The sequence below is a fragment of the Pelophylax lessonae genome (genome assembly GCF_965119305.1).
Source record: "Pelophylax lessonae genome assembly, chromosome: 3".
Classification (NCBI taxonomy): Eukaryota; Metazoa; Chordata; class Amphibia; order Anura; family Ranidae; genus Pelophylax; species Pelophylax lessonae.
In genome coordinates, this window is record NC_138770.1 from 147,225,099 (window position 1) to 147,297,031 (window position 71,933).

At 47.4% G+C, this 71,933-nt stretch overlaps 1 protein-coding gene across 1 annotated transcript; it reads left to right on the forward strand.

Annotated features, from left to right (window-relative positions):
• Positions 1–24,796: 24,796 nt before the first annotated feature.
• On the forward strand, positions 24,797–49,021 carry YWHAQ (tyrosine 3-monooxygenase/tryptophan 5-monooxygenase activation protein theta). Its single transcript, XM_082249896.1, has 5 exons — positions 24,797–25,202; positions 35,667–35,790; positions 42,921–43,084; positions 43,992–44,087; positions 48,832–49,021. Exons 1-5 carry the CDS (start codon positions 24,906–24,908, stop codon positions 48,889–48,891), a joined length of 741 nt encoding a protein of 246 aa, XP_082106022.1. The 5' UTR covers positions 24,797–24,905; the 3' UTR covers positions 48,892–49,021.
• The last annotated feature ends 22,912 nt before the right edge of the window (positions 49,022–71,933 follow it).

Here is a 71,933-nt window from a genome sequence, read left to right on the forward strand (position 1 = left end):
ATCGGTGGGAATCGAGAGCGCGGTACCTGCTGATCGGGGAGAATGGCCGGTGGCGTGCATTCACGCCCCCTACCCGGAAGTGTCAGATCATGTACTAAGTACGTGATCTGGCACAGTCGAGCCATCTTGCCACCGTATATTTAAGGTAAATGGTCAGCAAGTGGTTAAAGGAGAAGATTAGGAATTGTAAAAAAGCAAACATTTATACTCACATTTATGCTACACCTGCTATAAGCTCGAAAACTGAGCAATCATATGACTGCTGATAGCTCAGCTCTTGGTCTGCTCAAAGCTGCTCTCTGCTCTGCCCCTGCAGCGCTTACTGGAGTGCTGGGCTGGGGAGGGGGTGGACACAGATGGTTTGGGCTCTTTGCTGCACACTGAGGGGTGGAGCCAGTTGTCAGAAAGGCAGCTGGATGGATCCCAACAATATTGTCCTTCTAGAGCTTGGAGTGGCTCTTCCATGTCAGATATCTTACTGGAGAGCAAAAAAAAGCACACTACTTTGACCCAAGAGAAGCTTTAGCCATACTTCCCTTTTAAAAATGTAATGTAAGGTTATAAATTGTTAAAGTGTTACTAAACCCAGTAAAGCATGCTTGTTATACTCACAGTGGAACCTAAGAGGTTAATCTTCTGCATTGTGTAAAAAGGTTGCTTGTTCCTGTATGCACAGATATTCTTCTTCTTGCATTGTCTCCATAACATGTCCGGATAAGACCGAGTTACTGGAATCAGGCTGCACATGCTCAGTTTGCTGTGTATTGCTAAGGGTTTTTTCTTTTATTTTTTGGGAGAATGCATATGATCAGCACAGGGCCAATCAGCATTGTCCAGACAGAGGGTCAGGGGTCCTGCATCCTGATAGGATGGCCAGTGCAGTATGAAAACTCCTCCTACAAGTTTAACCAGACACTAATAGAATTCACAAGACTGCTCTAACTGCTGATGAGAAAAGGTATTTGGCCGTTTATATTTACTAAAACAATTGAGTTTCCATGTACTGTGGGAGACCAGATATAGTGAATGCAGGGTACCACTTTAAGGCTCTAGTCAAGTTTCATATTCTAATCAGTTTCAAAATTTCCTAAAGGAGAGTAGTAGGTAAGATCTTTTTGGAACCATATCCTCACCCATAATATGTTAAAGATGCAACTCTAGTTACAGCAACCTACAACTCATTCATTAGAAATATCCTCCAAAATACTCCAGGCACTGTTGTCTTTCACATCACTAAAGCAGCCAGTGGTGGTGTGGAGACAAGCAGGACAATCCAATGAGAACTGCGGGAGACCCAGGCAATCAACACTTCTGAAAGTGTCAGTTTTCCCGCAGACTTTGGGCACCATCTCTCAGCAATCAAGTGGTGTCAAGCAGCATGGGTGGCAGAAAAAGTAAATATCCACAATCCTTTTTTACAGGAATTATTTTCTTGGAAACTGTATTATAGTTACAGGGTCATTTTAAAGGCATTGCACACTTTCAAATGTTTTTTTAATTAGGTATTAGGATCCTTTCACACGAGCTTTGCACCCGGCGGACTCTGTTTTGCTCAGAGGGGATCGATCCACTGATCCCCGCTGAGTAGGCGGATGACAGGTCCATCTCCGCTCACTGTGCCCTGCTCTCCTCTATGGAAGATCAAATGAAAAGGGACCGCCTGTCTGTTTTCATCCGATCCCATCCGATCGGATCCTCCAGATTGATGGAAAATAGGGTTACCATCCATCTGGATTTCATGGACAGGATCAGATAGCAGTGGGAGTTAGCAGACATGTCACCACTAACATCCACTGCTCCATAGGGGTGCATGGAGCGTCCGATCAGGTCCGCCTGAAAAACTGACAGGTGGACCTGATCGGAAAGCCTGTGTGAAAGGTTGCCTAGGACCCCTTTCACATGGGGTGGATCAGTTTGGATGGACTCTGCTTGCTCAGGTGGGAATTGCTCTCTTTATCCCCGCTGAACAGGCGGATTACAGGTACATCTCCACTTACTGTGCAGAGATGGACCTGTCCGAGTCCCACTCTCCTCTATGGGGGGGATCAGATGAAAATGTATAGCGTGCCTGTTTTCATACGATCCCATCCGATCTGACCTGCTGGACATATGGCGAACATATCGTCATACGTCTGTTTTCAGCGGATCTTGTCGGATCGGATGCCAGGCAGGTGTCAGCGGACACATCCGTCTCCCCATAGAGGGTAATGGGTGGCCCAATCGGGTCCGCCTGAAAAACTGACAGGCGAACCTGATCGGTCTGATCGAGTGAAAGGGGCCTTAATATAGTTATAATTCTTGTGTCATGTGTTTGCCTTGCCTTGTAATTGTATCCTGGTCGCAAGGCTAGTGTTATTCTGTTATTAAAGTTTTACAAAGTATGGACTTGTGAATTATGGGAGATGTAGTTCTTTGAGGAGCAAGGAACATGGACTGTCTATGTGATTGGACTCTTCTCCCAGGGAGCAGTGTGACTCGTGGAGCCTGCTGGGAGTGTTTTTATAAAGGGGGCGGGACCAATCCTCATCCTCGCTCTCTTGCCTCGAGGACAGCGCGCTGTGAGGAAGGATAGAGCTGCTGCGGAGTGCAGAAGGGTAGGCCGGAAGCCTAGCGAAGGACACCGGAGTCGGAGTGAGCGGTGTGTGTGTGTGTAAGGATCTCGGTAGCGTGACCGAGTGGAAGGACGCCTTGAGAGGCCGTGAGTGTCGCTAAGGAAAGCGGGACGTTGCTGGAGTGGACTGTGTAACGGAACCTGTCACATTGGGTGAGAGATATTCAGCTTGAAGGATTTGCTACATTCCTAGACTGAGTCAAGGGGGACTGCAAAGCTGTTTAGCAGAAGGTCATATTAATTCTAATGGTCGCCACAGGACACTGTAGCTCCGCATAGTGCATGGCAGATCAGAAGGCCTTGCCCCCTTCCTCCCAGTGCTAGATTGACTGCCAACTGAGGAGTACCAGAACCTATTATCTTCTTTTCCTGTTTGGATTACAATTACTGATTATTTTTTTTAAAGGTATTTTTATTAATAGAACACAAAACACAAACAACAGTCCAATACAAATCAAGGAGTGCAATCAAGGAGGAAACAAAGCATGTCCAAGAATCATACAGACATTAGTGCAGGTCTAGGAAGCAAAATGACATCAACTACAGTATCATAAACACAATTACCCCAGTTGACTCCCTCCACCCCGCCCCTCCCCATCCAACCAGAAACTTTTTTTTCTTTTTTTTTCCCCTCAGAACTTAGAACTTACAAACCCCTCAAATATTATGAGGAAGAAATACAAACTTTACAGAACCCTTCACAGAGTGCGTTCCCATCACATCAGTAAGGAAGTATACAACCCACTGCAGGGAAATAACACCACCCCCCACATAGCCCCCGGCACTTGAAAAGATAGCAAAAGGCAAGATCGCCATTAATAAAAATATAAGGCGACAAAATTGGCAATGCAAATATACACTGTTGTGTCATCTTATGAACCTAGACCTCTCTGGACCCTAGAACCGAGTCCATCCATGAGGACCATACCTTGGCAATTTTTTTCGTGGAACCTCTAGTCAAATAAGTGAGTTTATACATGGGAAGAGCATTGTTGACCAGTTCCACCCAGGCCGCAACCGTAGGCGGAGCAGCCTGCTTCCATCTTAGGGCAATCAGTTTCTTGGCATAGAAAAAAAGGATACACAGCAGAGTCCTTTGGGACTGCCGAATACCCTCCTCCTCCAGATTGCCAAGTAGGCATCTGTCCGGGGCACAAATATTCGGAAGTGCCAATTTATCCGCGATAAAGGTACATACCCCCTTCCAAAAGGACTGGACCAGTGGACATGACCAGACCAAGTCCCCCCGAACCTCCTGGCATCGGAAACACAGCGGGGAGGCGAGCCTCCCCATCGCAAAGAGACGACAAGGAGTGTAGTAAATTCTATGTAAATAATTTAGCTGAATAACCCTATCCCCCGCAGCTATCAATCCATGGAACTGGGCACTGAGTAGGTCATCCCAGTCCGCCAGCTCCAATTGGGGCATATCTACTTGCCACTTCGCCCGAAGGGACACCATCTTCCCCTCACCGTCACCAAGGGTCAACCCATAGTATCGGGAGATGAGTTTAGTGTGGTCAGGATCCATCAATTCCTTTTCTAACCGAGTCGGAGCCAGGTGAACCCCCCGAAGTCCAAATTGGGCCGCCACCGCGTGCCGAAGTTGCTGGTACAAAAACCAGCACGTCGAGGGAACCCCCAGCTCCGCCCTCAACTCAGCAAAGGACTTAAATGCATGGTTCACAAACAACTGATGAGCATATTTTAAGTCAAATCCCGCCCACCTTCTAGAGGAATCCATCCTATACAAATCCGGCAGTCCCGGATTAAACCACAAAGGAGCATTAGGGGACCTATTGAAGGAAGAACCCCCCGTTCTAGTATTACAGATATGATCAATCTTGCATGACAACCTAATGATATCCGCACCCTCCACCGGATAAGGACCTTTCCTATATAATGAGTTAAGGAGCGCCTCATAGGATCCCATCACCGCCGCCGACGTGGTAACTGCCGTGTTCGGCAGGTCCGGGAAAAACCAATCATGGACATGCGTCAATTGAGCAGCCAAATAATAAGCCTGCAGATCTGGAGCCGCCAGACCCCCAGCATGAGCAGGGAGTTTTAGCGTGCATCACTTCCAGGGCAGCATCTAAGGATTCCCGGGAGTCAGCCAAATAAAGGAGCATATCGTCGGCATATAAAGATGTTTTCTCTTCCAACTCCCCTACCCTGCAACCGCGAATCCTCTCATCATGCCTAAGTAGGTTAGCCAGTGGTTCCAGGGCCAGGGCTAACAACAGGGGGGGACAAAGGGCTCCCCTGTCTAGTACCCCGACACACTGAAAATTGTTCGGTAACCCTGTTAATGACCCGCAGGCACGCCACCGGCGAATCATAGAGCAGTTGTACCCACCTGACAAATTTTGGACCAAATCCCATTCAGCCCAGCACTGCGAATAAATAGGGCCATTCCACCGAATAAAATGCTTTATGAGCATCTAAGGAAAATATCAATCTGGTGTCCACTCCAGAGGGTGGAGCCTGCAGGTTGACAAATAGACGACGCAGGTTTATTACCGTAGAGCGTCCCGGAATGAATCCAGTTTGGTCTGAGTGAATAATCTTAGAGATAACATTATTCACCCTACGGGATAAAACCTTTGCCAGAATTTTAACATCAACATTAATCAGGGATATCGGCCTATAAGATTCGCAGTACTTCGGGTCCTTGTTGGGCTTCGGTATCAACACTATCAAAGCCTCCCGAAGGGAGGGTGGGAGCGTCCCAGTCTTAAAAGCTTCAGCATAGACCTTAGACAGTCGGGGGACCAGGGTTTCCGAGTAAGCCCTGTACCACTCAATCGGAAAGCCGTCCATCCCTGGTGTCTTATTAGCTGCAAAAGAGGAGATCGCAGCCGCAATTTCTTCAGCAGCAATAGGGTCCTCAAGCGACATACTATCTTCCGCCTCAAGCGTCACCATCGGGATATCCCTCAAGTAAGAGTCTAGAGCAGCCTGAGAGTAGGTGGCCCTAGAGGAGTATAAGGACCTAAAAAAAATCTAGAAAGGCTCCCGCTATCTCCGTGCCCTCTGTGCACAACCGATGCTGACCATCGTAGACACCGGCAATAGCCGTGACCGGGTGCTCAGAGCGAGAGAGATACGCCAGAATCTTACTATTTTTATCGCCACATTCAAACACTCGTTGCTTTTGATAGAGTAGTTTTTTCTGAGTCTTTTCTATTAAAACAGGATCCAGTTGTCGTGCACTGTCCCGCCACATGGAGTAATTTTCCGAGGAGGGGTTTTTAATGTATTCCAATTCAGCCTTAGTCGCCTCTGATTGGAGAGATTCCACCCGCCAGGCTCTATCCTCCCTGAGTTGTTTAATCACACCGGCCACCGAGCCCCGCATGGTAGCCTTGAAGGCGTCCCACACCATAGCACCAGAAGCCGTCTCCTGATTGACCAGCCAGAAGTGAGCCATCTCCTTTGCAGTGATATTGAAAAAAATTTCCTCATTGAGCCACTGGGGGCTCAGCCGCCATAATTTGTAACCAAGTGAGGAGGAGAGGCCAATCTTAATCAGCATAGGAGAGTGGTCCGAGATGGCCCTGGGCAAGTAGGAGATGGATATTAATCTTGGAAGCAAGTCCGGGGAGACCAAACAAAGGTCCAACCTGGAGAGAGTCTTATAGGAGGCCGAGTACCAAGAATACTCTCTACTAGTCGGGTTCCTCTACCTCCAGCAGTCCACCAACTGGTACTTGTCGATCGAAGCCGCAAGAGAGGAAGAAGCCAACATCTCGCCCGGATACCTATCCACGGCAGGCGACATTACCGCATTAAAATCTCCCGCAATCAGTAGGGGTCCCTCAGCCACCTGTAGCAGTTGAGCCATTACCTTGTCCCAGAAGGCCAGAGTGAATGGAGGTGGAATATAAACAGACAAGAAAGTATACACCACATTCTCAAGTTGCAATAAAACAATGACATATCGCCCATAAATATCAGTAACCACATGTTTCACCGAGCACTTAAGCGAACGAGCCACTAGTATAGACACCCCCCTGGCATGAGTGGAGAACATGGAGTGGAAGCCATGCGCCACAAACGCCTGCTTAAGGGCCAAAACCTTAGACCCGGTCAAATGTGTTTCTTGTAAAAATATGACATGAGGAGTATATTTCTGCAGATAATTAAAAACCAGGGCCCTTTTCACTTTATCGTTAAGCCCCCGGACGTTCCAGGAGAGTACAGTCAAATTGTCTACAGCCATGGCAAAAGAAAAGGCAGTCCCAGTGCGGCGAGCTCTCCCAATGACCGGCCAACAGGGGGCAGTGCATCAACCGCCGTAGGAAGCATCCGTATACAGGAGATAAGGAACATAGGAAGCACCTGTGAAGGGTAAAAACCAGTTCCGAACAAAAACAAGAAAACAAAAAGTCCCAAACCCCCCACCCTGCCCGTAGCCCCAACATGCCCGAGCCTGAACCCCAAACCAAACCAAGTTAGTGGAACAAGTGGAGAACCGGTCATAAGAAGTGTTCCTAGAGTGCCACCATATAGTCACACCTCATGAAAGTCACCATCCGGGATAGACGGTCAGGAGTACACATCCCACAGGTGAAGAAAATAATCCGCGGCACAGGTAGTATCCCCAGCACGTAGACAGTCCCACCATCCGGGAAAAAGGGGGGGGGGGAGATTCCCCACCTTTCGATGCCCTCAGCCTCTGCCCAAGGAGTCCAGCCACTGATCAGCTTCCACAGGATCCAAAAATAATTGCGTCTTGCCTCCACACACCACACGTAGTTTAGCAGGATACAACATACTGTAAGGTAGCTGCCTTTCCCTGAGACGTTTCTTGACATGCACAAACGCTGCTCTTTGCTTTTGCGTGCCCGCCGAGAAGTCCGGAAAAATAGTAATGACAGCATTGTCAAAGCGGAGATCCGGCAACTCCCTGGCCTTCCGCAAAGCCGCATCTCTGTTCCTATAATGGAGGATCCTTGCCAGTACGGGTCTAGGCCTGGCTCCTGGGGCTGGGGCCTTAAAGGGGACCCTATGAGCCCTTTCAATAGCAAAGAGTGAGGAGAAGGTGTCAGGTCCCAGCGCCTGTTTCAGCCATGATTCTACAAAAGCCTCAGGATTTCTGCCTTCAGCCCTCTCAGGGAAGCCCAGGAAGCGAAGATTATTGCGACGCAGGCGGTCCTCCATGTCCCCCAGCTTAGCCGCCTGAGCCTTCTGTTCTGCCTGTATGCTTCTAAGGGCTGCAGAAAGAGGGAAAACATCATCCTCCACCGAGCTTATACGCTGTTCAGCAGTGGTGACCCTTTGCCTAAGCTTGTGGACATCATCTTTAAGGAGGGAGGAGTCAACCCTGAGAGCATCTATATGGGATGTGAGGGAGGTCTGACACATCTTAATGGCGTCCATGATTTGTGACAGGGTGGGCTCAGGTACCTGAGATAAGCGTGGACCTGCAGGCTCTGCTCCATTCTGTGCACTCGGTGAAAGCGCTGGCCACTCCGGACTATCACCCATCCAGGATGCGTGGGCGGCTGCAGCGAACGCTCCGGCAGCGTGAGAGGATTGGGCGCCATCTTGGGCCTGTGCCGAGGGATCCGGATCGCGGTCCGTGGGGGACACCGGCCTGTCCCTGCCGTACTTCACCATAGTGATCGGATGTAGGAGCAGTCGGGGAGTCGGGGGAGGTAAGTATCGAGCGATTTAGACCCCGGATGGCAGAGGATTAGGTACAGGAGTATCGGTCGGCAGCGGAGCTAGGGGAGAAAGCTCCTCACATCCCGGAAGTCAGCCACGCCCCCCCCCCCCCCCAATTACTGATTATTACCATGGGGATTACAGTTAATTAACCTTTACTGTGGATTACAAATACTTTCTTTGGATTGGCTGAGGACACCTTTGCCGGCGAAGACTAGTGAGGCCTCACTCATCCAGGAGACTCTTGCAATATAGTGTAAAGGGGGCCCCCGATAGTATACAGAGTGCACTCTGATAGCTTGGTGCAGACATATTAGAACTGCTAAGAAGTTATTAAGGGTAGAGTTATTCTTTAAATACTGTCAAACATTGATTTGTGGTCACTCTCGCATTACACTTAAGAAATAGTGTAATTATAAAATTACCAAGCATTAATCCTTCAATATATATATATATATATATCCATATATATATTTTAGGATTGTTCTTCCGATCCCGAGTACTGAATCCTGTTCAGTTATAGCTTGGGGATTCAGAATCCATTTTATCATTAATGTTCTTGTATTGATTTTTTTATTGGTACTGTTTGTACATTTTTCTGAACTCAAACTAAAGATTAGTAAACCTGAGTCTTCATTGCACTTTTGTAGCTTTCAATCATTTACAATGACAGAACCTATAGTGTCAAGTGGGTTGGACAACGTTCAGGGCAATCGAGGTGAGGAGGATGTGTTTACACTTAACCACTCCCCAGGGGGCAGGGCTACATAATGATAAGCTTACATGTTGCAGTTGCAGTTTGTAGTGTCATGGCTTTGTCCATTCATTCATTCCCCTAGTTTTCCTCTTGTCACACATTGTCCAATATATCGTCCAATCCATGCCTCACAATTTTCTCTGTGTGCATCATAAATGTGGGAGCGCTAAGGTGATGAAAACACATCTCTTCCAGCAAGGTGGTCTCTTTGTGAATGCTCTGCCTGCTTGTGGCTGCATCAGATCTAATTACCTTTAACCAGTACTAGACTGAAAGGCCCAGGGATTGCTGGATATGTAGTTTCTTCACAGGGAGTGTCAGTTCTTAGACTACAGACAGGGGTTATGCATTAACCTATGCAATGTCATCCCACAGACACCACGTTTGACCACAAACAGAAATTTCTGAAGTTGGAATGAAAAGATTTACTCTACTATTGACACCACAAAACAACATATTATGCAGGTGAAAAACACAAGGAAGGTTTATAATGCCTTTAAGTATTTAAACCATGTCCCATGGAGACCCCATCTGAAGCAGGCATCCTTAAACCACAGCCTATTCCTGCATTTTTTTCCAGCCCAGGGCTAATGAATGAGCTGCAGAACAGCTCCAGTAATTACTGTCGCTGCTGCTGTCATTCATCTAGCCAGGTGCAAGAAAAACAAGAAGAGCTTGCTAAGGACTAGAGATGAGCTTGGGCAACCTACGATCTCATAAGAAACAAAGTTGCCAGAGCGCAGGAAATTGTAAAAAATGTGTAACATACATATTTAAAAAAACATATCCACACTTACAGCAAAACAGAAGAACTGCAGCTTGAACATAGAGGGAATGGTGAAGTTGACAGATGGAAAGCCTGCAGTTGCTAAAGGAGGGCTGCTAAGGGTACTATGTAGCCAGACCCATCAAAATCACCAGCTAGCGGGGGTGTCTATGGCCATCCTCCATGTTTATGGCAGCACCAGGAACAATGAGTGGGCGGGCACTATGCGTTTTAAGGGCTCTACACCCTTTGTCAACTTCACTATTCCCTCTGTTCTAGCTAAAAGTTACAACGTTTTTACTAATTGCTGCGCTCTGGCACCTTTGCTTCTTCTGCATATGCTCTGGATCTCTCTCTCTGATGTGGTCTACAAAGGAGCTGTGGATTTAAACCATCTAACCCACACCCCTTGACCCATCCATCCTTCCATCCATCTGTCCTCATCTCACCACATCAGTCCTATCCAGTTGGAGTAAATTACTATGAGCTATGCATTCCTATCTGGCATTTTACCCTTTGAGCAGATCACCTGTTTCTTTTAGCCAATATTTCTTTTTATAACTGTGGACTTTCATTACATATAGACAGTGAGCGCTGAGAATACTGACGTTTTTTTTACCTCTGATCTCATCTTTATTCCAAGTCAGACTTTTTTTTTACTACCAGCAGCTTAGGGTCGGGTCATACCCCATCCTACAGGTTATGTAAACAAAGGGGGCGGGATGCTGGTGACATCAGTACCCTTATATGGGCATGTGTCCATAAACACCTTTGTTTACATTTGCTATGGGGGGGAAATGACCTGGCCTGAGGCTGATTGGAGTAAAAAAAAAAGTACAACTTCAAAGTTAGGATAGAGATAACTTTGGAGTTTTGCTGCAACACAACGCTGGACAAATGTGCAGCAATGGTAATGATAAAGCTTAATATTACTGCAGCTGTTCAGTAATATACTCATTCAGCCACAGTTGGGAGAAACAACAGGAGCAAACTGTGACTGTTGCTACAACCTGATGTTGTCGGTCTATTATCACTGCTGGTGTTCTGCTACTCATTTAGTGTCTGGCCATTGCAGAAGTCCAATGGAGTGCACAGATCACACAGATATGAAGTGTGCTATAGGCCAGCAATTCTCAAAGTCTGCAGCCACAGGTGTAGGGCAGGTGCCAATGTGAAAGTTATGCCTCGTACACACGCATCGATTATTGGCTGGGAATTTTCGGCCAACGTCCGATCGGCCGATTTTCGGCTTGTTAGTATGATGCTTTCGACAACCGACTCCGACTTTTCGGCCGAAAAAAATCTGGTGTGCAGGCTATAAAAATTTTTGTTGGCCGTCAACACAACGGCCGATTTTCCGTCAGTCAGTAAAGATTTCGGCAGACAAAAAATCTGATGAGCAAGACTGGGCATGCTCAGAGAAGAAAAAACACAAGGAAAGTAAACCAGCACATGACATCACTTCTGTTGATTTTTGTTGGCCGAGAAAATTCGTGTGCAGTCTAGGCACATTCCAACCAACAAAACACAACTTTGGACAAAAGTCGGACAATCGGTCGGCCGATAATCGTTGATTTTTGTTAGCCGAGAAAATTCGTGTGCAGTCTAGGCACATTCCGACCAACAAAACACAACTTTGGACAAAAGTCGGACAATCGGTCGGCCGATAATCGTTGCGTGTGTACGAAGCATTTCTGTGTGTTAATCACATACAAAACAGGGCAACCTGCACAGCAACTTTCACATATAAAATAGGGCAATTTGCAACTGTTGCAGGATTTATATAAGCCACAAGTTCTGGCATTTTCTTGCCTGTGTATCCAGCCTCACATTCTGCAAAGCCTTATTAGTCCCCGTTCACATTAGAGAGACCTGGCATGCGATTTGACAGGTCAAGTCACATCCTATCCCCAGCAATGGCACTGTTCATATCGGTGCGACGCCGACTTTGCGGTGCCACACTGATTTAAAAAAGTAGTACATGCACTACTTTTTGCAATTTTTGGTGCGACTTGCATGAAGCCGCACAGATGTCTTCAAAGTTGTACCCTAAGTCGTACTGAGATGCGGCGTTGAAATCGTGCAATTTTAGATGAAGCTGCACAATTTCAAAAGCCGCAGTCAATGTGAACGGGGCCCCCGAACTTTCTCTCTATTTCATTTGGTCTGAAAAGTCGTGGGCTGGCCCTTTGCTTTCAAAATTAATAGGATGAGCCACTTTTTTGCAAAAATATAATAAATGCACATATATTCGCAGAAAAAAAAAGGTAGCATTTATGATTTTTTTTGCAAATGTTTGCAAATGAGGAACATGCAAAGTTTTGCAATGCGATCAGTGGATTGTGGGTGCAATGCCAGGCTCTTGCAGACTCTCCAGTCAGTCAGTACCAAGGTGCAAATGTTTAGTTAAAGAGCTGGAGGAAGTATCGTTAAGGCCCGTACACACGTACCGATCGTCGGCATACAAACGTCGGTGGACGAAGGATCTGCCGATTGTACGCGTGTTAGTATGGTGCCTCCGACAGATGTCTGCGCACAATCCGCGGACAAAAGTCTTTCTTGCAAACATGAAAATATTTGTATGCCGACACCAGAACGGACGATTGTTCGCCTGTCAGTACACAATTCGGCCGACAGACCGCAGATTTGCAAGACTGGGCATGCTCAGAAAATAGAAAACACAGGGAAAGTTAACCATTACATGACATCACTTCTGCAGTCGGCGGACAAAATTCTTGTGCTATCCTTGTGCTGTCTTTGCACTTTTCAGCAGACACCGACATCCCGGGGAGAAAAGAGGAACATTTGTATGCCGACCATCGGTACGTGTGTACGGGGCTTTAGACTGAGTGTGATGATCACTTCACTCCTTGCAGTAGCAGACGGGACTTGTAGTTTATTCAATCGCAGACCACTGTGAATGAATGTCATGAATGTGCAGGCACCAATTTCAAATCTGACAGCTGCTGGGTGGGGGGGGGCTGTACACTACAGGGGGGTAGGGCATTTTGGGATGGGGTGTAGCATGGTCTTACAGGTGAACTTAGCTTTTAAAGGACCATTGATCTATAGTATAGGAATCCTTACATAGGAACAGCTGGTGACCATGAGTGTGAATTTCATAGTATTGCATATACAGTAATGGAAGAATTAAATCCAAACGGCATAATCCATTAAAGCCCATGAGATCACATAAAAACCCTTCTAAGACCCGTTTAACTAGCACATAATGGTACATATCATTACCATGCCGTACAGTACTATACCACACCAATGGTACATAATATAACTGGGTACTAACATTTATAAGTTGATTCAGGGAATATCCAGTTGGCTCTCAGGGGATCAGGAAGATTTTTTTCTCTGCTGGAACAAATTGGTTCTTACTTTGTTGAGGTTTTTTGCCTTCCTCCGGATCAATTGTGGGTATAGGATTGTGTATATAGGAGTGTATATTTTTGCCCTTTTATTGGTTGAACTAGATGGACTTGTGCCTTTTTTCAACCAGACTAACTATGTAATTACAGTATATAACTGTTTCAAAAATGCATGTGTTTTTGCGTGCACTTTGATGTATGTTGACCCATGGTTTATACGCATTTTGGTGCTTGTTTACATGCATCCTTAGGATCAGTTCACACCATAGAAACGCAGTCTGGATGCTTTTCTGCATGCACATTTGACGCGTTTTTTAATGCAGTCCAGTGCATTTTCCCATCTCTCTTTTCTTAACCTTAAATAAGGACATGTGTTTTAGGTGCATTCCAGTGCGTTTTTTTCAGTGTTCCAGTACAGTCCAATGCAGGAAAATTGCAGCATGTTCTACTTTTTTTTCTGGAACTGGAACTGCAAGCACTCCTAACTATAACCTACTTTCCATGTGTTTTTGATGCAGAAAAAAACTCACTGGACTGCATGTGGTGTGAACTGGCCGTATGCAATGTGCATCAAAGAACATGAAGAAGCATAAAAACACATATTAAAACACGTCAAGGCACACCAACACGCAAATTGGAGCTCAACAAATCACATTTTCTTGTGTTACAAAGCTGATTAGTAGACTGCAGAGAGACTCAAATAATAAACATGTAATTTTATTCATAAAAGTAAGATCATATACAACAAAGATCCGAATTCTATTAGGAACGCTGACTCGTCCTAAGTCTGCTTGTCCTCCTTTGATTTGCTGTGGGATGGCAGTTTTTATTCACTAGCCGGACCTGTTTCACCTGTAGTTTGTCTGTGGTTGCATTCCATTTCTTTACAAGGAGATACAACTGTCTGAAGAAGTACTTACTCAGCAAAATGTTACTTACAATTGGTACTGCTTCTAACTAAAAAAGATAGAGCATAGATTATGTCTTGGATGTCTTTGCTAATTACTAATTTGTCTTCAGTAATGCATGTTGCTTAAAGAAAAACTTTGTTATCTTGTCCATGCAGGTCAAGATAACAGAATCTATAGAAGGATCTTCTCCTAAAACAAATCTTCCCCAAATACTTACCTTACTGCCATACTTACCCCCACACTTACCCCCACACTTACCCCCACTTAACAGCACAGTGGTGTAGTGGTTAGCACTTTCGCCTAACAGGAAAAAGGTCGCTGGTTCGAATCCCAACCACGACACTACCTTCCTGGAGTTTGCATGTTCTCCCTGTGCCTGTGTGGGTTTCTTCCCACACTTCAAAGACATGCTGGTAGGTTAATTGGCACCTGTCTAAATTGGCCCTAGTACGTGTAGCACCCTTCTAGGTTGGTGCTAGCGAGAGAGTATAGTTTTGAGCTCTGTCTGCTTACCAGAGGGGCTGCAGGTAAATCTATATTGTTCTCTGCCTACCAGAGAGCAGGATCTGCTAGTGAGGTCTGCTCATTGTGCTCAGTATTTGATTCATTCAGTCTGGAGAGTGTTTCACACTGGTCCAATAGGGAGGCATGTTGGACAGTGGGAGGAAACCTGACGAATGGGTGCATAGGCTTTGATACAGTCCTGGTGATTGGCAGAGGGCAGGTCACCTCGGTGCATGCTAGGATACTGTATAAAAAGCCAGAAGTACATGTGCTCGGGGTCTTTGGGTGCGGAGCCGAGTCCCGGAGGGAGGGGTGGCTGCTTCCTCCTCTGTAGAGGTGCCATGCGGTCGCAGGAAGTCATCCTGAGGGCCAGAGGAGTGATTGAGAGGAGCTGAACCCAGAGGTCCAGAGAAGCTGACTGAGAGGGGAAATAATGGAGACCCTTTGGCTGCAGTATCAGGAGTACAGGGACTCGTGTCAAGGGGCCTGACCTGAGGGGGGCCACCCCTCCTCGAAGGATAGTCAGTGGACGGGTGTCAGCAGAGAGAGAGAGGATACTAGGGAGAGTGTCCTGAAGATGAGAGATTATTCACCAAGTCGTCTTGAAGGAAACAAGAGACTTAATCCTTATTCATCCAAAGTGGCAAGATGAATTAACAACCTGGCTGTTCCATACCTAAAGCAAAGTAGAGAAGATAGAAGTCCTCTAATACTGTGAATTGTTAAATTGGAGTATCCCACTAGTCCCTTCTCCAATCCCCATTATATAATAAACAACCAAAACAACCAAACACCCCTGGACTGATTATTGAAGTGTGAGCCAAGAGGAAATAAGAAATTGCATTTGCTTGTGGCCGTGTGCTGGTAACCAGGGAAACCCGCAAAGTGAATATCTGGAAGTCCTTACGGAGGCAGTGCTACATATGTGTATGTACGAACGTGAGGGACCTTAGATTGTAAGCTCCTTAAGGGAAGGGACTGATGGGAATTCACAATGTATATGGAAAGCGCTGTGTAAATTGACAGTGCTGTATAAGTACCTGAAATAAATATGCATGTAAAAAACCTTCAGTGTGCAGCTCCCCCCTCTGTCCCCATAATAATTACCTGAGCCCTATCATGATCCAGCATTGTGCATGGGATCCTCAGCTCTACCATATCTCCCCATCCTCATTGGCTAAGACACAGTAGGGAAAGCTGCTGCTGTCAATCACAGCCAGTTAGGAGTGAGTGGGGGGGTGGGACTGAGCCACGCACTGTGTCCTATAGACACACAGAGGCGGCTTGGGAGTAAGCATGCACGAGTGCCCCCAGAACAAGCAGCTTGCTCTGGGGGCACTCAGCAAGCCAGGGGGCAGAAGCGCTGGCAGGGGACCCGAGAACAGGAGGATCTAAACTGCTCTGTCAAAAACACAGAGCAGTTAAGTATGACATGCTTGTTATTTTTTTTTTTAATTAAACTTTTCAAGTCACTTTAAACTTTTTAACAGGATACCCAAATTTAATCAATCAAAGAACTGAACTGATTCCCTACTTTCACCATCTGAATCTGATTAGCGCTGACCACACTATGAACTGGAGAGCAAGGGTCTGCCTGACTGCATACAAATTGAATAGATTTCTTTCATTGAGCAAATGCTTTGAAATATTTTTTCATTTCTTTTAGCAGAATAAACATTGCATGACTATATGGCATTTGAAGATGCAGAGTAGTGTAGGACTGGCCAGAAGAGGGATTACTTTGACACAGTTGGCCAGCTTAAACATGTATTGCAATATGTGTGAATTTAGAATCCCTGTTTTTCATTGCATAGTTTGCAGGAAAGGGTATATGGCAGTATGCAGAGGGTCCATCTAGAATTTGTAGTGCCACCCTGAAAAAGGACACCTGGGGAAGCAGTCATGGCACCATCTTAAACTGGAGCATAGTCATGGATTACTACCTAAAGCGCTGCGTAAATTGACGGTGCTATATAAGTACCTGAAATAAATAAAATAAATAAATATGCATGTAAAAAACCTTCAATGTGCAGCTCCCCCCGCTGTAATTGTGCACAGCCGGAGTCTGTTAGCAGGTCTTGGCCAATGGTTTATGGCCAGGACCTGCTGATCGGCTGTGTCCAATCACAGCCCAGAGCCCTGTGTTGGCAATCAATAATAGTGATCGCGGCACTATTGCAGTCCCATTATAAGTCACTGATCACTGCCATAAGTAGTATAAAAAAAAATTATATATATATATATATATATATATATATATATATATTATCATATTTTATATATACAGTAAACCCCCGTTATATTGTGGTTCAGTTTTCACAGTCCCGGTATTTTGTGTTTTTTTCTGTAAGACCTATTAATATTATTATAATGATGGCCTGCTTCGCTGATAGTGACAGCTCTTTGGATCTCATATTGAGAGTTGACAGCAACAGATTCCAAATGCAAATAGCACATTAGAAATGAACTCTGTACCTTTTATCTGCTCCTTGTAAATGGGATAATGAGGAAATAACACACACCTGGCCATGGAACAGCTGAGCAGCCAATTGTCCCATTACTTTTGGTCCCTTAAAAAGTGGTAGACACATATACAAACTGTTGTAATTACTACACCTTTCACCTGATTTGGATGTAAATACCCTCACATTAAAACTGAAAGTCTGCAGTTAAAGCACTTGTTTGTTTCATTTCAAATCCATTGTGGTGGTGTATAAAGCCAAAAAGATTAGAATTGTGTCAATGTCCCAATATTTATGGACCTGACTGTATATATACACACATACACATACATACATATATATATATATATATATACACACACACACACATATAAATATACACATACATGTGTAAATATAATTATATATATATATATATATATATATACACACACACACAAATATATACACATACAGTGCCTTGCAAAAGTATTCGGCCCCCTTGAACTTTTCGAACTTTTGCCACATTTCAGGCTTCAAACAAAGGTATAAAACTGTAATTTTTTGTGAAGAATCAACAACAAGTGGGACACAATCATGAAGTGGAACGAAATTTATTGGATATAGGAGGTGAGCGTCTTCAAAGTGGAGGAAAACAGCTGGCAGAGGTTGTAGAGTGGCTGAAGGACTGGGGGAGATGTGAAAGACATGGAAGAGCAGAATTAGGTAAACAAGGACCCAAAAGACAGGAGCCTCCCCTGCAGATTGAAGTGGCATTTTCATCCACGAGAGCTTAGGCACTATGTTCAAAGAACTAATGGCACCTGTAAGGGAGGAGTGGAGAAGAGTTTGGTGATCTCTCATCTGTACACAGCTGCCTCTGTTGGACGACTGTGGTGGTATGTGCTAAAATTTCACATGGATGCTGGTGATGGGATGTCATCCTTTCCTATGGACTCTCATGTGTTCCATTTTTAGCGCTGCATTTGGACTTTTCTTTCTTTTTTTAAATTCCTTTATTTATAGCAAAGTTCACATATACATCATATATGAGTACGTCAGAGTACAAAAAAATAGTAAAATCGTTGATGTAAACAGTAAGACAAAAAGTGTACAAAACAACCGTATCATCTGGAAAACCTTTGCATGATTTCACAAAACATGTGGTAGTAACTTCTAGAGGGCACAAGGCCCACCGAGGGCTAGGACCTAAGGTTCCGAACAGAGTTAGTAATGTAATCAACTATACTGTGCAAGGGGAGGGAAAAAGTACAAACAATAAAAACATTTAAAAAAAAAGGGAGATAGGGAGGAGGGGGAAAGGGAAGGAGAAAGGAAGGGGGAGCAGTCAAACAGAAAAGACGCATTCCTAAACAAAGGGGGGCAGAGAAGAGGCTGCATCAGTAATTCGGGGCAGCCACCACTTTCAGGTCTGTGCAGTATCAGATCTTACCACAACCTGAAGGTATGCCTCAGTGCCCACAAAATGTCTCCATGGCCTCGGCTTATCTCTAAATCGTATTTCAGCATTGTTGAGGGTAGCAGTCAGCTCCTCCATGCGGTGTATTTCATTGATTTTGGAGTACCACAGAACTCTGGTTGGAATTGTACCCACAATGCGGGTATACGTGCCTTTGCAGCGTTAAGTAACTGCATTGCTAGAGATTTTCTATATCTCTGAAAGGGTCCCCCTGACAGGTGGAGAAAGGGACCCCCCCCCCGACAGGTAGAGCAAGCACACCGCAGGGTTATCCGTTACATCGACCGGCGTCAGATGTTTAATAGTGGCTGTCACCTCCTCCCAGAAGGGTCTTAGAGCAGAGTAAGATCAGAAGATATGGAACATTGTGCCCTCCTCCAAGCTACAGCGCCAACATAATGCAGTGGTTTGGCTATCCATCTTATGGATCCGGGAAGGCACTCTGTACCATCTTGAGAGAATTTTGTAGCAGACTTCCTGAAATTGGTTTATTATTGAAGGTTTATGGGCCAACAAAAAAATTTCCTCTAATTGTCTAAAAGGTGTAAATTGTAGTTTTAAATCGGTTTCCCAATGGCAGAGAAATGTCAGTTGTCCCTCATCTGACGAGGTCATTAAGTGGCTGTAGAGCATGGATAAGGTATGTCTGACCGGTACACCCATTTTGCATGTTTCAAATGGGGTTAATGTCCGGTGGTACATAGTTCGCTTTCTGTAAGGACAGTAGGAAATACCTAAGTTTGTTAGTACTTAGAGCGTCAAGGGGGAGCTCCGATACGTCTTCTAAGGAGGGCATTTCCCCCAGTGGCCACACATCTATAAGACAGGACTTCCCTGTAGGCTCAGAGCCCTAAGCCTACTTGAACTCCCCACTGAGGGGGTGGAATATAAAGCCAAAATCCACCTGAGCAAGTTAGGACCCAAGCCAATATGAGACCGAGTGGCACGCATAAAATGAAAGGCCTTTTCGGCTCCAGTGGAGAGCAAGAGGAAGGGCCACCTCGCCACACGAGCTGCATGGATTGGGTCGAAAACCCTTGTCATATTGTCTCCAGCCTCCCGAGATGGCCCAAACCCCACATGCTCCAAGTGGAGCAATTTCGGGAGATGTGGGAGAAGCTGATTTGCCAACACCTTGGCGAAGAGTTTCAAATCTACATTAAGTAGAGCTTTTGGCCGGTAGTTGCCACACTGAGCCGGGTCTTTCCCCTCTTCATGTATCAGTGAGATGTAAGCTCTCAAAGAGTCTGCAAACATATTAACGTCTCCAATCAGACAGTTATAGGCCGCCAAGGAAAGAGGAGCCAACTTATCCGAGGTGTGGTAATATGCCAGCGTTAAACTGTCCGGCCTGGGGGTCTTTAGAGGTTTTGTCTGTGCTAGGGCCTAATTAAGTTCTTCTATGGTACTTTCCGACTCCAGGGAGTCACTGATTCCTGCCGAAAGTGTGGGCATCCCTGAACATCATATATACTCACTAGCTATCCTCATCTTGTCTACAATAGTCTCAGGGGTTGACTCAGTGTGCAGATTATATACACCCCTGTAAAAGTCACAGAATTCCATTGCTATGGTCTTGGATATATATACGGTCGTGCCCTGTCTGGTGTTAACATGTGAGATGAAGGTTCGTTTCTTTGGCCCACACAAGTGGACTTTCATTCTATTGTGCCCAGGTTTCAGGTAGTCTGAAGCCCAGACACAGGATGCAAGGCCTAACTGTCTAGATGAATCCTAGATGGGTGGTAGCCCTAGTTATGACTCTCCCGTACTCTATCCAAAATGAAAGGAAAAAAAAGTCTTGCCTATCGTTGCAGTTTAGGCCAGCCATAGATGGAGCGATATTAAATTGCTTGATTCCCCATGAACACGGACTCCCTCCAGCAGAGAAATTGCATTCTCTCGGCAGGGGGACGTGGGGATCCTTCCCTGTCAGAACACATTGATTACTGCTAGCATCTAAAGCTGCTGACAACAATCACATTAAAAAATCTGACAGGCTGGTTGTAGATTGATAAATCAATTTGGGTACAATCAGTCTGCCCATACATTCTTTGAATCATGGCCAGTCCCTGTCCAAGATTGGAACAGTCTATGGTCAGCTTTGTACCCAGAGTAATTCCCAGACATAGAAATGATGCAACCACTGTGCAATCTCTTCCCCACGTGGTGCACTGTGCAGCAGCCTGGACACCCCTTATACATAGATTCCCATCATGCACTGCAAAGATCTGTGTGAGCACACATTGCTTTAGCAGTTAAAACCCCTGGCACCAGGCCTGAGCAATGACATTGCAGAGCACCCTGCATTCGGCGCTGGTCAGCACACACAGGCTCAGGTGAAGAATCCCCCCCCCCCTCCTCCCCGGCCTGCGGTGCAGCACCTCCGCTGCAGGAAACCAGCACCACGCCCAGGCTTCTGAGCATGAGGAGCCAGCACTAAAAAAGCTGCAACTCTGTTCCCACAGCAACAGTGACGTCATAGTACCCTGCGCACCATTGGCGGAAACCCCGTGGACCCAAGCCCTGTCCTTCAACTTAACCCAGCCCCTTTTAGCCCAGCCTTCAGCTCCCGCGCTAAGTTTTCATTGGCTCACGGGGCTGAAGGAACACGGAATTGGCGGGTGTCCATTTCGGTGGTGATTGGCGGAGGCCTCTTTGCGCCCACGCCCCTTTTGCCAACGCCTGGTAATTGGGTTAGGTAGAGCCAGGAGGATTTCTTGTACGCTGTGTGTGTGGTGTGGCTCCATCCTGTCCTTCTGTCTTTTTATCACAGCGCCGGCCAGCGGCTCACACGGCGAGGAGCGCCCGCCAGGTGAGTGTGTCAGCGCGGCCTCCTTCCCTGGTCCTGCGGTGGGAGCGGCACGCCTTATACCTCACAGCTCTGTACGTGCGCCAGACGCCATTACCGCCGCTTCGTCTCTGTAAACTGTGACCGGACGTGCTGTCTGTGTAATGGCTGCCTGTGCTCATACCGATTCCACTAGTCCTTGTGGACTGGGGTCAGCTTATATAATCGGGCTTGCAGGGTACTCGGCCATTGTGTCTGCTTACCATGGCTGCCATGAATGGGCCTTTTAGGCCGAGGGCCAGTCTGTGGAATCCTCCTTACTCAGGATATATAGCAGTGGGGCCCCAGGCTGTTCTCGCATAGGGCCCTCGTCTGGATTGATGTGCCTGCTGTCTGCCCCCCCCCAGTATAATGGGCCTTCCACCCCCACCAGTATAATGTGCTGCCCACATCCAGCTTCTATGCCGACCTGATTCCTTTTGTGGTGGTCTGGGCTGAATAATGCTATGGCTCCCCTTTTCAGGTCTGCAATTCTTTTTGGGCGCGCCCCCCCCCCCTCCCTCAATGTCTGTCCAGGTGACCACCTCTGCCCAGACAGGAAGTAATGGGAAGATCCAGAATGTTAGTGCTGGCCACACACCAATAGATTTTCATACAACGTGTTTGTGGCTTTCATTCGGGTGGAGATTGTACTTATTTTAATGAAAGTTTAATACATCTAGGGTTCCATTCAGCGAGCAGGAGTGGATGGAAGGGCTTCCCATTAACATTGGTTAAATCTGATGTGAAAAATGTTCTGACTTATTCCACAAATGTTCACATGGGTGGTTCCCCTCCCTTATTTTTTATTTATTTATTTTTTTTTTTACTTTTTATTACATAGTACAGAAATGTACTTCATTGTAGGTGGCTTTTTAAAGACCAGATGTGAGCAGATGCACATCCACTTCTGGGGATTACGTAGGTCTACATGGATGTCATGTGGAAGACTTCCATTTGTATCTGACTCCGCAGAGGATTGGTCTAGGGTCCCTTACTGAGACAGAACAGAGGGCACATATGTGAAAGTAGCCTAGGGTCTGGTGATCAGTTGGGGTTCCCTATAGAGGCTGGATGGAGGGCACCCGTGTGAAAGTAGCCTAGGGTCTGGTGATCAGTGGGGGTTCCCTATAGAGGCTGGATGGAGGGCACCCGTGTGAAAGTAGCCTAGGGTCTGGTGATCAGTTGGGGTTCCCTATAGAGGCTGGATGGAGGGCACCCGTGTGAAAGTAGCCTAGGGTCTGGTGATCAGTTGGGGTTCCCTATAGAGGCTGGATGGAGGGCACCCGTGTGAAAGTAGCCTAGGGTCTGGTGATCAGTTGGGGTTCCCTATAGAGGCTGGGTGGGAGAGCACCCGTGTGAAAGTGGCCTATGGTCTAGGGCAGCGGTCCTCAGGGCCCACTAACGGGCCAGATTTTAAGTATTGCCTTGGGGAGATGCAGACTAGAGTACTGCAATCACTGAGCAGCAAATATCACCTAGGATGTATTTCAGTTATCTTGCAAACCTGGCCTGTTAGTGTGCCCTGTAGGCCATGGTTGAGGACCACTGGTCTAGGGTACCATGTTGAGGTGGGAAGGGGTGACAGCGGCCTGGAAGGAGATAATAAATTCTTCACTAGGGACATCAGATGACCGAGTTGGGGAATTCTGATCCCATGAGTGAGATTTCTTGTTGGGCCTCCAAGACATGAAGAGAAATCCCCAGGATGGACACTAACTAAAGACTCTACATTTTAACAGCCTTGACTGATGTATTGGAAGTATGTTTAATGTTAGAGAGCTTGACTCCTCATTGTAGCTAGGACACCTTGAAATATTCTCTTTGCTTGTGGGGTTTAGCTTGCATGCCAAACATGTGTTCCTTTACCTTGAGCCCATAGCATGTTGGTTTTTTTTTTTTCTTGTTTAATGTGGGATTTCAGCTTGTCTGATGCTGCACTGTGCTGTTAATAGTGAGCCTGTCTGATGCTGGAATACTTTGCGCCTCCTGTCATATGTGACAGGGGCAGTTCTGTTTCTGCATGGCCGCTTCTGGATGAAGATGATTGCAGGTTGATGTGTGGGGATCTCTATCTCTGGATTTACTCCCTCCAGTGGTAGGAGGGGGGATTCCTGCGCTGTATAATCCTACATACAAAATATTCCCGTCTGTCAGTCATTACTGTTTTATGTTTGTTAGATTTTGCTGCGTGGGCTAATGCTGGTTGTGGAGGGTTGGCATTGTGCATCAGATTTGCAGGTAAAGCATGTGAGGTGTGAGCGATACAATCTGGTCAGGAAAGTGGTATGACTAATCACAAATCTCTATGGTCTTTTAGCCGGAAAGAAAACTGTTTATTTCTGATATCTATATTTCATAGATTAGTGATCATAAATCTGCTCACAAGGGGCCTTTGTTGCTCTGCGGGAATACAGAAATGCTGTGTGTATTTGGTTATATATATATATATATATATATATATATATATATATATATATATATATATATATATATATATATATATATATATATATATATATATATATATATATATATATATATATATATATATATATATATTCTTTCTAGTGTTTGGCTAGACATTGAGCTTATGGGATATATATTAGCAGTGGTCTTTGCGGAACTTGGTGTTTCCTGCACTACTGTCAGCCTTGCATGTTGTGTGAAGCTGGTAGCGTGTTGCTGGGATGGGAAGCCTGGCTCCCCTGAGGGGTGGGAGGAATGGTGGAGGGAGAGGCAGGCAGGGCGTGGATGATTCAGGGAGCCTGGAGACAAAAGGCAGGGCAGCTTGATTCATTTCTGCTCCTTCCTCTAGTTCGGGTTTAATTTCTGAGCTCCTCCTGCTTCTGACTCATGCTTTAACTTTTGCAAGGAGACAATCTTTTTGGAGGATTTTGGCTTATTCCAGCCTGATTTGCTTGTGTACTTGAACGCTCACTATGCTGTAAGGTAACTTTAGTTACTGTTATAGGTATTCTATATAGTGCCAGCAATTTATGTAGTGTTTTACTTATTGTACATTTACATCAGTTCTGAGTGATGGAGCTTACTATCTAAGGTCCCTATCTCATATGTATAATGCACACTTTCTGGGGACAATTTTGGAAGGAGCCAGTAAACCTTCCAGCATGTCTTTGGGGTGTGGGAAGAAACCCACACAATTCAGGGAAAACATACAAACTCCATGCAGATGGCCAGGCTGAAAAGGAAGCTCTAAGCAACCCTGTAGCTTTTACATGCTGGCTGTTACTAGAAGTTTGATTTAAGTGGGGGTGTGGTATGATTGTCAGATACAGTTAGTGTATTATATGCATAATGCTGGTTAGATACTGATAGCTAGGTCTAAACCTATTTTAAAACTTTGCTAAGTAGTTTGGAAGTGCTAATTTTTTTTTTTTTCTGCATGGCTTAATGAAGTCTATTTTTATTCTTACAGGTTTGTCTACCTGCTTGTAGTCCATTTCAAGTTGCAACTCCTCACTTGAGTCCTTCACATCCTTGATTTGCTAATTTTATTTCCATCTCCTGTGCATACCAAATCGCACACAAGCCATGGCAGAAAGAACCGATCTTATCCAGAGGGCCAAGCTGGCAGAGCAGGCAGAACGATACGATGATATGGCAGCCAACATGAAGGCTGTAACAGAATGCGGAGAGGAGCTGTCCAATGAAGAAAGGAACCTTCTTTCTGTTGCTTACAAGAATGTGGTTGGAGCAAGGAGGTCTTCTTGGAGGGTCATTTCCAGCATTGAGCAGAAGTCGGGTGAATCAGAAAAGAAGTTGCAATTGACTAAAGAATACCGGGAGAAAATAGAGAGCGAGCTCAAGAGTGTTTGTGACACTGTTTTGGTAAGCTGGCCTACTGAATTTATGGGGAATAGAACTGGCTTTACAAGAAAACCTCTGTTCATTGTAGTAAAGTTAATTTAGTCCTTTATTTTTTCTTCCTTCTGGTGAAGTCTTGGAAATATAGTTGGTCATTACTTCCAAAGTAATGGATTGTCAGACTGGGGGGGGGGGGTCCCAGGTATGATCTTTTAACATAATTACATTGTTTAACCAGGACCAATGCAGCTATGCATATATCATACTTGTGGGATCCTGCTAGAAACTGGATATTATTGTAGAAGAAACAGCTAGTCCAGTGATTGCCACTAGCCTCTGCGTCCCATGCTGAGCGACTGCCTTGCTGCATAGTTTGACCACTCAAGATAGGTGCCCTTTGGATAATTTGCATTTTCTCAATTGTTGCAAAACATTCTCTAATTGAACAAAGTGGAAAGGCGGGTCAGTGACATCACCTTCCCACCTTGTTCAGTTGGAATGCTTTGCAGTCGTTGAGTTCCTGTCTTCGGAATGCAGCAGGGCAGTCACTTAGTATAGAACCCCCAAAGTTAAAATGGTTACATTGGTCCAAGCTGAGCCCGTGTAACTGTAAAAAATTCCATACCTAAAATACTACTTTTTACAATCCAGAAACCCTAAAAGATCTTTTCTGAATTTTAAGATGTTTGTACAATGGGACAACACTTAGGCCCCATGCCCACAGGGCGTTTCTGCAGCTGCTGTTAGGAGCATCAGACGTTTTTTTTTTTTTTTTTTGGGAGCTTAAAAATGCCCCTCCATGTTATCCTATGGCCTCATGCACACACAGGCTTTTTAAGCTGCAAAAAAAACCCAGGTCCTGTGCGTTCAGGAGCAGCAGCGTTTAGCTGTAAAAACACCTGACGCTGCTAAACGTGGCTTAACGCTGTATATTGGCTTTTAGCAGCATCGAGTGTTTTTAAAAATGTGATTGGTCACAAATAGAAGAGGGTTGTGTTCATTTAAAAACGCTGCTACGCTCATTGACGCCAATGTGAAATGCTGCTGAAGGCGTGTTTTTGACGCCGCTTTTTCCTGGCGTCCGAAATGGCTTTGCAGCTCGTTTTTTCTAACGCCCTGTGTGCATGGGGCCTTACATTTTTGCTTTCCAATAATTCTTTTTTTTTTTTTTTTTTTTTTTTTTGGGAGAAATTTTTATTGCCTTGTTCTTCTGGTCCATTTTGATATTTCTCAGCTGATGACTTAAGTTTGTCACAATGTGCAGTAAGTGAAAGCTGCGCACAGGCAGCTCCTGGATATTTTGTGCAGTACTTGTATGGCAGCATAGGGACAAGCTTATGATTATAGGGATATGGAATAACCTTTTTTACAGTACCATCATTCCACATCACGAAATCCTTTAGTACCATTCCACTTTTTGAAGTAATGATTTCCTGACAAGTAGTGCTACCTCCGTTTATTAACCCCAATTCATGGAGTTCTGTGACAATCCCATATTTATCCAGCCTTTACTAGAAATGTTTGGAAACGTGTGTATCTTTATCTTTCGTTCATTGACAGATACAGCTCATCTTCTTGACAGTTGGGTTATACTGCCCCCTACAGGATTAGGACACTAGGCAGGACAAAGGTTGACTATGCCTATGGGACAGTCCCAGGGGTTATACTCCCACTCTGCTATAGGCGCTCAGTTTTTTTTTCTTTACTCCTGACTAGGCAGAGGAGAAGACCTAGTTCCTTGTTGGAATCTCTGGTCTTAGCAATTTTTAAACCCTCTTGGGCATGGCATTCACCAGAGCTTCACAGGTTGCCACTGGAGTCCTCTTCCACTCCTCCATGACATCATGGAGCTGGTGGACGTTAGAGACCTTGCGCTCCTCCACCTTCTGTTTGATGCCCCACAGATGCTCAAATAGGGTTTAGGTCTGGAGACATGCTTGACCAGGCCATCACCTTTACTTACCATCAGCTTCTTTATAAAGGCAGTGGTGTGTTTGGGGTCGTTATCATGTAGGAACACTGCCCTGCGGCCCAGTCTCTGAAGGGAGGGGATCATGCTCTGCTTTAGTATGTCAAAGTACATGTGGGCCTTCATGGTTCCCTCAGCTGTAGCTCCCCAGTGCCGGCAACACTCATGCAGCCTCAGACCATGACACTCCCAACACCATGCTTTACTGTAGGCAAGACACATTGGTCTTTGTACTCCTCACCTGGTTGCCGCCACACACGCTTTACACCATCTGAACCAAATAAGTTTATCTTGGTCTCCTTAGACCACAGGACATGGTTCCAGTCCATGTCCTTAGTCTGCTTGTATTCAGCAAACTGTTGGCGGGCTTGATTGTGCATCTTTAGAAGAGGCTTCCTTTTGGGACAACAGCAATGCAGACCATTTTGATGCAGTGTGGCGTATGGTCTGAGCACTGACAGAGCGTTAACACCAAATTTAACACACCTGTTGCCAGCAGTTTAGACCTTAATGGCTGAGTTTTTTTTTTTTCTTTTTCACCTGGTGCTTTCTGCCAGCAATGCTCCTCCTGTCTTCGGGTGACCTTACTTGCTCATTACAGCAATATTGTCACCCTTGGTTGCTTTCTTCATTTTAAACTAACCCCCCCCCCCCCCCAAATTTTCCATACATGCATACATAGTAGGTGTTTTGTAGTTCACAAATGATGGCTTGGTAAACTGATAATGTGTTAAATGGAATTCCTGTTCTTGGGTTTAAACATCTTTAAAAGTCTGTATCTAGACACAACTTTGTAGTTTTGGATAGAATAAGGGCTCTTTCACACAGGCGATCCGATCAGATCCGCCTGTCAGTTTTTTAGGTGGATCTGATCGGATCCTCCATGCAGCTCTACGGGGCAGCGGGTGTCAGCGGAGACATCTCCGCTGCCATCCGTATCCTGTCCGTGAAATCTGGACGGATGGAAACCCTATTTTTCCATCCGTTCAGTAATCGGATCGGATCTGATGAGAGCGGACATGCGGTCTGCTCTCATCCGATCCCCCATAGAGGGCAGCGGGGGCTGAGACACCTCCCTCTCCGCACTGCAAGCGGAGACGGGGCTGTCATCCGCCGGCTCAGCGGATCGATCCCCCACTGAGCAACACGGATCCGCCTAAGGAGGCGGACCGTGTGAAAGAGGCCTAATTAGGCTTAATTCAAGATTTAAGGTCCAGATTTCTACTGCAAGAATCTAAGGCCCCTTTCAGAAAAGTGGAACGATCGGGTCCGCCTGGCTATTTTTCAGGCGGACCTAATCAGATAACCTATTCTGCGAAGACATATGTAAATAGACATATTTGTTTTATACCACCTGCATCCGATCTGCCAAAAACAGACGGGGATCCGTTCTCCCATTCATCTATCGGATGACCGTTGTATGGAAACCGACAGGCAGTCCGTTTCCATCTGACTGCCCCATAGGGAACAGCGGGTGGAGTCTGTGTCTGTTCCAGATGCAGAGCAGATACGGACTTGTCATCTGCCTGCTCAGCAGATTTATCCCCTGCTGAGCAGGTGGATCCGCTTGCCGGAGTCCACCCCATGTGAAAAGGGCCTTAATCTGCAGATTTTTGCAGCTGAAATATCAAATGTTTTGGAAAAGCTGTGGCTGTTAGCTTGTATAAACAATGATGGGCTGACAGAAGCTGCAGCTGTCCATAAAGTATGCACATTTCAACAATTACGCTTGGACCTATGACCGTCCTGGGTGCTGTCAGATTGTCCATGAATGCTTAGCTGTTCCTAGCCACAGGTAACTGCTGGAGGTCAGTGACAGCCGTGGCCCCTGTCATCCTGTCTTAATTTTGTACAGGCTGAAAAGCTACAGTTATTTAGAATTGCTTATGATTTCAGCCAAAAGAATCCACTGCCAGACCTAAAATCACAAGTGTAAATGAGGCCTTGGAACCTCTGCCTGTTTGCATTGCTCTCTGGCTCTGCTGGAAACTTCCCTTGATGACTAATATCTCACCAGAACAGGAAAAAAGAGGAAACATTAAAGGTAACTTGTCAGCAACCAGTATTCATTAATATCCCCCTCCCCAGGTAGTCCTCAGCATAGTCTGCAGTAAAAGCCTGATAAGGGTTATAACTTCCCCATCCCGCTGTCAGGTGTAACACTTTAATGCAGTGATTGAGAAGTGGGGAATATATACCATCTATTGCTCTCTATGGAGAGGCGGATGTCATCAGACATGTCTGCTGACACCCACCAGCATCCTATCCGGGCTGCCAAAAACAGACAGCTGAGGATCTGTTTGTAGTCCGTTCCCATCTGACCGCCCCGTACAGAGCAGCAGGTTGGGATGGTGTCTGCTGCATAGCGGAGTGGGCGCGGACCTGTCATCCGCCTGATCAGTGGGGATCAGCAGAGGGATCCATCTGCGCTGCTCAGGTGGATCCGCTTGACTGAGTGTGAAAGGGGCCTATCACAGTTGTCTTTGCTTTACTGTTGTATATTTTTGTGCTCATAATGCATCCGTTTACAATGTTTAGGTCTTTTGAATATTAAAAGAAACGGTTCGTGGCCCCTCTATTGTCTGGGAAATTACTTTGCCAAGCAATTAGCTTATTTTAGACATTTTCTTCAGTAAATTTGTTTTTCCAAATAGCCTTTTCTGTTAACAATGTGTCCTTTTTTCATAGGGATGTCATGTTTTAAACTGTGGCCCCTCTGTCTTGAGTATATAATTTAGGCTAGTTAATCCTGTTTAGCGGCTTCAACTTGCAAAATAAGTGACTAAAGGCAGCCATAGATGGCGCGTTACCGATGGTTGCAGGAAAGAAAATTGCTCGATTTCCCACCATCAACCCAATCAATGGGCCACGTCCCTGCGGGGAGAACATAGTGTTTGCTAGAGGCTCGAATGGCAATAATCATGTGTAAAACCTGACAAGCTGATTGTACCCAAGTTGATCGTTTTTTTTAAACTTGGGTACTGTCAGCCTGTCCATACATGGTTAGAATCTCTGCTGATCCGGCAGGGTTTCGAGCAGTCTATGGCCCTCTTAAAGCGATTGTAAAGGTTCATTTTTAAAATAACAAACCTGTTATACTAGCCTGCTTTGTGCAAGAGATTTGCCCAGAGCAGCCCTGATCTCCCTTTTCTGGGGTGCCCCAGGGTCGCTCCTGGCTCCTCCCATCAGGTGCCCCTATGGAGAGGTACTTTCTATGGGGGCACCTGTGCGGGCGCACTCACGAGTCCTGTTGCTGTCTGTGTTACTGGATTTGATGCCAGCGGGAGCCAATGGCTCCTTCTGATTTCTATCCAATGAGGAACTGAGACAGCAGCTGGAGCCACCGGGCTCATGCTTGTCGCTGGAACAATCATGTTCAGGTAAGAAAGAGGGGGGCCCTGGGGGCAGCTGAATGAGTTTTCAGCTTTAATGCTTAAAGGTGAAAAACCATTTTTTTATTAACTCGTTTAACTGTCTTTTTAGCTGAAAAACTGAGATTTACCAAATATTAACTACCAGTAAATCTTTGTGGTCCAAGTGTTTTATTGTGATTGACAGTGAAAGCCACATTTACTGCTTTAGAAGTATGCCCCAATGTCTGACTATGGATATTACATTTCTGCAAAGCTTGGGGATGGGCCTGTTAAGATTGGTTCCAGTTGTGGCCCAGTTTTCACCTGGTGATCCAGCCATTAACATATATTTCCTGCCCTAGGTGACTCTCCTTGCTGTACTGTATCCATGGAGGTGTTGTGTTGTCACCCTAGGATAGCAATTTAATACTAAAACTCCTCCATTTCCCCTATAACCTATGCAGAGGTTTTCTGTGGTCCTAATATACTTTCTAATAACATTCGATTTTACAAGAGTGCATAGGATATCAAGCAGATGTAGGAAAATACATTCATACATTTTTAGACCAAAAGGGAACAGCAACTAAGAAATTCATTGTTGGGATTTATGTTTTAATATGGTGGTGTGTTATGTACTGCCTGTTAGTATTTCTAGACCTCATTCGCTCATCAAACATAGCTGAGCTTTCAGGATCCCCCACAGAGCTGCTGCTACCCTGAAGCTGAACATATCTTTTTAAATGCCCTCATTCTGTTTTTTTCATAGCTTTATAGAAAAGTGATGAAGATGGCAGACTAGACATTTTAGTGAGAGAACTCCATAATGCATTGTGGCATTTAACATATAAAAAGCTTCCTCCCCTATCCCTCTATATTCTGTATAATACTGCATTGTGCTGGCTGCCTTCATGTGAGCAGTGCAGGATTGGTGCCATTTGGCCTTGCTGGATCAATAATCACTGAAGCTGCATAAATCCTACTGCCTGTGGCACTGCAGTAACAAGCATGCTGCAGATATACCATGTCAGCAAAGTACTACACTGGAAGCTGGGTGTGTCTTTTCCCAGACCTTTAAGGTGCCTGCATTGCTCTATTTAACTGTTTCACTTCATTTGCACAGATCGCTTTTTGATGGAACAGTCTTGTCCTTCAGAAAGATTTTAACTCATTTGACTGGTGTGGAATATTATATCCCTGCCACTTGCATTTTTTTAGTCATGGTTGATGCATTCCCTGGAATTTATAAAGACTGATGCAGACAGATTATTGCCTTGTGTCTCTCATGCATTCCAAGTTGTGCAGAATGCTCTGAATTCATGTACCTGTCTAGAACTTGTACTTGAATGTGGCATACGATGTGCCACTTTTAGAATGCACGCAAGACACTTGCAAAATCTACCTAAGCTAGTGTACACCAAAAGAGTTAGTCTGAATTAGCTTCACTTTTGTAGGATTTAAAGTCAGTTTTATTTAGAATTTGCGCATTCATTGTGCCAACAACGTAAATGTGCTGCATTTAAGAACTACCTGAAAGTCAATGTAATGTTGCAATGGCTTCATGAGTTTGGTGCCATACATCAAGAGGGATGAACAGCAGCGTTATTTGAACTTTGCCCCTATTGTCTGGGGTGTAGAGTTTACGGCTGCTAGAGAATCTCCTGTATTCTATTCCAGTTCCTGGGCCTGGCCAGGAGGGTGTAGCATGAGCTGTCTGGTATAGGAAGTTTGACACGCACAGTAGTGTTGGAGGTTAAAGTACAGCAGTCGGCAAGCAAACCTAAAAGGTGTGTCTTATCCTTTCTATTCAGTCAAGCAAAGTGTTTGGCTTTACACATATTAACTGACTTTGTCTACGTAAAGGGTATGTTAACCCTAACTAGGGGAGCATATGGCACGGTGGCCCCCCCCTTCTTTCTCCCAATGGCTGGGACAATTTGGCTAATTCAAGTAAAATTACAGGCATGCAGGCGAGGCACAAACTGCATACTATAGTGAGTTGTGTGTGAACAGTGGTATGGGCTAAAAACTTCAGACTATGTACAGAGGGCAGAAATATGAAATGTTAAGAGTGGGTAACCCCAGATTGCAGGGGTCAGATGTGTAATGTATGTAGTGCAGGGATCAGAAGTATGCAGGCCAGCACATTCTATGGCAGGGATGTCCAACCTTTTGACTTTCCTGTCAAAACCATACCGATGGGCAGATCACAGGTTAACAATAACTGATATAGATAATCTAGATAAAGAGAGATTTTTTTATTATAAAAGTATAGAGGGCAAGCTAAAACTAGTGTTATTTTACACTATTTTTGATTAACTTCATACATCAGTATCTGGTTGGATGGATTTAGTAATTCTCAATTATCAAGGTGCTAATCAGATATTTTGGTTCTAATCTTGTCTTTCGTGTGCTTCATCCTTGGAAATAGCTACTCACAAATATAGTTGCTGCCGAAAACTGACATGAATAAGGGGTGATTGTGAAGTAAGATTTTTTTTTTTTTTTTTCCCCTTTGGAAAGCTAAAACTTGTAAATGTCTGGTAAAGATGCTGTCAATTTTTTTTTTTTCTTTGGCTGGGCGTGTTAATGCGTTTTTACAAAAATTAAAAAAAAATTAAAGTGGATGTAAACCCCATTCACGAAATGTGACCTGGGCACATATCTGTAGTGTTTACTTATCTATCGCCAAAGCGTTTCTTTCTGCTACTCTTCTGTTATCAGCATTTATAACTTCTGACAAGTTCCCAGACATGAGATGACAGCAGCTGAAAATTTGTGTTGGGGAGCTGACTTGGAGACAAGCAGAGGGCTTGTCTATTCACAGCACAGCTCTGCAAAGTTTTTGTTCCCCTGCCTATGTGTATATGCCTTTCATCTAATAAGCTTGCACGGTGTATGCCCAGACTCTCTTCCCACTGCTGAAATGGGAAGAAAAATTTTGCAACACTGTTTACTTTCTAAAGAGGCTAGAAATCTCAAGACAGCAGATATACATGTGAAATGTATGTAGAGATTTTTTAATCTCTCAGCTGAGGCTGCTCACTTCACTGGTTATACGTGAGGGGTTACATCCACTTTAATTTAAAGATTTTGTGTTGAGCCTCATTCATAGCATTCTTGGGTCGCAGGTTGGACACCCCGATCTGTTTTTTTTTTTTTTTTCTCATCTAACCCCCTAATGCATAGAACAGCAGTATATACTGTATGTGTGTATGTATATGTGTGTGTGTGTGTGTATATATATATATATATATATATGTATATATATATATATATATGTATATATATATATATATATATATATATATATATATATATATATATATATATATATATATATATATATATATATATATATATATATATATATATATATATAACACTGATCTATACAGTCTTAACCACATGCAACCCCTATCCCTTTTGGTGACAGGGCTGCTGGTTTACCCCTTCAAGCAGTATTGGTGATTTAAACTGGGGGTTTCTAAAAGCTTTTTTTTTTTTTTTTTTTTTACCCAAAATGCATTCCCGGTAAAACGCCCCACTTTTTCCCTTCCACCCTTCAGTGTTCAGTTAAACTTTCAGACACCATGCACAACTGCTCCAGTTTTGACAAATTTCCCTCAACATTGTATAACGTGGACGGGCTAAAAAATACTGCTCTAAAGTACACTTCTCCTCCCTGCCAAGCTAAAGCTGCTCTCCAGGCCCTTGTCTTGAGCGTGTCCCTACTCCTTGCATGAATCGTCCAAACAGGCTGCACTCTGGATATGTCGCCGCAATAACCAATTTTTGCTCTTGCTGCACTGACCTATCTGCCGCATGTCTGTATTTGGATTAATTGTAAGTCATACTAGGGAATATAACGTTACATGTGATTGGGTCCCTCCCTTAAAGGAGGTTTCGCCAAACCTATGAGCCAGGTCGCATTGGCGACTAGAATTAGCGGACTGGTGCTTGGGTTACACTGCAGCAGGTATCTTGTTGCCAGACATCCCAAGTCTTCTGCAAGGTGCGAGAGTCTCCCGCATGCGACCTGCGACTCCCTGACACCTGCAAGTGCCATGCCTGCATGTGGGAGATTCCCACTGCTCACAGGAGACTTGAGATGTCTGGAGACAGAACGGTGTCTGTCAGCTAGTTCTGGCTCCGTCCGGTCACAGGCGAGAGATACCGAATGCACTCCACCTGTGAGGAGATACAGGAAGCATTGGCTCTGCAGTCTTCCTACTGTCGGTCATGCGTCTCAGGAGCCAGCATTTCCTGCCAGCAGTACCAGCCAGCAGTAAGTCACATGTGCTAGGGGTGCAACTAGCCCCAGCACATAATTAAAAATATCCCAGCATGTGCAGCGTTTCTGACTCCTAACACCATGACCACTTCAAGTCACTGAAGTGGTCATGGTGGTTGGAGATTTCTTTTTAAGATCTCTCAAAAGTAAACCAAGTACACATGGGTCGATTGGCGGGCAACATCAGCCAGGTCATTAAAAAAACTGGCTGCCATTGGGCCCATGTGTTTGGCAGCTGGTCCAACAGAAGCCAACCATTCGGCATGCGTGGAAAAAAAAAAAAAACTGTCTCCTAACTTTTTTTTTTTTTTTTTTTTTAAGCTGGCTCCTAGATTTCATGCTAATTTTGTCAAGCCCTGCCTAAAGTACCCCTGTCATGATAGAAGTATGGGTCTGTCATTGTCTGTCACTTAACAAGCAGAACAAAACACAATAAGATTTGCTTTTTTCATAGAGCTTGTCTACAAATGTTGGTGCCTACCAAGATGGTAGAACAAGACATAGGTTGGAAGATCACATGCTGGTGACTAGTCATTTGCCCTCTGCCTTTTTTGGACAAAGCTTCCAGAGTCTAGGTTGTGTATAACTGTCTCACTAGTGTACTCCCGTTTTCTGTGCAAAAAAACTCCTTGTAGAAGTGGAATTCTCTTGGTCAGTATCGCATGACTTTGGGTTATGGGTCATTGGCAAGTAAGTGTGACATCAAGTTTGCAAGTATGACATGCATGTAGCCTTAAACTCTTGAAAATGGGGACAAATATGGTGAACTTGGTTGGATAAGGCACTGAACATATTTGGAAGATACACGTGTGTGTGTTTTACTCTACTCCTTTATGCTTTTTACAGTTTTAATGTTTGGTTTTTCTTTATTTTAGAAACTGCTTGAGAAGTTCTTAATTCCTAAAGCCACACAACCAGAGTGCCAAGTATTTTACCTGAAGATGAAGGGGGACTATTACCGATACCTTTCAGAGGTGGCAAAGGATGCTGAGAGAACCCGTGAGTATTTTTTTAGAACCTAGTGAAACGTAGACCTAAATGTGTTTGCTGTCAATGGCAAAAAATAGGGCCGTGGCCTGGATTTCTACCTAAAAAGGTGGATTGTGGGGTCCCCCACAATGTACTATTGATAACATGTTATCAATGTCCATAGATATCAGATTTTTATTTATTTTTTTTAAATATTTGGCAGCGGGATTACATATTTAGCTTTCTGGATGTGGTGCAATCGCAATGCGCCTTCTGTGAAGCTTTCTTTTGGGTTATCTTGACTGTACAGAACACAGGTGACATATTCAGAGATCTTTGATCGGCTGCTGCGTTTCAGGTGAATCAACACTGGCAAAGCTTTTGGACATGCCCATCTTATAGTACCCCTAAAACCCAATAATAGTAGTAGTGCATCCAGAGCTGTGCAGTCTTTGGAACTTGACCACATGCTGTGGGGACATCCTGTAATGTTTGTTTGGGCAGTGGATCTTGTTTGGACATTCACCTCGGCAATTAGTGCAACACGTGTAGTTAGTCACAGGGTACTATACAGATTCAGGGCTGTGGTCCATTATGGAGGGCCCTGGGCCCTAAAGACCCCTCTAGAGGTATCCCCATCATGACAGGTGAAGCCTCGACCCATACAGGGATCAGCAACTTGGAGAGGTAAGACAGGTAAGTCAACAGACTTTCTTTACCTCTATTGTAAATTATTAGACTTTAATAATTCCTTATTTGCAGTACTTATTAGTGTCTCCTGATTAGTATTTGTACAATGATTTTAACATTGAACAAGGTGAAATGCAAAGCTCTGGATTCCTGTTGGTGTTTAACCTCTTAACACTGACACAGACCTGACGGGGGGGGGGGGGGGGGTTTACACACTTGCGGTGGCTGCAGGGTCTCTGACGAGCCTACTTCTAGCTGTCAGATGGAAGCTGATTTGCTTCCATACCCCTAGTAACAGTTATTGGAGCACAGGTGAGACATCCAGTATTTAGACCTCGTGTTGCGTTAAAGAACCTGTTGGCAAAACATCACGTGTGGAGAAAATTGGGTAAAGCGCATAAAAGCAGAGCGTGGCGCAGAGCAAGAGCAAAATTGTTTTGCACCAGACCAGCTACGTAACGTTAAACTGGTGACCTGTAGGGGGCATTTAAAAGTTTCCTATGAAAAATACAGGGTACTGAAATTGACTTTTTCACAGGCCCACCCAATTTTTGGGTTTGTATTGGATAGACATTTACTCGGTGCAACCTCATATTTCCATACTTCGTATATCGTATTTTTTACTGAAATTGTTTCCTAGAGCTTTGTGGTAATGGGACGTAAAAATTTGACTACCACTGCTTTATTCTCTAGGGCAGGGATTCCCAAACTACGGCCCTGCAGTTGTTCAGGAACTACAATTCCCATCATGCCTGGTCATGTATGTCAACAATGCCTCATGGGATGTGTATTTCTGCAACAGCTGCAGGGCCGTAGTTTGGGAATCCCTGCTCTAGGGTGTCTGCTTTCCGAAAATATATTTTGCTAGTTTTATGCAATTTTCAGACCTATAATTACTTTTTTTAAACGTGTACATTCTGCTCTGGCAGTGAAAGGGTTACAACTTCTGCCTTTCAGAGCCTAGTCTCGGGTTGATGACTAGCTATTAGATCAAAACGTCTACACAGAGCTATTGTAAGGTAGTTGGGCACTTTTCCCACAGCCCTCCTCCTTTTTCCTGAAAAATTCACTGCAGGACAGCGGACTCCTGAGTTGCTTTGTATCTTTTTCTGGACATATGTACCCTACTTCTGCACCCTTCTCTGTCTTGGCAATGATAGAAACCAGACACGCGAATCAAGCAAAAGCTCCTATAAAACCACTTGAACTGCTCAGTTACATTGTTTTTCTTGCATCAGAGCAGGACCCTATTTTAACACTGGTGTCTGTATCTAATTCTATCTGTGTCAGGCATGCAACTCTAGGCCTTCCTAACCAAGTCAGTTTTCTCCAACTATTTCAGAATTTTTGGACTACTAAAGGCTTTAAGTTGACACTATCCAGAGCTTATAAGCACAATACTCCTCCACCTTCTCTAGATGACGACGAAGTGGAACTACCTCCCTTAGAAATAGACATTGAAAACTTTGAAGAAGACCCAGAGATGGCGTTGAAGGCTGCTGACGCATTCTTGGCACAGCCCCAAATATACCTGATGTGATGGGTTTGTGCATTATGCTTGCCAGTAGAGGTATGCTCGCTACTGCAGTATCCTCAAAATAGTTGCAGTTGATTTTTCTCAGTCTCGCCAAGCACCTATGACTACGAACTGCGCTGGAAAAAACTTCCAATACCAGTTACAATCCCAGCTTTCCCAGAATACTGTACTTTGGCTGTCATTCCCACTTGGTATCTTGTATTTTGGCTTTTCTGCAATTTTCAAAAAGATGGCTTTAAATACTCTTAAGGGACCAGTTTTCTGCAGTGTCCAACCTATTGCAAAAGCCTTTGGCCTCTTGCAAAAATGTATATTCAAGGCATCTCATTGATCAGACCCCCATTACAGCACCCTGTGTCCTTGGGACCACTCTGTATAATCGCTCAGATCACTTTAACAAAAAATTGCCTGTGCTCAAAAAAAAAAAAAATCCAGGACTGTAGCTGCAGTCAATTAGGTGGTGTTATACATACAGTGGTATTGAGGTGGTTGAAGACCTTGTCCTGTCTTCCTTGTACTCTTCTAAGCAGTCAAATACATTTTCTCTGCATTGTTAGATGGACAACCCTGACTGCATTCAATCTAAAAGCCACAGCCTCTATGAAAAACACAAAGTTCCCCCAACAAGGTCACTAACTGGACATCCTGCCTCCAATACTCCAATTGTCAGGTGGATAAGACCGCATGGTGGAGCATGGGCTCTATAAAGAGATGGTGCATATGCAATAACTTTGCATGCTAATAACTCCACCAGCTTGGTGGTAGTTTCCTGGGCATTCTGCCATCAGATGTCCCTTGCCACCGTCTGGTCTTTAGTTTGCACGTTCTCCAAGTAGTACTAGATGGATGCCCAAGCCTATGCAGATGCAGCTTTTGTCTGCAAGGTTCTTTCAGGGGCACTTTTGAGAGAGGTCTTTTAGCCCCCCCCCTTCATTTTTTTTTTTCCGTGGATCCATGAAGGAAATGTAGTCTTTCGTAGTCTTTCCTGTAAATTCTGTATTTTGGAGTGGAGTATAGGTCACAGACAACTCTGCTCTGTTCCCATGTTGCTTTGCTAAAGTCTGATGGTGTGGGGTAGGGTTAGAGGGGGTATACTCCAGGTTAGAGCAGTGTTCAAAAGCTTTCAGTGTCTAATCACCTGAAGGTGGTAGCCTTTAAACCAGGGTCTGTGAATAGTCAGCCTGCCCTGTACTCCATAAGGGATTTACAGGTAAGAAAAAAAAAAAAAATAGATTGGCAGAGTTTGAGAACACCACACACTTAAGTGTTTTTTTTTTTTTGATCCACTATTAACTTAGAGCTGAGAAACCCCATCTAATAAAAACGCTCACTATAGTTTTGTGTCCCTGACTGTCCTAAGTGGCTAAGCTTTTGTGCCAGGATCTGGAGGGGGGAACAGCTTCCACCTGACTTTGCGGAGCTGGCTGACTATTTGGTCCAGGGGTTGCAGTTCATCTGTAATGCCCCTCTGGATGCGACTCTTAAGGCCCGTACACACGTACCGATTGTCGGCCGAAAATGTTCGGCCGATTTTCGGCTTGTTAGTATGATGCTGCCGACAGCGCACTTTCGGCCGAAAAGAATCTGTCGTTCAAGCATTAAAATTTTTGTTGGCCAACACCAGAACGGCCGATTGTTCGCCAGTCCGTACAGAATTCGGCCGACAGACAGCAGATTTGCAAGACTGGGCATGCTCCGAAAAGACAAGGAAAGTTAACCATCACATGACATCACTTCTGCAGTCGGCTGTTGGCCGACAAAATTCGTGTGCAGTCTTTTGCAGTTTTCAACAGACAAGACAGCCCTCGGACAAAAGACAGCCGATCGTTCGGCCGACGATCGGTACGGGGCTTTAGTCTCTGGTCTGTCCGTGACAGCAATGATCCTTCAGTGCATGATATACTGGTCTGCGGACCAGACTTTACAGAATGCCTTGTGATCGCCCTGGTCTGATGGCTTTGCTCTCTGGTGCTTCGTCAGTTATCCTTCCCCTGTACTGGACGGTGGTCACCACGGATGCCAGCCTGTTGAAGTGGGATGGTGTTTTTTGGCACATATTGTGCTCAGGGGCTCTGGACTCTGGCTACTGGTCTTTTTACTCTGGAGGGGTTTTCATCAATTGTCTGGTCGGGAACTCCCAAGTTGGTCCTGTTGGCCTCTCGTCTCAACAGGGAGGTGCTTGGTTTTGTGGCAGGGTCTTGGGATCCTCTTGCTGACATCCGATGCACTAGTGGCTCTTTTGGGGCCGACGGCATCTAATTATACATCTCTCCTCTTCTAGTACTTCTGCCAAGACTCCTGTGTAGGCTCGAGGCAGAGGAGATTATGGCCACCCTAGAGGCTCTGGACTGGCCTCGCCAGTCTTGGTATGCAGATTTGATACGGTTGGTTGTCAATGCACCTTGGAGACTTCCTCTTAGAGGAGATCTGATGGCTCAAGGGCCAATCTTCCATCTTGCTTTACAGTTGCTAGCTTTAACAGCTTGGCTGTCGGAAGCCAGGTGCTAGAGGGTACTTTGGGGATGTGAATCTCTTGTGGCTCCTTGGAGTTTGGCTTCCTCCACTGAGGTGTTGAGCAGTAGTTGGCCTCGGGTACCATCAAGGGCCCGGTTTGGCTTTTTGCTTTTGTCGTCCTTTGCCACTTGGCTCCCCCAGTGCGGTCTCCATTGTCCTAGTGGGATCCCAACTTGGTGTTGTCGGTTCTTCAGTAACCACCTTTGGAACATATTTGCAAGATTCCTCTGCTTACATTGTCCCAGAAGGTAGCTTTCTTGGTGGCTTTTTCTTCTGCTTGGAGGGTGTCTGAGCTGGCAGCTTGTCTTGTCATTCACCTTACTTGGTGGTTCACGGAGATAGTGGTGCTTTGTCCCTGTCAGTTCCTAAGGTCGTCTCTGGCTTCAATTTTAAAGACCTTGTGTCCTAGTCCTAAGCACCCTAAAGAGATTGCCTCACATTCTTTGGATGTGGTTCGGGCACTCATGGTGTACCTGGCGGTGACTGAGTCATTCCGTAAATCGGATTCCCAGTTTGTCTTTACGGATGGACCCTGTAAGGGGCTGACCGCGTCTGCTGCAAACCATTTCCAGATAGATCAGACAGAGGGTGGTGCAGGCCTATTCCATCAAGGGTCAGGATCCTCCTTTCCCTGTTAAGGCGCATTCTATGTGGGCACTTAGTGCCTCTTGGGCCTTCTGTCGGGCATCACTGGTGCAGGTTTGCAAGACTATCACCTGGTTGTCCTTGCACACTTTAACAATATTTTATGGTGGATGTGTTGGCATCTGCGGATGCTTTTTTTGGCTGCAAGGTTCTGCAGGCTGCTGTTGATTAGTCCTCTTTTTGTTGGCTACTTTTAGCCTTTGGGAAGTGTTTTTATTGCGGTGTTCTTCCACCCCTCATGTTGACACTGCTTTGGGACATCCCAAGGGTCAAGATATTGAATTGTCTGTCAATGAATGAGAGAGCTGGATTTTTGCCTTACCGTAAAATCCCTTTTCTCTGTTTGATGGACACAGCCCCCGCCCCTGAGTTGGGTTAAATCAGGGCTCGACAATCCCCGGCGCCAGGTCGCATTTGCGACTAGAATTAGCGACCTGGCACCTGGGGTGCCCTGCAGGAGGTGTCCTGTCCCTTTTGCGCCCCCACCTCCTTCCCAGAGTGCACGGACTTCCGCGCCGTCCAAAAATTGAGGCCCCGGCTTTTCGGCCGCCTTCTGTGAGATGAGGCTGGGGAACTGGCGCCCTCTTGCGGTGGCCGGGAGTAATGCCTGTTCTGAATGCCTTTCCATCTCCTTCCAAACAGGAGAGGAGAGGGAAGTTTTTGCAGGCTTCATCTCTGTCCAGTTAACTTTGCTTAAAGGTAAGTGGACAGGGAGTGTGGTTTTATTTATTTTTTTAAATTTAAAAAAATATATATATATTTTTTTTTTTCCTCATCACCGTGCCACAGCCGAAGGCCCCTTCCACACGGGCTGTCTGAACAGGTCCGCCTGTCAGTTTTTCAGGCAGACCTGATCGGACCCTTGATTCTCCTCTATGGAGCAGTAATCTGCCGCCATCTGATCCTGTCCGCCAAAAACAGACGGATGGTGGTTCTATTTTCTATCCATCTCGTGGATCGGATCACATGGCATCGGATGGAAAGAGACAGACAGTCTGTTTCCATCCAATTGTGCTATAGAGGAAAGTGGGGTTCTATCCGTTTTATTAAATAAAGCTTGGCTGTTTAAAAAAAAAAAACTGGCTCCTAACTTTTTTAGCTGGCTCCTAGATTTCAGGCAAATTTGTCAAGCCCTGGGTTAAATGTTCTGCTGACACTGCTTGTTACAAAACTGAAGACCTATAGCAGGAAGTGGGAGTATACCTCCTGGGACTGCTCTGTAGGCGTAGTCCAACTTTTTTCTGCTTGGTGTCCTACTCCTTTAGGGGGCAGCAAAACCCAAGGGTCGATGATATGGAGCTGTCAATGAACAGAGAAGGATTTTACAGTAATACAAGTTTTTTTTTTTTTTTTTTTTTTTTTTTTTTTTTTTTTTTTTTTTTTCCTGGGTTGGGTACACCCGCTTCAACACTACTGCAGTGCTCATGAATGGTAACAAGATGTATTGCTTTGACTCTCCTGATTTTTCAAAATGATAATGGTGCAGTTTATAGCAAAACCTCAAATGGTGGTATATAAATTTACTGAATTACCTGTTGCCCAGAATTTTTTGTTTTTTAGGGGAATTTATGAAAGCGAAAAAATAAGCTAGCATTGAGAATTTGCTTGAATCTGTTAGTTCTTAAGTCTTTGCTAGACTGGGGAGTGCATGTTTGTGTGGGGTTTTTTTTTTTTTTTTTTCCTCGAAGCTTGCTTAAATCAAATACAATGTGAAATAAATGTTCTGTATCACTAACTCTGCTTTGTCATAATATATATATTTTTTTCTTTACAGAGACAATAGAAGACTCGCAAGCAGCTTATCAAGACGCATTTGACATCAGCAAACAAAAAATGCAACCAACCCACCCCATCCGCTTGGGCTTAGCCCTAAATTTTTCTGTATTCTATTACGAAATTCTTAATAGCCCAGAAAAGGCTTGTTCACTGGCAAAGACTGTGAGTACTGACCTGCAAATATTTTATTCTAGGTTTTTTTTTTTAACCCCTTAGGAATTTTTCACAGGCTTACAGATCTTAAGTTTTTGCAGTTGAAGTGCTCTCGTTCGAACCTTTGTTTTTGTTTTTTTTGTTTTTTTTGACGAACCCCCCCCCCCCCAAGTTCATGTAGGGATTGGCATGTACTCGGCTCAAATTGTCAGTTGCTGTGGTGGAAAGAGTGCTGCCGGTAGTATTAGACATGTAAAAAAAAATGTTTTTTTTTTTTTCTTTCCCTGGAGTTCAAGACCCTGTTAAGTTTGTGATTTAGGCTAGTAGTGTCCTGCAGTGGGAGTGTATACCTATGGCACACAGGTTCCTTTCTCCAACTGTCACATTCCCAAATCTTCTTGGTAACACGGATGCTTAGATTTTTCTAGAGAAGGCCTCGGGCATCTTTAAAATAATGCAAATAACTAGTTACAAAGTCAGCAGTACGGATGTGTTGAGAAACCCTTTTTCTTATCTTTGGTTTGTTACAGGTACTTGTATAGCACTTTAAATTTGTGCAGATATATATACATTTACATTAATCCCTGCTCTTAAGGAGCTTACAATCAAAGTTCCCTAACTCTTAATCGAAGTTCCCTAACTCTCATTCATACATACCAGGGCCAATTAACCTACCAGCATGTCTTTAGAGTGTGGGAGGAAACAGGAGTTCTCCATGTGCCTGCGTGGGTTTCCTCCAGGTACTCCTGTTTGAATATCTTTATTTATGACTCGGTATACAAAAAATAAAATGAATCCCAAAGACAAGCATTTTTGAATGTACTTGACCCAGATTTAGTTCTGTACCAATCATTTGTAGATTACCATTTTTCCTTTTGACAAATTTTTGCTAAAATATTGGCATTTCTCTTGATAGGCATTTGACGAAGCCATCGCCGAATTAGACACCCTCAATGAAGACTCGTACAAAGATAGCACTCTTATCATGCAGCTACTTAGAGACAATTTAACAGTAAGTTGTGTGGGGTTTTTTTTTTTTTTTTTTTTTAACCATGGTTGTCGTGTTGGAGATACTTGGGCTTCATTTGGACTTCTAGTAGTTTAACTGCAAGCTTTACGCCTCATTCACACACCCGGATTGACGCAGTAGTGGGGTTGGCTCTTGGGGAAGAGTTGCACAAGTGTCCGAATGGTTGGATTTGTGAATGTCAATCTGTAGAAGTGGACATTCCTAGGCAGATTGCTCCATGTAAGTCTCTGAAGTGAAATCCAATGGATTAAAGGGGAAAAAGATATAATCACATCTGACTGGTAAACTGCAATAACTGGATTTTTGTCTTCACGTAAAATCCTTTTCTGATGTTCATTGATGGACACAGCTCCATATCTTCTTTGACCCTTGGGTTTTGCGGCTCCCTACAGGAGTAGGACATTAGGCGGAAAAGAATTGACAATGCCTATAGGGCAGTCCTAGGGGGTATACTTCCGCTTCCTTCTATAGGACTTCAATTTGTAACAAGCAGTGTCAGAATGAAAGGTACCTCAACTAAGGGGTGGGTGCTGTCTGTCAATGAACATCAGAGAAGGATTTTACGGTAGACAAAAATCCAGTTTTCTTTCGTTCATTGACACACAGCTCCATATAATATTTGACCCTTGGGACATCCAAAAGCAGTGTCAACATAAGGGGTGGGAAAAAATACAGCAATAAACATACTTTACAAAAAGGCCAAATGTAGCCAACCAGGAACAACTGGAGCTTACCTGATGAAAAAATGACACCAAGAGGCTGAAGCCTCTCCAACAGCAGCCTGCAAAACCTTGCGACCAAAAGCATCATCCACAAATGCATCCACGTTGTAAAATTTTGTGAAGGTGTGCACCGACTACCAAGTGGCCACCTTGCAAACCTGGACCACGGACTCCTGATGACGGAAGGCCCAGGAGGCACTAAGCGCCCTCGTAGAATGCACCTTAACCGGGAAAGGATATGGAATAGGCCTGCACCACTCTCTGCCTTATCCACCTGGAAATGAACCCAGCAGATACAGCCTGCCCCATACAAGCACCACATCTGTAAGGACAAACAAGGAATCAGATTTCCAAAACATCTGTTGCCGCCAGGTACACCCTGATTGCCCGAACCACATCTAAGGAATGTAAGGCCATCTCTTTAGGATGCTTAGGCCACAAGGAAGGCAACGCAAGGTCTTCAAGTGGATACCAGAAACTGAACTAAGTGGATACCAGAACTGCCAGGACAACGCAGCCAACTCCGACACCCTGCATGCAGAAGTAATGGCCACCAAGAAGGCCACCTTCTGTGTCAAAGTAAGCACGGGAAGTTCACAAATATTTTCAAAGGCGGCTTTTGAAAAACCGACAGTACCAGATTAAGGTCCCCACGGAGACCTTACTGGGGGATCCAAGTGGCGTACCCCCTGAACTGAAGAATTTGTGGCTAACGGGCATTGGAAGAAAATGGCTAAGGCGGAAATCTGGCCCTTGATGGTGCCCAGGGCCAAACTCTGATCTACAGCTCTTTGGAGAAACTCCAAAAGATGAGACACCGAAAGGAAACTGGAAGAAACCCCTCCAGATGCTATGATCTTCCTAGAAGTATATATTCTATCTTTCAACAGCCTAGGAATTAGATTCCGACAACTGTCCTTTAACAGCTTGGCTATTGAAAGTCAAGCGCTGAAGCCAGAAACCTTAAAGCATGATGGAAGATTGGTCCTTGAGCCAAAAGATCTTTTAGTCTGCAAGGGACATCAGTGACCAGTCTTACTAGATCTGCATACCCAGACCTGTGAGGCCAGTCTGGAGCCACCAGAATGACTGACTGACTGGAATCCCTTCTGCCTCGATTTCTTTAAATTATATTGTCCCCAAGCAGCCACCAGAACGTCTGGTGTCAGCCAGAGGATCCCAAGACCTTGCGACAAACTTCTGAACCTTCTGGTTGAGACAAGAGGCTAACCGACCACATCGGGAGTCCCCCACCAGAGACAGTTGTTGAAACACCTCTGGGGTAAAGAGACCATGTGCCCGGATCCAGCGTCTGTCGACTGAGGTAGTCCGCCTGCCAATATATCTACCCCTAGAATATACACAGCAGAAGGGGCTGGAAAAAATGTTCTGCCCACATTTAGAACGCTGACCACTTCTCTGGCCACTAGGGCACTTTTGGTGCCCTCTTAATTGACATACGCCACAGTCGTGGCGTCCAATTGAATCCTTACCACAGGGCTTGATCGCCCGAATCTCAAAGATATTGATTGGTAGACTGGACTCCCTTGGTCCAAACTCCATGAGCCGGAACCGGTCCCAAGATACCTCCCCACCTGGACAGGCTGGCATACATGATGACCAGTCTAGTACAGGGGAGGAAGGATTTTCCCTGTCGACGCACCGGGGGGCGGAGCCACCATATCACGGACCCCCTCGTACCCTGGCTCAACAGGATCAGATTGTCTAGGGACTGTGGACTCTTGTTCCATTTGGCAAGAATCTCCTTGCAAATGTCTGGTATGGTACTGAGAAAACAGAAATGCTTTGAAGGTGGAGACCATCAAGATCAAGCCCAGCACTGGCATCCAAGTCCTGAGATATGATCGCCGAATGGATAACAGGAGCCGAATTGCATCCTGTTTTTTTTTTTTTTTTTGTTTTTTTTTCTTCTCTGGGAGGAACACCCGGGCGGAGGTTAAATCCAGAGTCAGTCCCAGGTAGTTCAGTTTGTTGGACAGAATAGAGCTGACTTTTGAAAATTCAGTTTCCAGCCGAACTCTTGCAAAGTTCGCACATCCAGATAGTCTTTCAAAGGCAGATGGAGATTCTGGAAGCAGGTCGTTGAGGTACCCCAGTATCGCAATCCCCCGCTGCCTTAGCAAAGCTAACACCGACACTTTTTTTTGTGAACGCCCACGGAGCTGAGGCAAGACTAAAAGGGTAACGCCACTAATAGTGCTCTTCGCCCACAGCAAAGAGGAAAACGCTGATGCCCGACATATAGGGATATGAAGGTAAGCATCCTTGATAGAGGCCAGAAAATCCCCTTGCAGGGATGCCACTATTGTGCGAATGGGACTCTATCTGAAATTTCTGACCCCGCACAAAGCGGTATCTGACCCTGCACAAAGCGGTACAAGACCTTGAGATCCAAGATTGCACGGACCTTTCCTTCCTTCCTGGGAACAATAAATGGGTTTGAAAAAAAAACCCCTGAAAACATTCCGACTCTGGAACTGGTGCCATGACTTGTGAGCAGATCCTGTACTGTCCCGAGGATGCCTCGCAGACTATCCAGAGACAGACAAGTTGGAAGGGAAGAACCTTGCTGGAGGCAAGGACCGAAAATTGATCTTGTATCCTGACCGAATCAACTCGTGGACCCACTTGTCTTGAATCAAGGAGGTCCACGGGTCTGGAAAGAAGCTAAGACTTCGCCTGTCCCCGACCCACCCAACACCCCAGATATGGGTGAGGGCGCCCATTCAGGCAGAAGTGGACTTGTCTGCGGGACCAGAGTAACCCACTTTTGGCTTACCAGACCAGGGTCTCTTGGAATCTTCCACAAAGTTACAGGTGGATTTTGATCCCTTGTCCTGCAGGACGAAAGGGCTGTTTGTGGGCCGAGAAGAAAGGACCGGGCTTGTGATGAGGCTCTTTGCCCTTGGTAACCTGAGGGAGAAGAGTACTTCCCATAAGGAAGCCCTGAACAGGCAGTCTCCTACAAAGATCGGTCAACACTTTTTGGAAGCCTGGTCTGCAGACCAGCATTTCAGCCAAATCATGTGAAGTCACCACTGCCATGGACACCTTGCAGGCTAAGGGGGCCGCCTCCAGAAGAATCGGATATACTGCAAACCCTGTACTAACTGGTCTGCCCATTCAGACAGTGATGTGCCCCATCACTGCTTGGGGGGGGGGGGGTGCGCACACTAGGTGAGGGTGAATGGGGGAGGTATTTTGCAGAGGGGACACCCAATAGTGAGGATGCACTATTTGGGAAGGACACTACTCACCCACCACACCTTGGAACCGGATGGGCACAACTCCAGGCAGAATACTGCACCATCTTGAAATGGGGGTGCTATGGGCCAGAGGTATGCTCAGACTCAATTCGTGACCAGGGCTATGTGTCTTTGCAAGACGTTTAACCCGCCCAATGGGGCTATGTTGCGGCCAACCTAGCTCGGAGCTGCGGTAAGGTCGTGCTCGCTGCCGAACTGGGAAGACCGTAAGGATCGAATATATCCAATGCCGTCGCCCAGTCCCAGGAGTTGATTGTAGTTCTCACTGGAACAGACTTGATTGCAGTTCAGAAAAGAAAATAAGAGAATTTTTGTTTTAAAAAAAAAAAAAAAATGCTAGGACCAAAGATCCCAGCAAGGAACTAGGTCCCCACTCCTGACTAGGCAGAAAAAAAAAACCTGAAGTCTTATAGCAGGAAGTGGTAGTATACTCCCTAGGACTGCCTTATTTTTTTGATTAGTGTCCCACTCCTGTAGGGGGCAGCATAACCCAAGGGCCAAAAGTGTCCGTCAATGAACGAAAGAGAAATATATGTTGTTTTTTTTTTTTTTTTTTTTTTTTTGCACTTGGGTGTATAGAACTGCATTTTGCATTGAGCATGTGATGCATCATGAACTTTATGAATGTTACTACATGGGCAGAGATGTGAATGAGCCTTGCACTGTTGTAATCATGGAAAACAACTTTTTTTTTTTTTTTTTTTTCTGCCCCTCCAGTTATGGACGTCGGATACCATTGAAGGTGGTGAGGCCGGTGAACCAGAAGAGAACAACTAACTGGTGCAGCAGACACATCATTCCCCGAACAACCCTTTTTACACGTCTCCATTCCTAATCGCTCCACGTGGATTTCCTATAGCAAAGAGTCCATCCATGTGTAACGGAAATAAAGTTTTTAGTTTCTTCACGCTGCAGCTTTGGGAAACTCCTTTTTTTTTTTTTTTTTTTTTTGTTTTTTATGTTGAGGTCGTTTGACTTTTGGTGTGCGGTTACTGCTGTAGAGAAGTATTAATGGTTTCACTTCATGTTTAAAATTTAAAAAATATATATATAGAAATGCACATAAGTAATTACAGGTCACTTATGTCAAGGACTTGAAATTTTTCTGATATTTAAATAGAAAAATTGAAACCACCAGTTTCTGCAACTGATGTGTTGTGTATTATAATGTACAATGTAGAAAACAGCTGCAGCCAATTCTGGTTGTAGTGATTTCCTTCCCCCCTTTTTATTGGTTGGGCCCATAATACTTTTATTATGCAAAGCTTTTTTTTTTTTTTTTTTTTCCCCCACCCTGTAAAAACCAAAAGTTTTACTTTTGGGGGGTAGTAAAGGTAATTAGTAAATCTTGGGCGTGGCTATTGAATTATAATTGCTGGTAACAGGTTCTGTGTTCTTTCTATCTAGCAGCTGTTCATTGAACTCAAGGGCTGCTAACTGCAAATGTGGAAATCCTTCTTTTTTACTTTTTTTTTTTTTTTTTTCCCCCCTCCCCTTTCCCTTTTATGCTGCTGTTCAGTTAACAAACCTGTGCCTATTCCAATAAACCCATTATTACACTCCTGGCCTTGTTGTTCTGGTGTTCACTTAGCATGTAACAAATGCATGTTATGCACACAGTTATCTGCAGTGTAAATCATTTCAGTACACTGGAACTTCAGGGTTAATGGAAGCCACTTAATAGTTTTTGAATGACACATTTATTTTTACAACTTCCAGATGTATTCCTGTAATGAGGGTGTCTGATTTTATCCTGTGATTGTTTGAACACCTCAGTTGGCTTGTTTCTTGTCATTGTAGTTCCACATGAGAAGAAAAGATCTTGTGCAATTTATCCCTTCTGTTATTGGAAATTATGTATGAAAATAAAAAGACCCTTTTGTAAACCACGTCTTGTTGCAAATTGAAGGAACACCTTGCCCACCCCCCAATGTTTGAAAGGAAATGTCTGAGATGAGGGCTGTGTGATTTGTAAGTATAAGGAAAGGCAGCACATAAAGAGCAGCCCACATTGTCCTTTTTCTGATTATCTTAAGTTTTTAGAACTCATCTTTGAAATACTTTTTTTTCCTTTGTTTTGGTGCAGCCACGTGACCACTAACCCTCTGCTTGGGTAGTGGCAGGTAGAGCTTTCTTGCTGAAAATGTTACCACAAAGATGTAAGTGCCTTTGTGAGTAAATAAAGGCAAATGTTCAATAGGTATGTCTGATCACTGAGTTGCGTTTAGAAGATGCATGCACATTATAGACAAAATCTTACGGGTCAAGATGATGATATACGTGCTAATGGTCCCAGGTCCCATTAATGCTCAGACATTTGGTGATTGAGGGACATTGTCAGACTGGGACAGATCAGGAAGGGAAAAGGCAGGATCTTAAGGTAATAACACTATAAACACTGACATAATACAAATGTTAAAAGAGAACACTATAAACACTGACATAATACAAATGTTAAAAGATAATGGAAACTGTTTTTTCTCTTGCGTCCTTTGACACTCAGCTCTCTATGCTGCTTCACTATTGGGTTATGCACCATCTAAAGGAGTAGACTAGGCAGTGAAAAGTTTTCACTCGCCACACCTATAGGGGCTGTCCCTCATGACATAACCCCAGACACACTACTCTAAAATCAGTTTCTTGCTGCCTAGTGGAGTAGAACCTAGGTTTCCTGCTGGGAAAAGTCTGTTTTTTAATTTCTTTTGAAGAATGTTTCTTTACTCCCTAACGCTAGCTAGTGTCAGGGGGATCCTCTTGGTGAACTACAAGCGACAGCCGGGCTGAGGTGCTTTGCCATTTTCGGCCGCCATTTTTAGTGTGGGCATAGGCCGCTTTTTGTATGGGCGGCAGCCATTTTCCCTTTGCTTCCTATACTTTTCTATTGGCACCATTTTGTTGTAGCCTGAGACTACAAAGGCGGGCTTGGCCTCTAGTGATGTTTGGCCACTTTCTCCCAGAAGTTTCTCATGCTGAAGACTGACTGCAGAGCGGCTGCTTCTCAGGGTGCTGGTACAGTAAGGGGTGTTAGTCCTTTGGGCATTCCTCAGGCACACTTAGCTCCTGTCAGGGCATATAATAACCTTTAAAAGGGGGACTCCAGCTTTAGCGCGGTATATCGGTGCGGATCGCGATTTTTTAAAGGGGCAGGACACTTTTTTTTTTTTTTCTGAAAAATGGAGTCCCTAGGTGAAAATTTCCCCTCTGATTTTATGTGTGTCCGGGCCATCCGGATCGCCATCTCTACTGTCTGTGTGCAGCCTTAGAAACTCTGGCGTCAAAGGTGGATATTGTGATGAAACAAGTTGCTACCCAAAAACTGCCGATGCCCTCTAAGCCAGTGGTCCTCAACCCTAGCCTACAGGGCCCACTTACAGGCCAGATTTGCAAGCTAACTGAAATACATCCCAGGTGATATCATTTGCTGCTCAGTGATTGCAGTACTCTAGTCTGCATCTCCCCAAGGTAATACTTAAAATCTGGCCTGTTAGTGGGCCCTGAGGACCGGAGTTGAGGACCACTGCTCTAAGCCTTCTGAACCAGAGCCTGATGTGGTTGCCACGGACAATCCCATCCCTGAGGGGACCCTGTCCTCAGTCAGACGGTGAGGAGGAGGAGTCCTCGGCTGCAGCGCGGGAACACGCTCTGGTGGAAGCACTGATTCGTTCCGTAAGAGAAACATTGAAACTGGATGATGAGCCCATAGTCAGGAACGTGGGTTGTTTTCGGCTCCCGCAAAGCCCAGAAGTGGAGTCAGGTTTTTCCTTGCCCTAGGACTTTAACAATATTGTGAATGAGCAATAGCGGTGCATTAAGCATGTGCTGGTGCTACCCAAGCGCTTTCAGTGCCGTTACCCCTTTGCAGACTGTTTCCAATCGTTGGACAGTGTCATCTAAAGTGGATCACACAGTTTCCTGGTTAAATAAATCTACTGTGGTACCTGTTAAAGACTCCCTGGTGTTAAGGACCTGTTGGACAGTCAAATGGAATCCCTTTCCCGCCATCTGCACTTGTTAGCAGGTTCGATTTCTAAAACCTGTGTTTGGTCCTTCCTGGTTTCTCAGACTGTTATAGAAAGGGTCAAGGTGCTTAGGAGCAACTTGAACGCAGAGTCTGTTCCTCCAATGCCATGGTGTACCTGTGTGATGCGGCTCCTCTGGTTGCCAGAGTGTCTCCAGTGGGGATTGCCATACGCCGCATGGTGTGGCTGAAGAGCTAGTCGTGGACCAGTCTTCTAAGAAGGCCGTAACTGATCTTCCCTCTTTAGGTGAACGTCTGGTGACTCCTTTTGAGTTGATCAAGGTTCTAATGGGGCGCTAGAGTATTCTCCCCAATCCAAAAGATAAGGCACCTCGCAATAAGCGGGACCTTCCTTCAAGGCTCACAGGGGGCTTTTTCGTGCCTCGGGGGCGCAGGAAAAAGGCGAACTGTTCAGATTCTCTGGTGGCAACAAGGCTTGGTTGGGTAAGCCCAAGGCTGGCCAGTCCAGTGCGGTGGACAAGTTGTTCTCTGCATGAAGGGATGCCCTCACCAGGTTCAGGGGTGGGGGGGACGTCTGAGTTACTTTCGGGAACCCTGGACGTCTCTAATTGAAGACAAATGGGTTCATGAACTGATTCGTACGGGGTACAAGATTGAATTTTGGTCTCACCCAGCAGACAGGTTCTTTCCATCTGTCTCCAGATCGTTTGACAGGTCTCAGGGAGGCAGTGCAGGTTCTCCTTGCACAGGGTGTAATTGTCCTGGTTCCTCAGCAGCACAGGTTTTGAGGTTTTTACTCAAACCTGTTCACGGTGCCCAGGAAAGAGGGCAAGGTGCGTCCAATTCTGGACCTCAAATCGCTGAACCGCTTTGTGCAAGTGCAGAAAATTTGGTCGGTGGTGGCGTCTTTAAATCAAGGGGATTTTTTGGCATCCATCGATTTTAAAAGGCGCGTATCTACACATCCCTATTTACGAGGGTCATCAGCGGTATCTCCGTTTTGCGGTGGCAGAGGAGCACTTTGAATTTGTGGCATTACCCTTTGGTCTAGCTTCTCCTCCCAGAGTCTTCACCAAGGTTATGGCCCCGGTGCTGGCTTTGCTACACGAGGGATTGCGGTCCTATGTTATCTGGATGATCTCCTGTTAAGGGCAAGCTCTCCTGCCACCCTGTCGGGCAACCTGACGTTCACGGTTCGGGTGGACCATCAACTTTCAGAAGTCTGCGCTGACCCCATCAGTGCGTCTGAATTACTTGGGCATGGTCTTGGACTCCCCTTCAAGCGAGGGCCTTTCTTCCAGAGGAATAACTCCAGACCTTGCAGGGCAAAAATGAGGATCCTGATGGGACAACTATCTCTCCTCCCTGCAGATGTGTATGAGGTCCCTGGGGCTGATGGTGTCGACCTTCAAGGGGGGGCCGTTTGCCCAATTCCACACAAGGCCTCTACAGATTCTTGCCAAATGGAACGAGGATCTGCAGTCCTTAGCCAGGATATGTCTAAGCTGTGTCATGAGGTCTGAGTTCTTGTGGTGGCTTCTGTTGCCCCCTCTGAGCCAGGGCAGGTATTTTCTGCCACTGTTGTGGACTGTGGTCACCACAGATGCTAGCCTGGTGGGCTGGAGTGTTGGACACACTTTGTGCCCAGGGTACGTGGTCGACGGCGGAATCCTCTTTACCGATTAAATGTCCTGGAGCTCAGGGCAATCAAACTCTACCTGTTCCATTGGACGTCTCGACTCCACGGTCTTTCGGTTTGGGTGCAATCCGACAATGCCACGGCTGTGGCTTGCATAAATCACCGGGGGGGGGCACCAAGAGTGCTCGGGCGGCCAAGGAAGTGGCCGAGATTCTGACCTGGGCCAAGGCACGTTCCGCCTCTCCGTTCACATTCCTGGAAACGCACAATATTACCCTATTTTAGAAAGCAAAAAGCCCCAACATGTATTCTGAGGCATGGGCTGCAGATAGGTACCCAGGTACTCTGATGGGCTGGAGCCAGGTATTTGGTTACTTTGATGGGCTACAGATAGGAACTTGGATACTATGAGCTGGAGACAGGTCCTCCTTTATTACTGTGGTTTTTCTTGCGTCCTCCGACAGTTGCCGCCTCCAAGTCATCACTATTGGGTATTGTCTTCCTATCCATAGGAATAGCTAGGCATATAGACTTAGTCAAAAGACAAAAGGCATTAGCATATACACACCCATGGGGGCTGTCCCATCCGGTCAATACCCCCCTGCATCACCACTCCCAACTCAGTTTTAATCTGCCTAGCGTCAGGAATAGTCAGGCTACCTTGTGCTGGGGCTTCAGTCTCAGCCTTCCTAATCTTTTATTTGATTACTAGCTGTTTATTTTGTCAGCTCTAGTGTTAGTCTTCTCTTCGGATGACGATGGATCATGCGGTGCTGGGATTCGGACTGACCACTCTGGTTTTCCAGGGCACAGAGGGTCAGATGGACCCCCAGCCCGCCATCGAGCGCTCAGCTATGGTTCGCCCTGGCACTACGAACGACCCATCCCTGTTCGCTGCAGGGATGCAGCCGTGAGGTGGCTACCTCACAGGACTCGTCTGCGGTGCTGCAGCGTAATGTCCCTGGCTCACGGCACGCCCTGTCAGATGAGGACAGAGGTTTATCCGTGCATAGAGGCTCCCCCACGCCATCTGGTACAGGCAAGTACTTTTCTGTCTGGGGTGGCAGTCTGTGTTGCTGTGTCCCCATGTCTGTGCCTGTGTGACTCCCTGTGCGATCCCTGCGGGGTTCGCTTGTGCAGATCTGTATGTTTGCCGGGGGTCCCTGTCCCTGTGACACCGTAGGTGCATGTTTGGGGGTGCAGACATTTGTGCTTGTGCGGCGACCTCAGCGGTGCAATTTCGCGCGGTCCACCATCTTTACTGTGAGCATACGTGTATAGCTCCTCTGGGGCGATTGTACATGTCATTTTGGCGCCATCCGCCGCCATTTTGTGGACGGTGGAACGATCGGTCCGACCGCATGTCGGCAGCCATTTTGGCGTAGCCTCCAATGCATTCCTATGGGGCAGCCATTTTCCTGGGGTCTGGCTTTAGTCCAGCCCTCTCCAGCAGCATTCCATCAGCAGCAAGGACACTGGTAGCAACGCTCTGCAGGTTATCACTGTTTTCCCTCTGTATATCGCTTCTGGCTCAGTTTCTTTCTCCTTTGGGGGTCTTTCATCACTGTTGCAGTAGCGGTGGGCTGCGCACACCAGCGCTGTTAAAGGGGACAGTACATCTTTTTTGCACTGTAGTTTTGTTTTCTGATAACTTGAGCCATGGATTCTCAGGAAAGCAAGTTTCCTCCAGCTCTAGTGGGGGGTCCCAGTTCTCCTGTGGCCCCGCTGCGCCCCGCTCTAATTGCGGTGGCGAATAAGGAACTGCTGATGTCTGAACGGGCTGTGAGTAGGAGTCCCAGATTGTCTCTCTCTTCTGATTCAGATGGGGATTTGGCTGCTACTGCTGCGAGCGTGCCCTTTTCAGGGTCCCGCTCATCCTTGGACCCCTTGGGGTCTGAGGGGGAGGCTGAGATGGAAGGGGTTGATGCCCCCTCCCCGGGGTCGCCTGCAGAACGGGCGACCATGGATGATTTGATTGTGTCTGTTAAGGACACCTTACATTTAGAGGATGAGCCCTGTCCTCCGGGCTTTGTGTCCCCGTTTGGGACGCACAGGACCCGCAAGTCTGCGCAGGTTTTTCCCTGCCCAGAAGAATTCCATGACGCTGTTAATGAACAGTGGCGTGCGTTAAAACGTCCATTCCTGGTACCTAGTCGGTTTGGGTTGCTTTATCCTTTTGATCCGGTTACGGAATCACGATGGTGTGTGCCTCCACAGGTGGATCACACTGTGGCCGTGCTGAACAAGGCTACCTTGGTTCCTACTGAGGATGCCCCAGTTTTCCGGGGTCCCATGGACCGGCGGTTGGAGTCCCTATCTCGCCATTCCTATACGGTGGCGGGTTCATTGCTCAAACCCGTTTTCGCGTCCGTTCTGGTGGCTCAGGCGGCTGCTGATTGGACTAGGATACTTAAGCATAATCTTGTCTGCTGGTGTTACACCTGCCCGGCTGAAATTGGTGGATCAAATCCACCAAGGAGTCATGTACTTGTGTGGTGCAGCCTTGGCCGAGGCTGCCTTAGTGGCTTGCCTCTCTAGTGTCGCGGTGCTTCAACAGCGACTGCTTTGGCTGAAGAGCTGGTCGGCCGACCAGTCCTCGAGGGAGACGGCTGCTGATTCTCCCTATGCTGGCTCTCGCCTTTTTGGTGAAGCATTGGACACCCTGGTAACGGGCGTCATGGGGGGCATGTGCTCTATGCTGCCCCAGAACCCGAAGACAAGTCTTTTTGAGGCAGGCGGGGTTCTGCGTCTGGTTCTAATCGGGGGTCCTTTCGGGCCCATCCCAAGGGCAAGACCTTCCAGGCCCAGGGCACCCAGAAGAAGCCCTGGGCAGGTGAGCAGGAGTTCGGCAATGCCGGTTCGGCGGGTCATTCCACCTCTACCTAAAGGGGTGCCCTCACCCATTTCAGGGGTGGGGGGACGTTTGCACGGTTTCCTCCGACCTTGGCTGCTCCGGCTATCGGACAGGTGGGTCCAGGAAATCGTTCGATCGGGCTTCCAGATCGAATTCCTTTCCCGTTCGGCGGACAGATTCTTTCCCTCCACTCTTCATCTGCTTCTGGGGCGTCTGCAGGACTTGCATCACGCGGTGCAGGACCTGCTTGCTCGGAGTGATTGTCCCGGTAACTCATCAGGACAGGTTTCGGGGGTTTTTATGTTCGAATCCGTTCACTGTGCCCAGGAAGGAGGGCAAAGTGCGTCCTATTCTGGACGTGCAAGCGCTGCACCGCTTCGGGCGTGTTCGGAAGTTTTGAATGGAGTCTCTCCGTTCGGTTGTGGCCTCGAGTCCAGGAGAATTCCTGGCTTCGGTAGATCTGAAAGATGCGTACCTGCACATCCCTATTTTCGAGGGTCATCAGCGGTACCTTCGGTTTGCTATCACAGAGGACCACTACCAGTTTGTGGCGTTACCCTTCGGTCTCGCTTCGGCACCCAGGGTGTTTACCAGGGTGTTGGCACCGGTCCTGGGCCTGCTGCGATCTGTCCATCACGGTACAGACACTCCAGGAGTTCGGTTGGACCATCAACGTTCAGAACTCAGCGTTGTCTGTCGCTTCGCCTTCCCTATCTGGGAATGGTTCTGGACTCTGCTCAGGCAAAGGTGTTCTTGGCGGAGGACAAGCTCCGGACTTTGCGGGACAAACTCAGGTCCCTCAGGGACAACCCGTCCTCGTCACTCAGGACCTGCATGCGGTGCCTGGGGTTGATGGTGTCGGCCTTCGAGGCGATTCCCTTTGCCCAGTTCCACACGCGGGCTCTCCAGACGGAGATCCTGGCCAGGTGGGACAGATTTCCTCAGTCCTTGGATCTGGATGTCTCCCTGAGTCGCCAGACCAGATTGGTTCTTTGGTGGATCCAGTCCCCGTCGGTGGCGGAAGGCAAGTCCTTCCCTTCCGTCAGTGTGGGCGGTGGTCACCACAGACTCCAGCCTGTCGCCCTGGGGCGGAGTCCTGGGCAACTTGTCTGCCCAGGGTACCTGGTCGAAGGAGGTGTCCTCCCTCCCGATAAATGTGCTGGAACTACGAGCAATAAAACTCTTTTCCAGTGGTTGGACCATCTCCAGGGCCTGCCTGTTCACATACAGACAGACAATGCTACCGTGGTGGCTTACATCGGGCACCAGGAGTGCTCGTGCGGCCCGGGAGGTGACCGACATTCTGTCTTGGGCCGAGACTCATGTCCCTGCGATCTCGGCAGTTCACATTCCGGGTGTGGAAAATTGGCAGGCCGACTATCTGAGCCGCCAGACCCTGGACCAGGGGGAATGGTCCCTACACCCGGAGGTCTTTCAGATGCTGTGTGCGAGGTGGGGATCCCCAGATGCGGATCGGTTTGCATCTCGGCTAAATCAAAAGGTGGAAAGGTTCGTGGCAAAGAACGTTTGATCCGTTGGCGGACGCCTCGGATGCGTTGGTGGCCCCGTGGCATCGGTATCGTCTGATGTACGCCTTTCCTCTGATTCAGTTGTTATCCCGGTTCCTGCGCAGATTGTTCTCGGAACCGCACATGATGATTCTGGTGGCACCAGACTGGCCGCCCCGGTCCTGGTACGTCGACGTTGTTCACCTGGCAGTGGCACCTGCCTCTGCGGGAAGATCTCCTGTCTCATGGTCCGATCTTCCATCCTGCTTTTACAGTCGCTGGCTTTAACGGCCTGGCTGTTGAGACCCAGGTCTTGAAGGACAAGGGTCTATCCCCTGAGGTTATCCCTACCCTGATCAAGGCTAGGAAATCTTCCTCTGGTAAGATCTCTTTCCGTACCTGGAAAGCCTATTTCACCTGGTGAGTCCTGGGGGTTCTCCCCTCGTTCTTACTCGGTGTCGAGAATCTTGGCTTTCCTCCAGTCTGTGGATCAGTGCCTGGCGCTGGCCACAATAAAGGGCCAGGTGTCCGCACTGGCTGTTCTTTTCCAACGCCCTGTGGCGCCTCGTTCCTTGGTGCGCACCTTCATTCAGGGTGTGCGACATTTGGCTCCTCCCAGGTAGGAGCCATTACCTCCGTGGGACTTGAACTTGGTTCTGTCCGCGTTGCAGCGTGCTCCCTTTAAAAGTATCAGGGAGATATCGTTACCTCTGCTGTTGAAAAAAGGTGGTTTTGCGACCACCCCCATCCTTCCTTCCCAAGGTGATCTCTGAATATCTCCTTAATGAGGACATTGTCCTGCCTTTGCTTTGTACGAAGCCTAATCATCCAAAGGAGATTGCTTTGCATTCCTTGGATGTTGTCAGGGCGATCAGGATTTACCTGTCTACGGAATCCTTTCGGAAGACTGATTCCCTCTTGTCCTTCCTGAGGGACCTCGGAAGGGCATGGCTGCGTCCGCAGCGACTATTGCCAAATGGATCAGACAGACCATTGAACAGGCTTATGCCTTGAAGGACCGAGTTTCGCCCTTCCCTGTTAAGGCGCACTCTACCAGGTCTTTGAGTACTTCCTGGGCCTATTGGCATCGGGCCTCGGTGGCCCAGGTGTGCAAGGCTGCGACTTGGTCGTCGGTGCACGCTTTTTTCCAAATTCTACAAAGTAGACGTTCTGGCATCAGCTGATGCTGCTTTTGGCCGCAAAGTTCTCAGTGCGGCTGTGCCATGATGGACCCTTGATTTTTCTCTGGGTCCCTGGCTGTTGGCATTTGCTTTCCTGGGTTGTTGCTCCCGTTGAGCATTGTTTTTCTGTTGCCCAGTTGGTTCTTACAGTGCATGTAAGATTCCTTTCTCTGATGTGGGTACTGCGTTGCCTTTTTTACGGTTGTGTCTCCCACCCCTCATGTCTATATTGCTTTGGGACATCCCAATAGTGATGACTTGGAGGAGGCGGCGACTGTCAGAGGACGTAAGAACTGAATTTTTGTAAAATCTTACCTGTAAAATTCCTCTCTGAGTCCTCCCGACAGTCGCCGCCCCCGCCCCTCTTTTGGGGTTCTTATTACCTACTGCTATGCAACCAAACTGAGTTGGCAGTGGTGATGCAGGGGGGGTATTGACCGGATGGGACAGTCCCCATGGGTGTGTATATGCTAATGCCTTTTGTCTTTTGACTAAGTCTATATGCCTAGCTATTCCTATGGATAGGAAGACAGTACCCAATAGTGATGACTTAGAGGAGGCGGCGACTGTCTGACTCAGAGAAAGGAATTTTACAGGTAAGATTTTACAAAAATTCTGTTTTTCCCCCTTCCCGTACACTGTAGTCGGTAACTAGCTGTTACCGCCATCTCCTCCTCACAAGGTCAGTGTGTGAGGAGGAGAACCCGGTAACAGCTAATTATCTGGTTTGTTAACATTTTGTAATCAGCTGTGATTGGACACAGCCGGTCACGTGATAAAGGGCCACTTTCATTCTTTCTTTGAATCTTTACCCCGATCGGGGACAGACTGTGTCCCGAGGGATGCTCCTCATCCCTGATCGCCGGGCTGTGTGCCCTCTGGACAACAGATGAGGGAAGGTTCCTGCCAACGTCATTTCAGTGTGTAAAAAAAAAAAAAAAGCCAAGTAAATACATAATGAGCCCTCTGATTCCTTTTGTTCCAAATTGTATTGTAACTGTAATGTCTGCCTTCATTTTGTGAAGCGCCTTCAAACTGTTGGCGCTATATAAATCCTGCGCTGTATAATAATGTCACTTAGTTGGTAAGCATAGAATGCATTATTTGTTTACATGTCAGTATACGCAGTGTAGCACATATACAGCTCAGTATGCAGTTCCTACATGTCAGTGTATACTCAGCTCAGTACACTGTCTCTACATGTCAGTATACAGTGTGCCACAGTAACAGCTCAGTACACCATCCATACATGTCAGGAAGTGCCTGAGAATGCAAATCTGTGAGGAGCAATGCCTCATGGGATATATGTAGTACTGAGCAGCAGAAGGAAGCGGTTCTAAAAGCAGGTTTTCTCTTACGTCTGACAGTCGCCGCCCACTCAGTCTTCACTTATGGGTATTGACCTCTTATCCACAGGAGTAAGCTAGGCAGAAGATTTTGTTAAAAACACAAAACTTTGCATAGACACACCTACAGGGGGCTGTCCCTTTGGTCCAATACCCCCGGCTAGCCTCATTCCCAATTCAGTTTTTCTTTTGCCTAGTTAGGAGTAAGATAGGCTTCCCTGTGCTGGGGCTACAGTCTCAGCCTTTTCTTACATTTTAGTTCTGCTAAGTGTTTTTTCTCTTACGTCCTCCGACAGTCGCCGCCATCTTCATATTCGTCACAATGGGGTATTAGACTTTGCTCCGTAGGAGTAGCTAGGCAACAGAATATGTCAGTATTAAAGCTTTTAACATATCCCCACCCCAGGGGGTGGTCCCCTCAGTCTATACCCTCCTGTTTCCTGCTTCAGTTTCAATGTCTAGCTTGTCAGGAGTAGCTGGATGTCTCTATGCTGGGGCATTTTGTCTCAGCCTTCTCTCTTTTTTGATTTTATTTGAGTTTTTTCTCTTTCTTTATTTAGCTGTTATTTTTACCAGCAATAGTTAGATCTTCGGATGAAGAGGATAATGCGGGCTGCGTCTCGGGCTGACTCCCCTGGTCGCAGGTTGTGGGTCAGTGGCTTCTCAGCCCGCCATCGAGCGTTCAGTCAGGTACCGCTCCTGAGTTTTCTGAACGACCCATCCCTGTTCCGTGCAGGGATGCTAGGGTGAGGTGGCTACCTCACTGGACGCTGTGCGGTTTCTCAACCCACCTTCTGCTGCGTCCTGGATGCGACTCTCCCTGTCTCATGTACAGCGGCTTGTTCGCCTGTGCGGGTCCCCCACGCCATGTAAGAGGTAAGTGTATTCATGTGGGGACCTGTCTGTCTGGGGGGTGTCAGTCTGGGACTGTTACCTTGCCCTGTGTTCACACTATTGATGTTTCCCTATCTCTCACACTGCATGCTGTGGGCTGCAAGGAGGGGGGGCTGTGCTGCACTTCTGTGTCAGTCTGAGTGTGTGAAAGGCTGTGTGCTGTGGAACTTGATGCTATCATGTTTGGGGCACATTACAGCGCCGCTGCGGCGGTCCACCATGTTCTTTATAACTATGTGGTGTATTTTTATTCCACCTTCATGAGGTGGGGGAGCGGCGGTTTCGGCGCCATTTTGGCTGTACTCGCTCCGGCCGCATGGTACACATGCATGGCGGCCATTTTCTTGTAGCCTCCCATAGGCTTTAATGGAGCGCCCTGAATAGCAGCAATTTCTTTTCTACAGGAGCACCGATCTGGCCAGCAGCAGCAGCGGTCTCTCCAGGTTTTTTCCCTCTATTCTCTGTATCCTTGCCTGAGTATAACTTCTCCCTGTGGGGGTCCCTGGTGTGGGTGTGCTTGTGTGGCGGTGGGCTACGTTCGCAGCGCCTTATTTAAAGGGGCGGTCACCCATTTTATTTTACTCATTTTGGGGCATGGATTCTCAGGAAAGCAAATTTCCTGTCACATTGGTGGGAAGCCAGGGGACTGCGGTTTTCCCCCTCGGGGGGGGATTTGGCTGCGATTGTGGCTAGCCTTGCGACTCAGGTGCAATTGCTGATTGCTGCTCAATCATCAAAAAGGCCCAGAGTTTTCAATTTCCTCTGATTCAGAGGGTGTTGGTGATGGGGCTGCTGTTGCTGGGGTCTCCTTGTCGGGGTCCCGTTCCTCCCTGGACCTTGTAGGGTCAGAAATGGAGGCTGAGGTTGAGGGGGTTGATATTTCTCCCCCTGGCTCGTCTGAAGAACTTGCACTCATGGATGAATTGGTTGCTTCTATCAAGCAAACACTGCGTTTACAGGATGAACCTTGTCCTCCTGCTGCCTTGGCGGCTTCTGGGACGCAGAAAAGACGCAAAACATCGCAGGTATTTCCCTGCACTGATGATTTTCAATGCGCTGTAAAGGAACATTGGCGTAATATACGCAAGCCTTTTGCTATACCAAGTAGGTTTAAGCTGCGCTATCCTTTTACGCCCGCTACTGATAAGCGTTGGTGTGTCCCACCTCCGGTGGATCACGCGATAGCGGTTCTGAATAAGCCCACTGCGATTCCTGCTGAGGATATCCCGGTGTTCCGGGATGCCACGGACAAACGGACGGAGTCCCTTGCCCGTCATGCCTATTCTATTATGGGTTCTATGCTGAGAGCTTTATTTGCTTCACTTATGGCGGCCCAGGCTGTCGCGAGCTGGACACAGGTGCTTAATCGCGTCCTGGTGGCTGATTCTGCCCTCCAAGGCGACTTTGGATATGGTGGATCAAATCCACCAGGGTGTCATGTATTTGTGTGATGCGGACCTGAATATGGTTCCGTTGGCTGCACGTGTACATGGTGTGGCGGTATTGTCTCGCCGTTTTGGTTTGGTTGAAGTGTTGGTCGGTGGACCAATCTTCGCGTAAGACCTTGGCTAATCTGCCCTATGATGGTTCTCGCCTTTTTTGGTGAGTCCCTAGATACTTTAATTAGGGGGATCGCGGGTGGTAAGAGCACGCTCTTACCCTAATCCCACAAGGCTAAGACGACTCCTGGTAAGAAGCCGTGGACTGGTAAGCAAAAGTCCGGCCAGTCCGGTTCAGCGGCCCACAACAGTGCGGCCTGAAGGGGCGCCCTCACCCGACTCTGGGGTGGGGGGACGCTTGCTCGGTTTCCTTCAGCCATGGCTGTCCCAGGTTCGGGACAGGTGGGTTCAGGAAATCGTTCGAGTTTCTCTATAGGCCGGAGCGCAGATTTTTTCCCTCAAATCTTCTACTGTCCCCGGAGCGTTTGCGGGATCTGCATCTAGCGGTGCAGGACCTGAGGGCTCAGGGAGTGGTGGTCCCGGTGCCTCATCGGGACAGGTTTCGGGGGTTCTATTCCAATCTGTTCACCGTGCCCGGGAAGGCGGGCAAGGTACGTCCGATTCTGGACTTAAAGGCGCTGAACCGCTTTGTGCGGGTGCGCAAGTTCCGCATGGAATCTCTGCGGTCGGTGGTGGCTGCCCTGGTTCCGGGGGAGTTCATGGCTTCCATCGACTTGAAGGATGCGTATCTTCACATCCCGAATTTCGAGGGTCACCAGAGGTACCTTCGATTCGCCATAGCGGAGGATCACTACCAATTTGTGGCGTTGCCCTTTGGTCTCGCCTCGGCTCTACGGGTGTTCACCAAGGTGCGGGCACCGGTTTTGGCTTTGTTGAGAGCCCAGGGCGTCTGTCCTAGGGTATCTGGACGATATTCTGGTTCGGTCTGCGACCAGCCAGGGTCTGGAGAAGGCTCTGTCCGTTACGATGCAGTCTCTGCAGGAGTTTGGTCGGACGATAACTTTTCCAAAGTCAGCACTGTGCCCATCGGTTCGTCTCCCTTACCTGGGAATGGTTCTGGACTCTGTCCAGGCGAAGGTCTTCCTACCGGACGACAAACTCAGGACTCTTCAGGAAGGAAGTCAGGTCCCTCAGGGACGCTCCGTCCTCGTCCACTCGGACGTGCATGAGATGTCTGGGATTGATGGTCTCGGCTTTCGAGGCGATTCCCTTCGCCCAGTTTCACACGCGGGATCTCCAAGCGGAGATCCTGTCCAGGTGGGACGGGCGACCGCGATCTCTGGATCCGGATTTTGTTGGGCCATCGCACCAGAAGGGTTCTTCTGTGGTGGCTCCTGTCCCCGCCGGTGTCAGGGGGCAAGTCTTTTCGTCCTCTCTCATGGACGGTGGTCACCACGGATGCCGGCCTGTCGGGCTGGGGTGGTGTTCTGGGCGTTCTGTCCGCCCAGGGAACTTGGTCGGAGGGGGAATCCTCCCTTCCGGTCAGCATTCTGGAATTGCGTGCAATGATTCTCTGCCTTCAACGTTGGCCGGACAGGCTGCAGGGCTGTCCGGTTCGGGTGCAGACGGACATTGCCACGGCAGTGGCTTACGTCATTCGCCAAGGGGACACCAAGAGGGCCCGGGTGGCTCGGGAAGTGGCCGACATTCTGTCTTGGGCCGAGACGCATGTCCCGGCGATATCGGCGGTTCACATTCCAGGGGTTGGAGAACTGGCGGGCGGATTATCTGATGCCGCCAGTCCCTGGACCAGGGGGAATGGCCCCTCCGTCCGGGTGTTCTCCAGATGTTGTGCGCGACGTGGGGTCTTCCGGAGGTGGACCTGTTCGCGTCTCGTCTGTACAGCAAGGTGTACAGGTTCGTGGCAAGGCCACGCGATCCTCGGGCAGACGCGTCAGACGCGTTGGTAGCTCCGTGGCATCAGTACCGACTGATGTATGCGTTTTCACCGTTTCAATTGCTGCCCAGGTTCCTTCGCAGGTTGGTCTCGGAACCAAAACACGGTGATTCTTGTGACACCGGACTGGCCTCGCCAGTCCTGGTACGCAGACCTCGTGCATTTGGCGGTCGACGCCCCGTGGCGTCTGCCTCTTCGGGAAGATCTCCGGTCTCAAGGGCTGATATTTCATCCTGCCTTGCAGTCGCTGGCCTTCCCGGCCTGGCTGTTGAAACCGAGGCCCTGAGGGATAGGGGTCTCTCCCCTGAGGTCATTCACACTTTGATCGACGCAAGGAATTTTTCCTCGGGGTAGGTCTTTTACCGTATTTCGGAGGCCTATTTTGCCTGGTGTGAGTTCAGGGGGTCTTCACCTCACCCGTGGTCGGTGTCTGGGGTGTTGTCCTTCCTTCGAAAGGGTGTTGACAGTGTTTGGCGCTGGCTATGATCAAGGGTCAGGTGTCTGCAATGGCCGTTCTTTTTTCAACGTCCTATGGCATCTATCTCCTTGATTGGCACTTTTGTTCGGGGGCATCTGGTCCCTCCTAGGAGGGTGCCTCTGCCTCCTTGGGACTGGAATCTTGTTCTGTCCGTGTTACAACATGGTTCTTTTTTGAACGGATCGGGTAGATCTCGTTGTCTATGTTGTCCTAGAAGGTCACCTTTTTTTGGTGGCGATCAATTCGGCTCGCAGGGTGTCGGAGCTGGCAGCCTGTCCTGCCATTGTCCGTATCTGGTCAATCACTTGGTTAAGGTGGTCTTGCGACCTAACCCTTCTTTTTTTCCGAAGAGGGTTTCGGAATTTCACCTCAATGAGGACATTGTCTTGCCTTCGCCTTGCGCGAAGTCTAAACATTCGGAGGAGGTGTTGTTGCACTCCTTGGATGCTGTTCATGGCGATTAGGGTTTACCTAAAATCGTCTGAATCTTTTCACAAGTCGGATTCTTTGTTTGTCCTTCCGAGGGTCCTCGGAAGGGCGTGGCGGCGTCGGCTTCTGCCGTCGCCAATTGGTTCAGACAGGCCGTTGAACAGGCCTATGCTTTGCGGGGAAAAGTTTCCCTTATGCCTGTGAGGGCGCACTCTACCAGATCTCTGAGTACGTCTTGGGCCTGTCGTCATGGGGCTTCTGTGGCCCAGGTGTGTAGGGCGGCGACTTGGTCGACCGTGCACACCTTCACTCTGTTCCACAGAGTGGATGTTCAAGCATCGGCAGATGCTTCCTTTGGCCGCAAGGTTCTTAGTGCGGCGGTCCCTTAGGGTCCCTGGTTTTGGTCCTTTGGGATGTTTGGGATTTCTTTGTATCCCTGGGTTATTTGTTTTTTTCCTGGGTTATTGCTCCCGTTGAGCAAATTTTTTCTCGTGTTGCCCAGCTGGTTTCCTTCCTTTGGTAAGGTTACTTTCTTGATGTGGAGACTGCGTTGCCGCGTTTCCCACCCCTCATGTTTGCACTGCTTTGGGACGTCCCCATTGTGACGAATATGAAGATGGCGGCGACTGTCGGAGGACGTAAGAGAAAACGGAATTTTTACCTGTAAAATTCCTTTCTCTGAGTCCTCCGACAGTCGCCGCCCCCGCCCCTCTTTTGGGGTTTAGGTACTCTACTGCTATTCCACTGAAACTGAAGCAGGAAACAGGAAGCAGGAGGGTATAGACTGAGGGGACCACCCCCTGGGGTGGGGATATGTTAAAAGCTTTAATACTGACATATTCTGTTGCCTAGCTACTCCTACGGAGCAAAGTCTAATACCCCATTGTGACGAATATGAAGATGGCGGCGACTGTCGGAGGACTCGGAGAAAGGAATTTTACAGGTAAGATTTTACAAAAATTCAGTTTTTCTTTGCACTGATAGCTTTTATTTGTTCCTGCACTTAGTCAGACTTCGGAAGACTACAGCGTTTGCGGAGCTGGGAGTCGGACTGGTTGTACTAGAGCCTTACGGAATCCCAGCCCGCCATCGAGCGTTTAGCAGGCTATGCGTACGCCCAGGCCTCGCAAACGACCTGTCCCTGTCCTCGGGGGACAAAGCCCGTGAAGTGGCCACTTCGCTAGGATACGCCGCGTGTGGCAAACATCCTGTTTTGGCTGACGGCACCCCCACCACCTGGGCTGGGAGGCTTCCTGTCGTAGAGTGGCACCCACAAAATCGCGTGGATCGGTGGGTACCATGCTACCCCCTCTGTCTGTGAGTTTGTATGCTGGGGGTGTGTGTGGGGCCTTCTCTCCTGGGGATGGCAGTCTGTGTGAGATCCCCCTCATGTCTGTCCGTGTGGTCCCTGTGTCTCCCTCACGGTCCTTGCTGGGGCGCTATCTGCGGTTATACCGCGCTGTGGGGGTGTGCGGGGGTCCCTGAGCCCCTAGGGAGTGTCACTTTGGGGTACAGACTTAGTTAATGGGGGCCGCCATTTTGGATGTGGGCTGTCAGCTCTGGCTTCAGTGAAGGGCAGTCAGCAGCCATTTTCTAAGTGTAATTCGCGCCCTTCGGGCGCCATCTTGCGTGTGGCACTGTGTTTTTTTTATTGACAGGGCTCTGCGGCCATTTTCCCGAAGCCTCCCCATTACTTTCTATTGGCAGCCATTTTTGGGTAGCTCAGGCCGCTGTTGGGCCTCTTTCTTCAGTCAGATCAAGCTGGAAGCTGGTATAGTACAGCTACACTTCTGTGGGGTTTTCTATGCCTTTTCTGGGTCATGCCTTGCTGGCAGTTATGTTACTCTGTATTAGCAGCACATGCTGGTCCTCTTTGCGGCGGGATCCGCCGCTGATGCTGATTTAGGGCCAGCGCCAAAAAACATTTTAAGTAGGTTTTTGGAGTCCCAGGGCAGCATGTTCCCCCCCAGCGCTGGTGGAGGGTTCAGGTACGCCTGAATCCTCTGCCATGGGCTCCCTTACTGTGCACTTGCGACTTTGGCGTCTAAGTGGATCTGTTGATGTCTGAGCGGACTGCTAGAACACGGCCCAGACTGTCTGTCTTCTGATTCTGAGCTAGATATGGTTGCCACGGACTGTATGCCCCCTGAAGGGTCTCAGTCCTCTCATTCAGAAGGGGAGGTGGAGGACGATGAGGGGGATGATTCCCCCTCTGGGTCGGCAAAAGAAAGAGCTGCTATGTCTGCACTTATTGTTGCTGTTAAGGATACTTTACACTTAGAGGATGAGCCCCCATCCGCCTGGTAAGCGGTCATCTTTTGGGACCCGCAGAACCCAGAAAGCGGCTCAGGTATTTCCCTGTCCCGCTGAGTTTCAGGAAACGGTGAACGAACAATGGCGCAATTTAAAGCGCACCTTTGTGGTACCTCAGCGGTTTCTGTACCGTTGTCCCTTTGCGTCTCCAACGGATTCGTACTGGATTGTGGACCACATGGTATCCTGATTACACAAGGCCACTCTGATGCCCATGGAGGCTTATCCGGTGATTAGAGACCCGGCTGGTGGAATCTCTTGCCCGCCACTCCTATGTGGTGGCAGGTTCCTTACTGAAGCCCATGTTCGCCTCAGTAATGGTCTCTCAGGCTGTGGTGGAGTGGACTAAGGTGCTCAGATGCACCCTTGTGGCTGATTCTGCCCCTCCTGCTACTTTGGAGATGGTGGACCAAATTGTTCAGGCGGTTTTATGCCTGTGTGATGCGGCCTTGGATGAGGCCCCTTTAGCCTTACGCTGTCGCAGTGATAATCCGTCGCCTTGTGTGGCTGTAGAGCTGCTCGGCGACCTGACTTCCAGGACGGCAGTGTCTGACATCCCTTATGCAGGGAATCGCCTTTTGGGGACTCCCTGGACGAATGGGGTAAAAGCACTCTGCTGTCCCATGTGTCCAAGGGTAAGTTGTTTCCGCGGTAAGCGGGACCCTTCCTTTAAACCTAACCGGGGGTCCTTTCGTGGCTTTAAGGCACATGACAAGGGCGAATCCTTCAAGGCCTCTGGTGGCCAGAAGCAGCCTTGGGCGGGCAAGTCTATAGCCGCCCACTCTGGCACGTCAGCCCCGTCCGCCATTCAGGACAGATGGGTTCAGGACCTCATTCGGTCGGGGTACAAGATCGAATTTCGATCGCGCCCAGCAGACAAATTCTTTCCCTCAAATCTTCATTGACCCCAGATCGTTTCTCAGATCTCCAACGGGCGGTTCAGGATCTCCTCGCCCAGGGGGTGATCGTTCCGGTGTCACATCGGGACGGGTTTTCGGGGGTTTTTACTCGAATCTGTTCACGGTGCCCTGAAAGGAGGGCGAGGTGTGTCCGATTCTGGACCTAAAGTTTCTAAACCGCCGTGCGGGTTCCAAAATTCCGTATGGAATCCCTCTGATTGGTGGTGGCCTCTCTGAGCCTGGGAGATTCCTGCCTTTAATCGACCTCTAGAATGCGTTTCTGCACATCCTTGTATTCGAGGGTCAACAGAGGTACCTCGGATTCGCAATCGCGGAGGAGCGCTATCAGTTAGTGGCGTTACCTTTCGTTCTCGCTTCGGCTCCAGGGGTGTTTACCAAAGCTTTGGCTCCTGTTCTGGCCCTGTTGCGGGTGAAGGGGATCGCATTCCTTGGATATCTGGACGATATCCTGTTATGGTCGAGTTCCAGTTCAACCCTGTTGCGCGATCTGTCAACCACGGTTCAGACGCTCCAGGAGTTCGGGTGGGCCATCAACTTTCAGAAGTCGACATTGCTCCCTTCTGTTCGTCTCCCTTATCTGGGAATTATCCTGGACTCCGCCCATGCAAGAGTTTTCCTGCCGGAGGACATACTCTGGACTCTGCTGCACGAGGTCAGGTCCCTCAGGGATAACGCATCCTCATCACTCAGAGGACCTGCATGCGGTCCCTAGGATTGATGGTGTCAGCCTTCAAGGCGATACCATTTGCACAGTTCCACACGCGATCTCTGCAAGCGGAGATCATAGCCAGGTGGGACAGGCATCCTTAGTCCTTGGACAGGAGGATATCTTTGAGTCACTGGGTCAGAGCGGACCTTCTGTGGTGGCTCCAGTCTCCGGCTCTGACGGAAGGGAATTCCTTCCGGCCGTTGTTTTGAAAGGTGTTCACCACAGATGCCAGCCTGTCAGGCTGGGGTGGCGTTCTGGGCACGTTGTCTGCCCAGGGCACTTGGTTGGAGGAGGAATCCTCCCTACCGATGCATGCCTTGGAACGGAGTACGATCATACTCTTGTTTGCTCCGTTGGAAGGATCGTCTTCATGGTCACCCTGTGCGGGTGCAGGCGGACAACACCACTGCGGTGGCGTACATCAATCACCAATGGGGCACCAGGAGTGCCTGGGCGGCCAAGGAAGTGGCCGAGATTTTGCCTTGGGCCGAGACGCGGGTCTCGGCGCTTTCGGCAGTTCACATTCCTGGTATGGATCACTGGCAGGCCGACTATCAGTGATGCCAGACCAGGGGGAATGGTCCCTACACCCGGAGGTGTTTCCGATGCTGTGTGCGCGATGGCGTGCCTCCTCTAAACAACAAGGTGGGAATGTGCGTGGCAGGACACGCGATCCTCTGGCAGCCGCCTCGGACACGCTGGTGGTGCCTTGGAATCAGTATCGCCTGATTTATGCCCCCAGTTGTCACGGTTATGAGGTTGGGGGCCCGGACGTCATGCAAATGGTCGTCGAGTCTCCCTGGCGACTCCCCTTACAAGACGATCTGTTGTCTCGGGCTGATCTTCCGTCCTGCTTTGCAGTCGCAGCCTTATTATTTATTATCGTACCTGGAAGGCTTGCTTCACCTGGTGCGAATCGCAGGGTTTCCATCCTCGCTACGTTTCGGTGGTGAGGGTGTTAGCCTTCCTGCAATCCGGTGTTGGACCTACGTCTTGCACTGACCACTATTGAGGGTCAGCTATCTGCGCTGGCCATTCCTTCCCAGCGCCCCTTGACGTCAAATTCCTTGATCCGCACCTTTATTCAGGGGGCCCGTCACCGACCCCCCCCCCCCTTCGGAGGGTGCCCTTAACCCCTTGGGACTTGAATTTGGTTCTGTCCGTTTTGCAACGTCCTCCCTTTGAGAACATCCGGGAGATTCCTCTGCCTGCACTGTCATGGAAAGTTGCCTTTGTGGTGGCGATCACATCTGCTCGCAGAATGTCGGAGTTGGAGGTTCTATCTTGCCGCTTCCCCTACCTGGTGATTCATAGGGATAAGGTGGTCTTGTGACCTCATCAATCTTTCATTCCAAAGGTCGTGTCTGAAATCCATCTCCATGAGGACATTGTTTTGCTTTTGCTGTGTGCGAATCCTACGCATCCTATGGAGTTTGCCTTGCATTCCTTGGATGTTGTCAGGGCGATCAGGGTTACCTGTCTACTGAATCCTTCAGAAAGTCTGATTCTCTTTTTGTCCTTCCTGAGGGCCTTGGAAGGGTATGGCTGCGGCAGCCATTCCTGTCTGGTTTAGACGGACATTTGTACAGGCTTTATTTGCCTAGGGAACGGGTTCCACCCTCCCCTGCCATGGCGCACTCTTCTGAGCGGTGGGTGCGTTTTGGGCTTTTCGCCATCAGTGTCCCGGGTGTGCAAAGCAGCGACCTGGGCATCAGTGCACACCTTTACAAAGTTTACGAACTTGTTGTTTTGGCATCGGCAGATGCCTCCTTTGGCCGCAAGTTCAGAGTGTGGCAGTACTTTGGGGGTGACATGGCGTTTTTTTATCCTGTCCCCTGCTGTGGGGGTTTTTCCCCCCTTGGTTATTTTACCTTCCTGGGTTTGTTCGCTCCTGTTGAGCTTTCCTGTTGCCCAGTGGGTTACCTTTCTGGTTCAGATAAAGTTCTTTTATTTGACCTTGGGTGCTTCGTTACCTTGAGACGGTTGCGTTTACCACCCCTCATGTCTGCACTGCTTTGGGATATCCCATAAGTGAATACTGTATGAATGGGCGGTGACTGTCAGAGGACGTAAGAGAAAACTGAATTTTTGTAAAATCTTACCGTAAAATTCCTTTCTCTGAGTCCTCTGACAGTCGCTGCCCCCACCCCTCTTTTGGGGTTCATGGATTATCTACTGCTTGCTACCAAACTGAATTGGGAATGAGGCTAGC

Excerpts from the sequence above, each read along its gene's own strand:
- YWHAQ (XM_082249896.1), top strand. The coding sequence starts at position 24,906 with ATGGCAGAAAGAACCGATCTTATCCAGAGGGCCAAGCTGGCAGAGCAG. Across the intron at positions 25,203-35,666 it reads GTGTTTGTGACACTGTTTTG|AAACTGCTTGAGAAGTTCTT; the intron begins GTAAGCTGGCCT and ends TCTTTATTTTAG. Across the intron at positions 43,085-43,991 it reads CTTGTTCACTGGCAAAGACT|GCATTTGACGAAGCCATCGC; the intron begins GTGAGTACTGAC and ends TTCTCTTGATAG.